This window comes from Pogoniulus pusillus, chromosome 38, assembly GCF_015220805.1.
Source record: "Pogoniulus pusillus isolate bPogPus1 chromosome 38, bPogPus1.pri, whole genome shotgun sequence".
NCBI lineage: Eukaryota > Metazoa > Chordata > Aves > Piciformes > Lybiidae > Pogoniulus > Pogoniulus pusillus.
In genome coordinates this window covers 9,182,658-9,245,841 of record NC_087301.1, presented here as the reverse complement: position 1 = coordinate 9,245,841, position 63,184 = coordinate 9,182,658, and the positions used below count along the sequence as shown (strand labels likewise).

The following is a 63,184-nucleotide window of genomic DNA, read 5'->3' as shown; positions in this document are numbered from 1 at the left end:
GGATGAGAAGGGTAAGGATGAGAGGGGTCAGGATGAGAATGAAGAAGTGGACATGGTAAGGGTGAGGATGACAATGATGAGGATGAAAGTGATGAGAGTGAAGATGAGGAGGGTAAGGAGAGCAAGGATGGGAGTGGTGAAGACGATGGGAATAAGTGGTGAGGATGAGGATAGCAAGGGTGAAGGTGAAGCTGGTGAGGATGAGGACAGTAAGTGTGAGGATGGTGAGGATGAAGATGGTGAGGGTGGTGAAGAGGGTGAGGATGAAGATGGTAAGGATGGTGAAGTGAGGAGACTGGGGATAGCAAAGATGAGGGTAGTGAGAACGAAGATGGTGAGGATGGCAAGGATGAAGATGGTGAGGATGAAGGTGGTGAGGATGAAGATTGTGAGAATAAGGACAAGGATGAGGATGAGGATGGCAAGGAAATGTGGGCACAGCAGGACACCAAGTCCTGCCAAACATCTGCTGAAGGCCAGGAGTGATGTGGGCTCCAGGCAGAGGAGGGGGCTCCACTTCAGGGGTCTGGGGTCCCTGCCCTCCCCAAATGGGGGGGCGGTTCTAGCCAGCCCTGCAGACCCAGCCCTTGGCAGTGCCCACTGACCCTGCTTTCACCTGTCCCCAGCCCACACGGTGGTGAGTTGGGGGGATCCCCAGGAAAGAGGTGGCCCCCCCCGGGCGATGGGGGGATGCAGCCCCCAGCCCCCCACCTCTCCTGCCTCGCTCTCCTCTAATCCTGGTTTGGGGGTTGCTAAGCAACCGCAGAAGTCGCCCGTGGGCTCTGCTCGCCGATGCTGGCTCTGCCTGGCCCCCCAAAACGTGCCGTGCCCCCCCCCAGGATGGGCCACCAGCACCCCCTGGCCCACCAGCACAGGCAGGCCTTGCTGTGTCTCCTCACCCAGGTTTGGGGTCCTGGTGGCACTAACCTCTCCCTTTCCCATCAGTGGCATCATCACTGCCAACCCTGTCCCACTGACATCACCAGCCCCGTTCCTGGCATTGTCCCCACTTCCACCAGCAGCCCTGGCTCACTCCCACCACCTGTGGCATCATCCCTGGTGCCCTCTCCACCATCGTCCCTGGCTTCAGCCCTGTCCTCATCCCTGTCACTTCCACCACCATCACTGTCCCTATCTCCATCACCTCCACCACCAACTCCATCCTGGCCCCATCCCCATCCCTGTCCTCATCCCCACCACCTCCACTGCCACCATAATTGTTCCTGGCCCTATCCCCCATGACTCTCAATCCCCATTCCTGTCCCCATCCTGGTTCCCATCATTGTCCCCATCCCTGTCCCCACCCCAACTTCAACCCCATCATCTCTGTCCTGTGCCCATGCCACCCCCAACCTCGTCACCTCTACCACCGTTCCTGTCCCCATCTCTACCATCGCTCCTGTCCCCATCCTCACCACCATTCCCTTCCCTGGTCCCATCTCCAGCTCTGTTCTCATCCCCATTATGTCCACTGCCACCTCTCTCCCCATCCTCGACGTCATTCTTGTTCCCATGCCCAACATCATCCCCTTCCCCTTCCCCGTCCCTATCCCCATCCTCCTCCTCATGATCCCTATCCCCATTCCTGTCCTCGTCTTTATCCCCATCCCTACCCTCATGCTCACCTTCAGCCTCACCACCTCTGTCCCCATTCCTGTTCCTGCCACCATCCTCATCCTTGTCTCCATCTCTGTCCCCTTCCTTGTCCTCATCTCTACCTATCATAATCCACACATCCATTCCTGTCCCTATCCCAGTCCCTATTCCTAGCTTCAACTCCACCATCTCTGTTGCCATCCCTGTCCCTGCCCCCATCCCTATCATCACCCTCACCCCTGTCCCTATCACCATTCCCAGCTCCATCTCTGCCCCCGAGGCCACTCCAACCCGGGATGCTCCCTGCCACCCATGCCAACCACTTCACACACATGATGGGGGTTAGCCTCCCTGCCAGCAGCACCCAGCCACCCAAACCTCCCCCCCCCCCCCGTAGCTGCGTGCTCCCCGAGCACCCCTCGATTCCCTGTGGGCACCTGGCTCATCCCACCAGAGCTGCCCTGCCACCACCAACTCTTCCCACCAGCGCGGCCCGAGGGGAGGTGGAGGAGAACTGCTCTGGAACACCTGGCTCCAGGTTCCAGCGGAAGCCCCAGCGGCTTGCCTGGGATTTTAGGTGGGCAAACGACCCCTGCCCAGAGTCTGTGAGACCCTCTGGATCCATCTCTGCCTGCTCCAGAGAGAGAAGCTGGGATGCATTGTGGGGAGAGGGGCAGAAAAGCTTTGAGGGCTGACTCCTGCACCAAGCATCTAGGAAAAATACACCCCGGAGGATCATCCTGAGCCATAAATCCCTGGGAAGCAGCCGAGTGGGGAGCTGGGGAGTGCAGGGGTGGACACGACACCCCACTTTTTTGCCAGCGCCACTCAGCCCCCTCTATCCATAAGATCCCGCTCCGGCCGCGTCCCCTCGGTCCTGGCAGAGCCAGCGAGCTCCGGCGGCTCCCTCCGGCTGCGGCTGCGGAGGAGGATGTGAAATGCCAGAACATTTCTGATCATTAACGGCAGGTTTTGAGCCCGTTCCAGGCTCCACGTTATTCCCAGGAAAACAACCCAGCCCTGGCTCAACAAAGTGGGGGGCGGGGAATATCGGGGTGACGCTTTCCCGAGCTACTCCAAACCCTACCTCCCGATGAAATAACATGGATTTGGGGATGAAATAACATGGATTTGGGAAGGTGGCAACAGGTGCCGCGAGCCGTGGCACCTGTTGGCATCATTCTGCCATCGTGGTCTGAGGTGGTGGGGAAAAAAAGATCCTTCAAACCTCAAACCCAGGGAATTTTAGTGCTGGAAAAGTGCCCCGGGGGGTGTTGGCAGCAAAGCGGGAGGCGGCAGCCGGCGAGGCGCTGCCGGAGTTGGGGGGGGTCACTTGGCATTGGCCCCACCGCGGGGTCCTCCGCCAGCTTGGGCTTGTTCCCCCAGCTCCATCCTTCCTGGATTCTCTCTCCCGCCGCCGTGGTCCGTGTGCCGTGGGCGAGCGGAGCATATGGCCAGGAAAAAACAGGAACTAGGGGGGGAGGCGGAGAGGAGGGGAGGTGAAAATCAGGGTGAGGATGGGTGAGGATGGGTGAGGATGGGTGAGGATGGGTGAGGGGGTGCGGCCCCCCTGAAGGAAGAGCAGCCGGGGGCAGCGCAGTCGCGGGAGCCTCGGGGGCTTGGCACCAGATGGGAGTCTGGAGCCGCTCCGATGGGAAAATCCACAGTAGGGTTGGAACGGGATGGGGCCAGGCGAGGCTGAAAATGCACCTGGAGTGGGTGAGGGTAGGTAGGAGAGCAGCAGTGGCACATCGTGGGGACGACCTTAGCGCTCTGCCACCTGCCCCCACCCCCGGGACGCCGCAGCCTGGATAGGCAGCCCCGAAATAGCGGCACCAGCTCGGGCTGGAGCCTCCGGTCGGGACCAGAGGGATAAATCCCAAGGGATCGGCGCTAATAACGGCGAGGCCTCGTTAATAATGACTCTCATTAATGAGTGTGCCCCGGGGGGAGTGGGGGGGGTGGAGAGGGGGGGTGGTAAATGAGGCTGTGGGGGGAGGTTCTTCGAGGCGTGGCAGCTGGATTTGGGTTGAGACGGTGGCGAATGGGGGATGTGGGGCCAGGCCCCCCGGGGGGTGTCCCTCTTAGCTTCCATGGAGGGAGGGAAAACATCGGATAGGGTAAAATAGGGGCTGGGCTAGGGAATAAGCAGTCGTGAAGGTCATTTGTAGGGCAATATATCGATATCTGCAGGGAACAGTCAATTATAAAGGTCACTTATAGGGTAACTGATAGATATTGATAGGGCATGATCAATAATGAAGGGAATTCATAGGGTAATACAGATCTTCCTAGGGAATAATCAATAATAAAGAGATTAATAGGGTATTATTTGTGTATTTACAGGGTATCACCAATAATAAAGATCATTTATAGGGTAATTAATACCCATTTCTAGGGAATAATCAATAATAAAGATCATTTATAGGGTAATTAATACCCATTTTAGGGAACAATCAATAATAAAGATCATTTATAGGGTAATTAATACCTATTTCTAGGGAATAATCAATAATAATGATCTCTTATAGGGTAATTAATACCCATTTCTAGGGAATAATCAATAATAAAGATCATTTATAGGGTAATTAATACCCATTTCTAGGGAATAATCAATAATAAAGATCATTTATAGTGTAATTAATACCTATTTCTAGGGAATAATCATTAATAAAGATAATTTATAGGGTAATTAATACCTATTTCTAGGGAACAATCAATAATAAAGATCATTTATAGGGTAATTAATACCAATTTCTAGGGAATAATCAATAATATATATCATTTATAGGGTAATGTTTATATTTCTAGGGCATAGTCAATAATAAAGATAATCTGTAGGGTAATAAGTAGATATTTATAGCATATAATCAATAATAAAGACCATTTATAGGGTACTGAATAAATAACTATCTATGTAAATAAAGAAGGTATAATCAATAATAAAAGTCATTTATAGGATAATGTACACATACTTACAGGGGATAATCAATAATAAAGAGACTTTACAGGGCAGTATTTGTGTGTTTAGAGACTCTAATCAATAATAAGGATATTTCATAGGGTGTTGCCCACAAATATGGGCTACATTTACCTCCTCTAGAATAAGATATGGATTCAGCTACAGGAGATGTGCATATAGGATGAAATATCATCAGTGATAAAGAGAACCCACAGGGGAAAATGGATCTATGGAAAGGGTGTTTGCCTGAAAATATTGATTATATCTACATTTGATGTATTTTCTATCTATCTGTTCTGGTTATATCTAGATAGGGACATGGATCTCTCTATTCTAGAGAACAGATCTATTTATAAGGTGAAATTCAGGGGGTCTCATCAATAATAAAGAGAATTTATTGGGCAAACTGGATTTGCTTGAAGAGTATTCACCTATTAATACAGAATATCTATTTTTAGATGTCATTCTACATCGTTGTCCTATTTTTCTGTACAAACTTCTATCAATACCAAGAATAAATCTATTTATAGGGTGAAACCAAAGAGGGCACAATCAATAACAGAGGGAACGTGCAGGGGAAAGCAGAGACAATTAAAAGGTGTTGGCCTACAGGTACAGAACAGATCTAGTTTTGATATACTCATGTATTTATTAAGGTAGATTTAGGTCTTATCTTTAGATATTAATGCCATTACTGTGTATTTATAGATGAATATACACCTAGAGAATACATAGGGATAGAGAGAGAGAATATATAGGGAATGCAGAGGATATATAGGGAATAGAGAGGATATATAGAGAACACATAGGGAATATATAGAGAATATATATATATATTTAAAAGGGGAAATAAAGGAGTTTAAATAAAGAATAGAGCTAAATATATAAATATATAATGTTTATATATAAATATTGAAGGGTAATATAAGTATTGAAGGGGATTTGCCTACACAAGTAGCGTCCACATCTATTTTTGGTCTCTTAACAGACATCAGCATATAGAATATATATTTATAAGGCAAAATTAAGAGGTAATAGTAAAGGTAATTGACAAGTGGAGTCCCTCAGAGATCAGTCCTGGGACTAGGCTTGTTCAGCATCTCTGTGGGTGCCATGGACAGAGGCACTGAGTGCCTTAGCACTTAGCAAGTTTGCTGCCCACACCAAGCTGTGTGGTGCAGCAGCCAGGCTGGAGGGCAGGATCCATCCAGAGGGACCTGCACAGGCTGCAGAGGTGGGCACAAGCCAAGCTCAGGAGGTTCAACAAGACCAAGGACAAGGTCATGCAGCTGGGGGGAGGCAATGCCAAGCACCAATCCAGGCTGGGCAGTGCCAGGCTGGAGAGCAGCCCTGAGGAGAGGGGCTTGGGGGTGCTGCTGGAGGAGAAGCTCAGCAGGAGCCAGCAGTGTGCACTGCAGCCCAGAGAGCCAAGCAGAGCCTGGGCTGCAGCAGCAGCAGTGTGGCCAGCAGGGCCAGGGAGGGGTTTCTGCCCCTCTGCTCTGCTCTGCTGAGACCCCAGATGGAGTCCTGCATCCAGCTCTGGAGCCCCTGGGACAAGAGGGCTCTGGAGATGCTGGAGTGTGTCCAGAGCAGGGCCAGGAGGATGCTCAGAGGGCTGCAGCAACTCTGCTGTGAGCACAGCCTGAAAGAGCTGGGGCTGTGCAGGCAGGAGCAGAGGAGGCTCCCAGGTGACCTTCTTGTGGCCTTGCAGCATCTGAAGGGGGCTCCAAAAAAGCTGGGGAGGGACTTTTGAGGCTGTGAGAGAGTGGCAGGAGTGGGGGGGATGGAGCAAAGGTGGAGGTGGGGAGAGTGAGGCTGGAGGTGAGGAGGAAGTTGTTGAGCAGGAGAGTGGTGAGAGGCTGGAATGGGCTGCTCAGGGAGGTGGCTGAGGCCCCATGGCTGGAGGTGTTTGAGGCCAGGCTGGCTGAGGCTGTGTTCCTGGGCATGGCAGGGGGCTTGGAACTGGCTGCTCCTTGTGGTCCCTTCCAACCCTGACTGGTTCTATGATTCTAATCCATGGTGTAAAAAATGCATGCAAAGGCCATTTACCAAGAAGAATATCACATATATAGATCTGATGACTGTGATTAATGGATATAGATCTGATGACTGTGATTAATGGATATAGATCTGATGACTGTGCATTAATGGATATAGATATGATGACTGTGCATTAATGGATATAGATCTGATGACTATGCATTAATGTCCTGCATTAATATACAGAACATGTATTGATAGAAGGCAGGATAAGGAACAAGCAGAGCCCAGAGGGTTAAGGAGCAGGTATTTAGAGGGCATTTGCCTACAAATAAATCACATATTGAATGTTTTTACACTGCTGCACATCTCCCCTTAGAGGGTAAAGTGAGCAGGCTCCATTAAGTAACAAAGACTGTGGGGCAGCAGAGGTATTTATTGGGGCTGTACCTGTTGATCTCTTCAGACTCCTCAGGCTCTAACCCAGGGCATTGAGTGTTGCTATCAGTACCAATATCTACAGGGAGTGATCCTCCACACACACACACCATGGGTTTGCCCCTCCTTGTTGCACCCCAGGAGGGTCTGGGGGTGCTGCTGGGTGCCTGTGTTGGGCTGGGCTGGCCTTGTTTTGGGTGCAGGCACTGTGCCACTTACCCTGTGTGTGGCTGCCCTGCTGCCTGCCTGCTCCTCCTCCTCCCTGTCCTTGGCCTCCTTCTCCTTGGCCTCCTTTGGCTCCTGAGGGAGAATCAGGAAGAGCCTGGATTTAGGTGGCATGGGACAAGAGCAGAGGAGCTGCCTGGGGCGGGGAGGGGAGTGCCAGCCCTTTGCCCCAGATACCCCAAAGTCACCAGGCGTGTGTGCAGGGAGGGTAGGGTGAGTCTTACCTGGCACAGAGGCTGGTCCTCCATCAGGGCTCCCTGTGCCACAGGGTCAACTGAGCCATCTGGTGAAGGAGGAGAAGGCTTGATGCCATGGGTTGGTGGCATGAGGGAAGGGCAAGGGGCAATGTCCCCTCAGATGGGCACATGGGGCTGGTGTGGTGCCCTAGGTGATGGGCATAAGGGCAAGCCTGGCAGCATGGACAATGAGCTCCCGAGGAAGGCCTGATGGACACATGCCCTGAACAATGGGCACATGGGGCAGGTGCAGTGGGCACAAAGCTTGACACCATGGGTGATGGGCACTGGTAAAGGCCCACCTCATGTGATGGGCACGTTAGGCAGAGCTGATGCCCCAAGCAATGGGCACATGGGGCAGGTGCCACATTCTGAGTGATAGGCACACAAGGCAGCTGCTGTGCCCTGCGTGATGGGCATATAGGCCAGGCCTGATGCCCTGGATGATGGGCACACATGGAGCAGACTTAGCTCTCTGGTGAATGAACAGATGGGGAAACCTGATGCCCTGAGCAAAGGGGTACAAGGAGCAGATCTGATGCTATGGGCCCAAGGGCAGGCTGGACACCATGGGAAATAGGCACATGGGTAGGTCTGATGGCCAGACTGGAGGGCACACAAGGCAAGCCTGACACTCTGGGTGACAGGTACAGGAAGAAGGCCTGGTGTCCTGGTGACGGGCAGGCATGATGCCACACAGGCTGGGGAAGTGGTGCAGGGATGGGCACCGCCACTCACCCTCTCTCTGCTGCAGCAGCTGCTGGAAGTGCTGAGCAGCAAAGGTCACCACGTCCAGGGGCTGTGCCCGAATCACCTCCCTCGCCAGCCCCTCCAGCAGATTCAGGAAGCCGGGAGGCAGCCGCAGGGTCCTGCAGGAGGAGGGGATGGCCATAGGAGCCTCTTCCATGTCGCCCCGCAGCAGGCACAAGCGGTGGGGTTCAAAGGTGAGCACACTGCCGGCGCCGGGACGCGAACCCGCGGCCCAGAGGGTGGGCCCGGGGGGTGGTGGGAGGCAGCAGCGCCGCTAGGGGGCGCGGCCCAACCAGCCCCCCCGCGCCTGCGCTCGGCGCCTCCAACTGCGCAGCCGCGGAGCCAGCTGGCCCCGGCCGCAGTGCGTGGTCCCGGAGCCCGTTCCCGCGGGGCCCTCCCTCCGTGCCGCTCTCTCCGCAGTCCCTCCCGGTCCCTTCCGGCCCCTGACGCCTCAGCCCCGAGCCCCGGCTCCTGCCCCGGCCCCGACCCGGCCACGCTTCGCTGCCGCCTCTGGGACACGGTCGGGACGCGGTCGCTTGGCAACGAAGGGTCCGCCCCGGGGGGCGGGGCCTGGGGCGGGGCGGGGCCTGGCAGGCAGCGGAGTCCCCCCCCGGCCCTGCTGTGTGACCCCCCCGGGATGGCGGCGTGGGTGCTGCTGGCGCTGGCTCCGGTGGCCGCAGGTAAAGGGCTGGGGGGGCCTGGGTCCCTGACCCCAGCCCCGAGGGGCGCCCTCAGAGCTCTGCTTCGGGGCCCAGACTTGCTTCAGGGTCCTTGGCACCGCCTCCTGGGACCTGCTTTGAAGGTCTTGGCACCGCCGAGACCTGTGTTAATGCTCCTTGCACCCCTGGAGCCCTGCTTAGAGACCCCTGGCACCCTCCAGCCCTTGGAACAGGGCCCTTGGCACCACCAGAGCCCTGCTTTGAGGCCTTGGCACTCTCCTGACTCCTGCTTTGACACCTTATTACCCACCAAGCCTTGCCCACTCTGAGGCACTTTGCACCCCCCTGAGCCCTGCTTTGGTGCCCTTTGCACTCCTAGCTGCTCTTTGCCACCCTTTGCACATCACAAGCCTCTCCTTGATGTCCTCTGCACCCTTCCAGCCCCTTCTCTAATACCCTCCACGTCCCCCCAGACCCTGCTTCTGATGCCTTTTACACCCTCAGCCCCTCTTCGATGTCCTTTGTGTCCCCCGCAGTCTCTCTTCGATGCCCTTTGCAGCCCCAGGCCTTTCTCAACACTCTTTACACCCTTCCAGCCCCTCTTTGCCACCCTTTGCACAGCTCCAGCCCCTCTCTGCCAGCCTTTACGCCCCCAGAGCCCCTCTTCAGCAACCTTTACACCCCCAGCCCCTTTTTTGACAATCCTCAGCCCCTGACACCGCCTGCGCCCCCGGCGCCCTCTTCAGCACCTTTAGACCCTCTCCGTCACCGTTCGCTCCCCCAGCCCCCCTCCTCAGCAGCCTTTGCACCCTGCCAGCCCCTGCCGGGCGCCCTTGGCGCGGCGCTGCCGCCGTGGGTCGGTGCTTTACGTAAGGTGGGAGCCACATGCGGCTGCTCAGCAGCCTCTCGGTCCCTCCTCCCAGCTGCTTTTTATAGCCTCCAGGCTCTTCCCCGCGTCTCGGGTTTGGTTTGGGTTTTTTTCCCTTTCCTTCTCTCCTCCGACTCAGTTTTTTATGTAACTCGGCCTCCCCGGAGCCTTGCTGCGGGAGGCGGTGGGACAGGAGCTGAGGCTGATCTCCTGCCTTAAATGCAGCCCGGGAGGGGCTGCGGAGGAGCTTCCCCATGCCCTGCAGACCTTGCCCTGACCCTCTTCCAAGCATGCCTTGATGTTCACGCCGCCAAAATGAGGCTTTTTGGAGGTGCCAGGGTTGAGAGTTGAGCTGTGGCATTGCTGTGAGAGTTTCAGGGATACATTTGCAGCCTCGTTTGGGCTAGAAGTCAAACTCCCTGGTGCCAGAGGGTGTCCTGGCTCCCGCTGCTCAGGCCTCGTTCACACCTGAGGACAGGAACTGGCAGAGGTCGTTGCCAGTTAGGTGTGCTGGTAGAAGTCCTTTTGTTTGCAGGACAGTCCAGCCTGGGGACCAGCCAGGGGGACTGTGCTTTCTGCTCCCTGCCTTTGCCTCGGTGCATCAGGCTGTTGGGTTTGCACATCAGGCACCAGGCACAGCTGAGTGCCCTGAGCTGCTGCAGCAACCTTTTGGCCCAGAGCTGGAAGGGGAGGGTGACTTGGTACCTGGCACCCAAAAGGCCTCTCAGCTGTTCCAACATCATGCTCCAAACTGGACCTCCACTGACCTACCAGGACAGTTTGTCCATCCAGGGGATTACTTAAAGCACCTACAAACTAATAACCTGTTCTGCAGTAACTGTGCTGGTAGAGTCTCTTCCCCTGCCCCAGCAGATGAGGCCAGAGAGGCAGAGATGTGGTGCTAAGGGACCCTGGGGCCTTGCACCTTGGGGCTGTAATGATCTTACAGGTCTTCTGCTTCTGTCAGATCTCTGCTTCCTTCCTCATGGCTGGTGGTTGCCATCCTCCTGCTCGCCAAACTTGCTGTGCAGGGGGAAGAACAGGTCACAGCCTATTTCTTGCGGGGCTGGGCTGACAGAGAGGTTCCCCTCCTGCTACTGGAGCATTTTAACCAAAGTCTGTATCCAGTCTCCCTCTGGCACAGGCTGCTGGGCTTTGGGTTGGGCTCTCCTGGGCACCTTGAATCATGCCACATCCTCAGCTCTGCACTGCTTTTAACCACCTGAAGCTTGGCCAGGACTGAAGGAGGCAGTGAATTAGAGCAGGACATGAAATACTCTGCATTTAAGAGGGAGTTGGAGGATTTCTCTCCTCTCCTACGAGCACAGGCTGAGAGAGTTGGGGCTCTGCAGTCTGGAGAAGAGAAGGCTTGGAGGAGACCTTGGAGTGGCCTTGCAGGATCTGAAGGGGGTTACAGGATGGCTGGGGAGGGACTATTGACAAGGTCTGGTAATGAGAGGAGGAGGAGGAATGGGTTTGAAGTGGCAGAGGGGAGATTGAAACTGAATGTGAGGAAGAAGTGAGGCTGGTGAGAGACTGGCACAGGTAGCCCAGGGAGGTGTTCAGGACCAGGTGGGATGAGGTCTTGAGCAAGCTGTTCCAATGGCAGGTGTCCCTGCCTATAGCAGGGGGCTTGGGGCTGGCTGAGCTTTGAGATCCCTTCCAACCTGAACCTTTCTATGCTTCTATGATCTCTGTCCTTGCTCTGTGCCTCTTGGAGGTGACATTTGTGCCGTCTGATCCCAGGGGCACTGCTGGGCTTCGCCTCCTACTACGGTGACCACATGGTGCTGCAGAAGGAGCCAGCAGGGGCTGTGGTGTGGGGCTACGGTGAGCCGGGGGCCACGGTGACCTTGGCTCTCTCCAGGGAGGGTGGCATCGTCGTCATGAAGAAGCTGGTGACAGTGAAAGGTCTGTCCTGGACCCTCAGCAGGCAGCTGACTGCTGGCCTGGGGGCTGGGCAGCACTGTGGCTCCCCAGTGGCTGCCTGCCTGTGTCCAGCTGCTGCCCTGGGCTGGCAGAGGTGACAGTGCCGCTGGCGGCTCCAGCTCCTGCACCCCCAGGGCTGCTTTTCCCCTCTGCAGAAGGTCTGAGAAGGGCTCAGCCGTCCTTGTCCCTGCCTGCAGCAGCCTCTGCTCACTTCGGTTTCCCACCAGCGGGATCCCAGCAGCAGGAGCCTGCAGTGGGAGGCACAGCGTAGGCCTGAGCCCGGCGCTGAGGCTGCAGAGGGAGCTGGGGGTGGATTCAGCTCCGCTCCCTGTCAAATCCATCTCCGGGGAAATCTCCAGAGCTGCTTTTTTGGCTGCATCCCTCCCCAACAGAGGATCCTGCTGGGGATCTCTGAGTCCTGAAGGACGTCACCTTCACAGGTAGAACCTTCCTGGAGGGCTTGGAAGTATCTCAGTGTGAGTTGTGGGGCTGCTTATCACCTTTTGGGAGGTGAAAGCGGTGCCCAAAGGGCTCCCCCACAAGCTGGAGAGCCTGGAGGCGTCTTGTGAGAGAGCAGAGATCTGCTGCTGCCAGGAGATCTGCAGGGTCCGGGCCCAGCCGAGCAGCAAATCCACGCTGAGCTCCAGCAGAATATCTTTGCGCCTCGGCTCCGCGCCTCTAAAATTAGCAGGAGCCATCTCGGTGTCACACATGCACACACCAAGCTGCTCCTGCAGTCGAGTTGCTCCCAGCAGCTTCTGCTCTGACACACATTTGTCTGCGAGATTTTCGGTTTAACCCTTCGGTTGCTGCAGGAGGAGCAAGCTGCGGGAGCAGGAAAGACCTTCTGATGGCAGAGAGCTTCCGAGATCCATGGCCCCAGCCTGGCTCCCTGCTGGGGAAGCTTCCCCTCAGTGCCTGTCTGTCCACTCATCAAACCTCTTCACAAAGGTCTGGAGGTCTTTGTGGGGGCTGTGGAAGGCAAAGTGCATCCTCTTCTTCCAGGGCCTTCTGGGACGTGGACAGCTGTCCTGGAGCCCATGGCTCAGGGTGGTCCCTACGAGCTGACAGCCGCACAGGGCCTGCAGAATGCGACGCTGCAGGACGTCTACTTCGGGGACGTGTGGCTGTGCAGTGGGCAGAGCAACATGGCAATGACAGTGCTGCAGGTGGGCACCCGCGGGCTCGGGAGCTTCCCAGCCGCGGGCCGGGCCGGGCAGCTCCTGGGGTGCTGCCAACTCTCCCCTAGATCGCCAATGCCAGCCGGGAGCTGGCTGCTGCCGCTCGCTACCCCCACGTCCGCCTCTTCGCCGCGGCTCCTGCCCGCTCCGACGTGGAGCTGCAGGACCTGGAGCGCATCGACCTGCCCTGGGCCGTCCCCACGGCTGGTGAGCCCCTCCCCAAGGCCCTGCGGGTGGCCTCTTCTCTTCTGCCTGTTGTAACCCCCTGGCTCTCGGGCAGCAAACCTGGGCCACGGCAACTTCACCTACTTCTCGGCCGTCTGCTGGCTGCTGGGCCGTGCCCTCTACGACGCCCGGCGATACCCCGTGGGGCTGGTGCAGGCGGCCTGGCCGGGGACCCCCATCGAGGCTTGGTCCTCCCGGAGGGCTCTGCGGGCCTGTGGGCTCCTGGAGGACACAGGGAGGTGAGAGTCGAGGCAGTGGGAGCAGCTCCTGCCTCCTGCCATGCTGGTTTTGGGGGCAGTCGCTCATGGGGGGCATCCTGCATCCTTCCCATCCCATTTCCCCTCCCAAAGCCTCCCTGCTGCTGCCTCCTGGCATCGTCTTGCTTGCTCTGGGTAAAATCCTCTCACCTCAGTGCCCAAGTGGGGTGTGGGAGGAGGAAGAGGAGCCCAGCACTCCCCTTTGCATGGTGCCTGCTCTACCTCCACCCCTCGCGTTTTGGCTCCCCCTTAAGCCCAGCGTTGCCTCCTTGTGTCTCCCCCAGCCAGCTGCCGTCGGGGCCGCAGGCGCCCTCGGTGCTGTGGAACGCCATGGTCCACCCCCTGCTCCGCATGGCGCTGCGCGGCCTTGCCTGGTACCAAGGCAAGCCCCCAGGGCGGGAGGGTCTGGGGGTGTTTCCCCTCCCTGAGGCGGGAGAAGCCCCACGGCAGCCCCCCAGGCTCTCACCACGCCGGGTTCGGTGGCAGGCGAGGCCAACGTCCTCCTGCACAGGGAGCAGTACAGCTGCAGCTTCCCCGCGCTCATCGCCGACTGGCGCCGCACTGCCCACGCTGCCTCGGCCGGGCAGAGCCTGCCCCTGCTGCCCTTCGGCTTCGTGCAGGTGAGGAGCAGCGCCCCAGGGCACCCGTGTGAGCCCCCCGGCAGCGAGGAGGATGGGAGGGCTGCTGGCCTGGCCTCACTGGTGCAGAAGGGCATGGAGCAAATCATCTTAAGTGGCATCGCGTGGGACACGCAGGGGCTCAGGCACAGTCCGTGTCGGGGCAGGAGGGGAGAGCCCTGCTTGGGCAGCCACATCTGCTTCCATGACCTGCAGAGTGGGAGAGGGCCAGGCTGTGGCTGTGGCCAGATGGAATTGTGCCCCGCAGCACCCCCCTGGAGAAGATGCCGGCTCGGAGGGGTGGGTGCTGCACTGGGTAACAGCTGGCCCCGAGGGTGCTGGGGAATGGAGCTGAACCAGCTGGGGGCTGCTCACAGATGGTGTCCCCAGGGCTCAGCTTCAGCAATGATCTGGACAGGACTGAAGCTCCCGCAGGCAGTGTGCAGATGGCACCAAGCTGGGTGGCTGTGCTCTGCTGCAGGGTTGGAGGCTCTGCAGAGGGACCAGGCCAGGCTGCATGGATGGGCCAAGGGCAATGGGATGAGGTTCAGCAAGGCCCAGGGCTGGGTCCTGCCCCTGGGGCACAGCAGTCCCAGGAGAGCTCCAGGCTGGGGCAGAGTGGCTGGAAAGTGCCCAGCAGGAAAGGCCCTGGGGGTGCTGGGTGGCAGCAGCTAAAGGGGAGCCAGGGAGTGCCCAGGTGGGCAGGAAGGGCAGCAGCAGCCTGGCCTGGCTCAGCAGTGGTGTGGGCAGCAGGAGCAGGGCAGGGATTGTGCCCCTGGGCTGGGCACTGCTGAGGCCACCCCTTGAGTGCTGGGTTCAGCTGTGGGCCCTGAGTGCCAGGAGGACACTGAGGAGCTGGAGCAGGGCCAGAGAAGGGCAGCAAAGGTGGGGAAGGGTCTGGAGAAGAGGGCTGGGGAGGGGCAGCTGGGGGTGCTGAGCGTGGAGCAGAGGAGGCTGAGAGGAGACCTCATTGCTCTCTGCAGCTCCCTGCCAGGAGCCTGCAGCCAGCTGGGGTTGGGCTCTGCTGCCAGGGAACAAGGGACAGGACAAGAAGAAATGGCCTCAGGTTGCCCCAGAGGAGGTTTGGGTTGGCCATGAGAAACAATTTCTTCCCCTCGAGGGTTCTCCAGGCCTGTTCCAGGCTGCCCAGGGCAGTGGTGGAGTCTCCATCCCTGGAGTGATTTCAGAGACCTGGAGCTGTGGTGCTGAGTGCCCTGGGTTGTTGGTGCCCTGGCACTGCTGGTAGATGTTGGACTCCATGATCTCAAAGGTGTCTTCTGTGACCCTCCTCTGGGGACAGTGCTGTGATGCTCAGGGTACTGTCACTCATCCCTTCACACCCCAAAAGACAGTGGCAGGGAGGGGATGCAGCAAACACCTGGATAAATACTTTTGGGATGCTGAGCCCTTTCCCCAGTCTGATGAGTCCTGATGGGGTGCTGAGCCCCTTCTCGGCTGGATGAATCCTGCCGGGGTGCTGAGCTCCTTCCCGGCTGGATGAATCCTGCCGGGGTGCTGAGCCCCTTCCTGGCTGGATGAATCCTGCCAGGGTGCTGAGCCCCTTCTCGGCTGGATGAATCCTGCCGGGGTGCTGAGCCCCTTCTCGGCTGGATGAATCCTGCCGGGGTGCTGAGCCCCTTCTCGGCTGGATGAATCCTGCCGTGGTGCTGAGCCCCTTCTCGGCTGGATGAATCCTGCCGGGGTGCTGAGCCCCTTCTCGGCTGGATGAATCCTGCCGTGGTGCTGAGCCCCTTCTCGGCTGGATGAATCCTGCCAGGGTGCTGAGCTCCTTCTCGGCTGGATGAATCCTGCCGGGGTGCTGAGCCCCTTCTCGGCTGGATGAATCCTGCCGTGGTGCTAAGCCCCTTCCTGGCTGGATGCATCCTGCCGGGGTGCTGAGCCCCTTCCTGGCTGGATGCATCCTGCTGGGGTGCTGAGCTCCTTCCCGGCTGCTCCTTGCCCCGCAGTTGTCCACCTACCGCCGGCAGAGCCCTGACGATAGCTTCGCGCGGCTGCGCTGGCACCAAACGGCCGACCTGGGGGTGGTGCCCAACGCCAGGATGCCCAACACCTTCATGGCCGTGGCCATGGACCTGGGCGATGAGCATTCCCCCTACGGCAGGCGAGTGCGGGCGGCGGGGCCCGGGCCCGCAGCTGGAGCTCTCAGTGACCGCTGCCTCCCTCCTCTTCCTCGGCAGCATCCACCCCCGGGACAAGCAGACCGTGGCCCTGCGGCTGCAGCTGGGTGCCAGGGCGGTGGCGTACGGGGAGCGGTCCCTCGTGTTCCAGGGGCCGTACCCGGCCCGTGCCACCCTGGAGGTGACCAAGGGGCTGCTGAACGTCACCTACAGCCAGGAGCTGCTCTGGCGGCGGAGGGACGCGGCAGGCTTCGAGGTAAGGAGGGGAAGGCTTCTGCCCTGGCTGGCACAGGGCAGCCCACGCTGATGGAGGCTTCTTCCCCACCCAGGTTCGCTGCTCCAGCCAGCGCGGGTGGGTGCCAGCGCCGGTGGTGGCAGTGGGGTCCCGCACGGTGACACTGGCCCTGGCAGGCTGCGGGCCGCTGGTGCTGGGCTTGCGCTACGCCTGGGCAGAGTGGCCCTGTGACTACCAGGCCTGTGCCCTCTACAACAGCCAGGGGCTGCCTGCACCTCCCTTCCTCCTGGACACCTCCAGGGGAGCCTCGGGGAGAGCCCAAGCGGCCGGGAGCAAGGAGCTGCTGCTGCTCCCCAGCTCCTGACAGCTGGGGGGCAGTAGGCAAGGGCAGGCTGGGGCAGCTCACACCTGCTGGGGGTGGTGGCACCGAGGCTCTGCCAGCTGCGGGTGGCTGCTTTGTGTCCTACTTCCCAGCTTTGTGGCCTGAAGTCAAGGCTGCAAAAGGGGTTGGCAGGGGTGAGGAAACCAATTTAACTGACATCCATCTAACTGAGGTGAAGATGAGCAGCAGGACACAGAGGTGGGGGCAGAACCCCTCACTGCTGCTCCTTACTGCCCTCAGAGATGTGGCAGGGGGTAAGGGGGCAGAGGAGCTCTACCATAACCAGTCCACAGCTGGACGCTGAGGCTGGCAGCTGCTGGTTTGTGGCAGCTCAGTGTCCTCCACCTCCCTCTGTTGACGATTCATTAATAAAAGTGTTTGGTTCATCCTTGGATCCTTTTTTCCCCTCGGAGCATCCTTTAGGCTTCCAGTTAATGGTTGGACTCTTAAAAGGTCTTTCTCAACCCAAACAATTCCATGATTCCCAACTTACTGCCCTAGAAGCCAGGAGATCTGTGCGGAAGAGGCAGAAGGTGGCATCTGCCCTACTCAGAGTGAGACATCCCAGAGGGTCTCTGCTCCCCACTTTAGATGTTGTTTTGCTGGATAAACATAAGGAGAGGCTCCCCCATCCCAGGAAGAGAACAGCTGAGCTCAGCTCGGGATGGATCCAAACTTGTTTAATGCACTGGAGGAAGGAGTGGATCAAACTGGATCCCTAGGATCCTGCCTGCTCCTGGAGGGGTCAAGCAGAGCCGAATGAGTCCCGGGAGGGTTTTCCCAGCGCTTCCACTCCAGGTTTCACTTCTGGGCAGAGAGAGGAAGAGGAGGAGGTCAGCGAAGTGGGCAAACCGCAGCAGCCCAGAGGCGGCTGTGCCGGCCCCGCCGTTGCCAGGCCAACGCGGCTGCTGCAGCCAGCTCGGCTCCGGCGCTTCCTTACAGTCGCAGCCTTCGGACTGCAGTTTGGGACCGGGAAAGGAGCCTGGAATCCTGGATTCAGTCCTGCCCAGGGCGAGCCACTGGCAGAGCCTCAGCATCACTGCTGTGGGAGTCAGGAATTGAAGAGGGGGACAAAAGGGGCACCCCCACAGGTCCTTCAAAGTGGGACAGGGATGAGGCTCAGCCTTGGAGATCCAGCTCCAGCTTCCCACTAGGAGAAGGGGGCAGGAATAGTCCCTTCAGCATCAGCCCCCAAGGAGTCCAAGCTCCTCCTTCCCAAAAATGGAGACCCCCTCCAGCACCCACCCAGTGTTGCCCAGAGCTTAGATGGAAGCCTCAGGCTCCACTTTCTGTTCCTATAGCAACTCCCACCCCCGCGCCGGCATCGCAGCCTGGCTCCTGCAATCCAGCCCCGGCTCTACCCGGAACTGGCGACCACTGGCACCAGAACTCTGCAGGCCCTGGCTCCAGGGGAAGGATCCCAATCCCTGCAGGGTGGGGACTGGGGAGTCAAGGGCTGGGGTTTCGGAGCCCAAAGGCTGGGATTTGGGATGCAAGAGGAGCAGGAGGAAGCTGTCTCTACTGAACAAGCACACCTCGAGCCCCGCCGTTGGAGAGGGAAGCACTGCCTTCGGCCTCAGGGTGTTTGGGTTTGGTGGCCTCCAGCCCAGCCAGCAGTGTCATGAAGTCCACCACGGTGTCGATGTCCTCCCTGTTGGGGGTGGCTTCCTTCAGGGCACTGACAGCGTTGAGGCGGCTGAAGGAGGTGAGGTGTGAGATGTTGGCACGGAGGAAGAGCAGGATGATGTTGAGGTCGTTGACAGGGCAGGTGAGCATCTTGCGGCTGAGGAGGTCGAAAGCAGGCAGCATCTCGTAGACAGAGAGCAGACCCTTGTCCCACTGGCACAGCTGCAGGGCGCCATAGATGACAACAGGGACGAGGAGGACGTAGACGCTGCCCAGGGAGAGGCTGGTGAGCTGGAAGGTGGAGTAGAAGAGCAGCTTGCAGGGGATGAGGGGGGGGATGTGGGGCTCTGCCTGGAGCAGCCCCGTTTTGATGGAGCAGCTGAATTCATCCTGGAAGAAGACGTTGAGGTGGAGGAAGACCAGGTAGAGGCAGGTGGCGGCCAAGAAGAGGAGCAGGAGGAGGTTCCTCAGGATGTAGACGAAGGCCAAGGCGTGGGCGCGCTGCTTGCAGGCCAGGTACCGCTCCAGCAGCGGGAACTCGAAGTAGCGCTGGCGGCGAGCCCTGAGGGCACCCAGAGCAGTCAGAGCCACCCGCCCCACGCCCCGGCACCCCGCCCGGCTCCACCCTCAGCGTGCAGGGACTCCAGAGGGCTGCCTGCTGGCCTAACCTCTCATACTCCTCCCAGAAGCTCTCGGGCTCAGCGCTGGCCTGCTGGACCTTCCTCATGTGCTGCACCAGGCGCACGGAGCGGTTGTAGGACTTGTCCAGCTCATCGATGATGAAGAGGAGGTCGCAGTGCAGGGCGGGGGCGGCTGCGTAGCGCCACAGCAGGTAGGGCAGGTACATCAGCACCGCCACCACCAGCAGTGAGTAGGGGAAGACCTGGGCAAGGGGACAAGGAGATGTCAGATGGTGACCCAAATGGGAGCTGAGGGCACCTTGACCTGAGCTTGGGCCATACCTTGAGCACCCAGAGGGACTTGGTGAGAGGCTGTCCCTCAGCGTCATAGCCGTGGTGGAGCAGGGAGTCCCAGCAGGCTGTGTCAACGTAGGCAGCCTGCTTCCCAGTGAAGTTGGTGGGAGAGAAGCAGCTGATCTGGGAGCCTGGAGGTGAGGAGGAGGAGGGTGACCCTTAGCCACAGGTGCACACTGGGCCAAGGTGCCAGTGGAGAGCCCACAGAAAGCCTTTTCTGTGCTCAGTCTGGGGCTGTGCTTCCCAAGCCAGGACTGCTCCATCGCTTCCTGCACACAAACCTTTGAACATGGTGGAGGAACTGGAGAGCAGCCAGGAACTGGAGCCAGGCCAAATCCCCACAGGGATGTTAGCCGAGGCCAGATTTAGACTGAGGCCACAAGGCACCATCAATGCAACCCTCTGTGCTGCCTGACCAGCCCCTGCCAGCACCTTCCTCCTCGGAAACAGCCCCTAGCACCCAAAGGTGCTGGGGGCAAGCAGCTGGGGGGGCAGCATCGATTCACTTTCCCAACACCAATGACTCAGGAAACCAAATCAATAAACACCCCTGGAGACAAAACAGCTCCCGAACGAGCCTGCTCCACCTCGGGCTGTGACCACCAGGGGTTTGCAGCGACCAAACCACCACCAGCAGCTGCTGGGGACTCAAAGACCCCCAAAGTCCCCCAGCTTACCGGCAGAGAACTCGCGGGCGAAGGCCAAGGAGACGAGGCAAAGAGGCAGCCCCACGGTGACGAACTTCAGCAGGCGGTCGCTGGGCAGCTCCAGCCGTAGCCGCCGAGTGCGCGCCCCGCCGGGCTCCGGCAGCAGCGCGTCCGACAGCATGAACTCGGCGGCCGTGTGTGACAGCGACATGCTGCTGGCCGGGACAGGCGTCTGCCGCTGCTGCTGCTGCTGCTGCTGCTCTCTGAGGGACACTGAACGGCTGAAGCTCCGAACTGGGCTGTAAACGAGAGCTTGAGGCGATGGTAATGACAGGGGGGACCTTGGTGGAAATAGCACCCCCCAAAATAGCTAAAAGGCAACCACGTCCCTCCCTGGCCACAGCCACTCCCTTGCTGCCAGTGGTTTTAGGTCCCTCTCTCATAAGTTGATGTATTTTTGGGCCCACATTCAAGGGGTGTGGAGCTCCCCAGAGATTTTTCAGCCCACCTTTGTGAGCAGAGAGCTGGGACACAGGGAATTACCCTACCAAGAAGCCCCAGCCAGGTCCACAGCGGGGCACAGAGACATTTCCAGCACCCAAATCAGCCAGAGGGGCTGGAGGATGTCCCAGTGCCCACATCTAGGGGCAGGCAAAGAGACACCAAACGCTGGTGGGCACCATTCTGAGGCTGCCCAGCTTTTCAGCCTTCCCATTCTCCTTCCCCCATGCCCTGAGGAGGCATCTGGTTCCACAGCAAGATCCTGAAGGAGAAGGATCCTGGTAACAGGATCTAGAAACAAGCAGTAAGGAAATCAGAAGAGGTGGTGGGACGGGAAAGAGCCTCCTGAAGTGGAGCTGCTCCCAAAATCCCATGCCAACGGCTCTGGCAGCACAGAGCAGAGGGAGTCCCGGAGCTGCCCAGCCAAGCCGAGTGGAGGAAATCCTCTGGGCACAGCCAGACAGCCCCCAGGAGCTGCCAAATTGAGCTTTCGATGGATTTTGGAATGAGTGAGTCTCCAAATCCAAGTGTGGAATGCCAGGACGGGAGGAGAAGCTGCTGACAGCTCTAGGCAGCCCTCAAACCAGGAGGGACAGCGGCCAGGGACTGAGCTCCACCAGGCTGAGCACACAGACACGACCCTCGGCAGACACTGCGACCGTTTATTGCTCACCAAGTTCAAAGCAGGGACTGGACCAAAGCCAGCTTCTGCCCAACCTCATTTGTCCAGACAAGAGGCTCTGCAGCCACCCTCCTGCCCCACATCAAGGCCAGCACAGGCAGGTACCTGCTCCGAAGCCACCAACATGAGTACCGAAACAGGAGGCCTCTGGTGGACTTCATGCCACTGCTGGCTGCAAGGTGGAGCCCGAGTGGCCCACGTGCTGGAGGGGAGAGGGATGGCAGCAGCACTCCAGGCCCTGCCTCCTCAGTCTCTGCTGATGTCCAGCTCCAGCTTCTCCAGCGTCTTCTGGAAGAAGGGGGGAGGCTTGCAGACGAGGTCGAGCTGCTGGCCCAGCGGCAGACAGAGCCGGCGGGCGTGGAGGTGCAGGGGCAGGTGCCGAGCCTTGCTCTGCTGCAGCCTCAGCCTCCTCAAGGTGACCTCGGGGAGCTTCTGTGTGAGGACAGAGCACAGCTCTTCCACACCCTCATCTCTTCAGCTGGCACTTAACCCCAGCCCGGGAGGAGCTGGGGGCACAGAGGGGATGGATCCAGCTCCAGGAGCTGCCTTACCTGTGGTGCCAGCTTGCTCCAGTGGGAATATTTGTGATCCCCCAGGATGGGGCAGCCCAAGCCATAGGCCAGGTGGACCCGGATCTGGTGCTTCACCCCTGAGAGGAGCAGAAACAGTGAAGTAGTGGAGCAGGTTGCTAGAGATGGAGTGGAGGCTCTGTCCCTGGAGTCATTCAGGGTCATCCTTGATGGGGCCCTGAGCAGCCTAATCTAGTTGGGGATGTCCCTACTGACTGCAGTGGGGTTGAAGAAGGATCACAGAATCATTGCATGGTTTGGGCTGGAAGGGTCCTTAAAGATTATCTAGTTCCAAGCCTGCTGCCAGGGGTTAGGGTCAGGGTCACCAGCCCAGGTTGCTCAAGGCTTCATCCAACCTGGCCTCGAACACCTCCAGGAAGGAGGCATCAACAACCTCCCCAGGAACCTGTTCCAGTGCCTCCCCACTCTCACCAGGAAGAATTTCTTTCTGACTTCTTTCTTCTCTGAGGGTCCAACTCAGTGCACTCTGTGATTCTGTGAGAGGTGACCAGCAGCTGCACCAGACCTCAGCTCCCAGCGCCCCCCTCCCATGGCTACTCCCGTGCCGAAATCACCACAGAGCAGCTTGGCTACAAACCACCACCCCGGGGGTGGTTTATTCCCAGAACTCAACCCAAAAATGACTTCATGTCTGCAGAGCTGCAGGGAAAGCCCTGCAGTGCTGGGGACAGCTCACCCGTGATGGGCTGCAGCTCCAGCAGGGAGCAGGCGGCGGCAGTGGCCAGGCAGCGGTAGCGAGTCACAGCGCTCTCGGCGCCGCGCTCCCTGCGCGTCCTCACCTCCCTCCCGTCCTCCGGCCGCAGGCGGTAGCTGGGGGCCAGCGTCATCTGAGGCGGGTAGAGAGGGTGAGCCCGGGGCAGGGAGCAGGGAGCGGCGGCCCGCAGGCTGTGTGGCTCACCTTGTAGTGTGACTGGTGGCTCTGCACCTCCTTCTCCACCATGGGGATCTCCACCACACCCTCGGCAGGGTCAGGCTCCCCCAGGCTAATTGCCCTGGTGAAGGAAAGCAGAGGTCCAGGGTGGAGGGTGGGGGTTACATCAGTGGGAGAGGAACCTTCCCTACAGCCCTCTTCCCATCACACTGGCTCACAAAAAGAGGCTTGAGGAAAGATAAACACTCAGTGTTTCTAGAGCCCCACATCCTGGTGCCCCAGCCCTTCTTCAGGCACCACAGCCCCTTCTGGCTGTCCCTTCAGCTCTTCTCCAGACTCTTCACAACCCCTTCTGGCTGTCCCTTCAGCCCTTCTCCAGACTCTTCACACCCCCTTCTGATCTTTCTTCAAACCCTTCAAAGCTGCTTAATTGTCCCTTCAGCCCTTCTCCAGACCCTTCTTATCCCCCTCTGCCAGTCCCCTCAGCCACTCCTCAAACCCTTCTTTAAACCTTTTGAAGCCACTTCTCCACCCAGCCCTTTCCTACCAGTAGATCTTCTCCACCTGCCGGGTCTTGAAGAGGAGCCGGATCCTGTCTGCCACCTCCTTGCTCCGTGCCAGCACCATCACGCCGGTGGTCTCTTTGTCCAGCCGGTGGCAGAGGTGGAGTGGCTCAGCTTTCATGTTCTCCAACATCTTGGCCAAAATTGGCAGCACATCAGTGATGCAGTTCTTGACCCCAGGGCCTCCTGCAGAACCCACAGGCAAAGGAGTCAGGGCAGAAGCTCAAAACACAAGATGGAGGCAGCGACACAAAGGTGCCGGAGTCCCCAGACGCCTCCCCAGGGAGGAAAGCTCAGCCAGGGGAGGATGGAGAGAGGATGCTCCATCAGCACCGTTCCAGCCTCTGCAGCAGCAGCACTGCTGCTGTGCGCTCACCGTGCACGGGCAGGCCGTAGGGTTTGTTGATCACCACAATCTCCTCGTTCTGGAACAAGGTCCCCTCCTTGAGGATCTTGGCCAGCACGTTGGGGTGCAGCTGCTGCAGCCGCCTGCCCAGCGTGGCCAGCTGCCGCACCCGCCTCTGCGCCGCGTCCTGGGGCGCCTGGGGGAGCAGAAACGGCCCTCAGTGGGGGGTGAGCAGCTCTTGGCTTTCACATGCCTCTGCCTGACCCGCACTTGCTTCCCACCTGCCCAGTGCTGCAGTGTGCACGGCCAGAGTCACAGACCCGTTTTGGACGGAACAGAGCTTTCAGAGCATGAACCCAGCACTGCCAGGTCACCACCACACCAGGGCCCTCAGCACAGCTCCCAGACACCTCCAGGGATGGACTGTCTCCAGGAACATCACATTTTGGAAAGTGAAATTCGGTGCTAGGCTCTTTCCTGCATCTTATAACCTCCAATTCTTGCCTTCTACCTGCAAAAATTTGCTTGGTCTCAAAAATGCTTCTCTCTGCTTCCAGCTCCTGCGAGGAAAGTGCCAGCCCTGAACTCCAGGCATCCTCTGACCGACTCCAGGAACCTCACACGTTGGGAAAGAAAATCTGCCTAGGCCCTGGGCAGCCCCTGAAAGGGCTGAAATTGTTCCTCATGTTCAACCTCAACCTGCCCTGCTGCCGCTGCAGGCCTTTTCCTCTCGTCCTATCACTCGTTTCTTGGGGACAAGAGACCAATCCCCACCTCGTGTCAACCTCCTTTCAGGGCACAACCAGAAGGTTTCCCCTCAGCCTCCTCTTCTCCAGCAAGGTCCCTCAGCCCCTCCCCAAAAGCTCTCCAGACCCTTCCCCACCTTTGCTGCCCTTCTCTGGCCCTGCTCCAGCTCCTCAGTGTTCTCCTGGCACTCAGGGCCCACAGCTGAACCCAGCACTCAAGGGGTGGCCTCAGCAGTGCCCAGCCCAGGGGCAGAATCCCTGCCCTGCTCCTGCTGCCCACACCACTGCTGAGCCAGGCCAGGCTGCTGCTGCCCTTCTTGCCCACCTGGGCACCCCCTGGCTCCCCTTCAGCTGCCGCTGCCAGCACCCAGCTCTTCTCCCGCAGGGCACTGTCCAGCCGAGCTGCCTCCAGCCTAGAGCGTTCATGCGGTTGTGCCCCGAGGGCAGGGCGCTCGGCCCCGTGAAGCCGCATCCGACCCACACCGGGCCCGGGCCGCCCGCGGGGCCGGCGGAGCTGCAGCCGCTCAGCCTCTCCCCTCAGCATCCGCCCGGGCCGCGCTATGGCTCCCCGCTCACCTCTCGCTTCTCCTCCTCCCTTTTTCGCGCCCGCAGCCGCTCCGCCAGCTCCTCGGCCCGGGGGGCCTCCGCCGCCGCCCGCCGGCCGCTGCTGGCTGCCCGCACAGCCCAGCCCCCGCCGGCCCCGAGCCGCCGCCACAGCCCGCAGCCGCCGCCGGCCGCCGCCATCTTCCTGCCGCCCTCCCTCCTCCCCCTTCCGACCAATGGCGGCGGCGCGGGGGCGGCACTGCGGCGCCTACGCCGAATCAGAAGGGGGCATGCGGCTGAGCGACGGCAGCGCTACCCAATGGCACCGCCGCGGCAGGCCCCGTCCCGCTGTTTAAATGCCGGCGACGGTTGGCGGCCTCGGTAGCGACCGCGGCGGGAGCGCAGCAGCGGCCGGGCGCGGGCAGGTACGGGGGGACGGCGGCCGGGGGGCTTCGGGGGGAGGAGGAGGAGGCCTGGTAGGTGGGGGGGGTCTTTGGCTGCCCCAGCCCGGTACAGTCTCAGCGGGTCCCACCACAAGCGCCAAGGCGCCGCAGCCAGGTGAGAGCTCTGAGGAGGCTGAGTCCCCTCCGGACACCCCTTGGCCCTACCCGGAGCCGGACTCCGCCAGATCTCCTTAAATGCATAGAAACTGCACTAAAAATCTGCAATTCTAGGTCAACCAAACCCAAAAGTGGGGTGAGAGACCCTGAGGGACCCCTCCCAGGCACCCCACCTCCCACCCAGCCCCTCTGAGGCACAGCAGCACTGCACAAGATGCTCTGAAGTGCATAACGGAGCACTAAGATCCTGCAGTTTCAGTCAATGAAGGGCAGAGCGAGGGGCTCTGAGAGGGCTGAGGGTCCTCCACCCACCTCACGGGCAAAAAGCCACAAGAGTGTGTGAAAAGAGTGCTAGAAAAATGCTTTTCTTGGTCAATTCACAAAGACCCGAAGCAGAGAGGCTCTGAGGGGGTGAGGGACCCCCACATCCCCCCCAGCATGGCACAGATTTTCCTGAACGCTGTAACAAGCAGCACTACAAAGTGCTTTGTTGTGTCAGCTAAGAAAACCAAGGGGGACAGAGGTGCCCCTCGACCCCCTCCCAGGCCTGAGACACAGCAGCAAGCCACAAATTGTCTGGAAATGTATAGAAATAGCCCTGGAAAACTGCACTTTTTGGTCAACTCCTAAAGAATGAAAGCAGGCTGAGGGGGAGAGGCATCCCCTACCCCCCCCCGGCCACCGCAGCAGTGCACAGACCCTCCTGAACGCTGCACATCAGCACTACCCAAGTGCTTCTCTGGTGGCTGAAGAAAAGCAGAGCAGGGTGAGGCAGCCCTCAGGCCCTCCGCAGAGCCCAGACACGGCAGCACTCCCCAGAGCAGCTTGGCGTTTATAAAAGTAGCCCTGGAAAATGCCCTCTCTCTGCCGCCGAATCCCTCCCCGGGCGGGCACTGCCCGGCCCCGGCGCCGTCACTCTGCGTCCACGCAGACCCTCTTGGGAGGCTGCTCTGTGCCAGCGCCGCTCTCTGGGCCGTGGTGGCTCCTCTTGCTGTCGGGGGGCTGCTGGTCCCCGTCCTCGCCCAGGTGCAGGCCCTGGGGGGTCTCGATGCGGCCCCTGCGCACGAAGTGGCGGATCCTGGCCTCCAGCCCCTGGCACCTGGGCCGTGCCAGCAGCGGCTTGTAGGTGCGGGCTCGGACGCCTTCCATGAGGCTGCTGGCCTGGAGCTGCAGGGGAGGCTTCAGCTCGCCCCAGAGGATGGTTGTGCTGTTCCCTGGGCCTGTAATGAGATTAGGAGAGCAGCAGTTGTTTGGATAATCTGCTTAATTACCTCTTTGTATCCTCATTCTGACAACCTGCTGTAATTCCAAGCTCCTGGGCTGCTGTCCTGATCACAAAGGCAGAAAGAAAATGGGAAAGAGATGTAGTGAACCAAGAGTGAAGGCATAAACCTGCTGTGTGGGCTTCTTTCTCCCTGTTTTTCATCAAGTGATGTCCACACCAAGTGGTTTGTTTACTATTGTCAGCATATTTAGGGCTAGGAAGCTGCTGAGGGACCTGGAACAGCTCTGTGAGAAGCAAAGGCTGTGGGGCTGAGAGCCTGCAGAAGAGCAGCCTGAGGGGATCTCATCAGTGCTAATCAATAGCCCAAGGGTGGGAGTCAGGAGGATGGGACCAGGCTTTGTTCATTGGTCCCCAGTGCCAGGATAAGAGGCAATGGGCACAAGGTGCAACATGAGAAGTTCCATCTAAACATGAGGAGGAACTTTTTTAATTTGAGGGTGCTGGAGGCCTGGAGCAGGCTGCCCAGAGAGGCTGTAGTCTCCTCTGGAAAGCTTCCAACCATCCCCCAGCCATTGTGCTCTTGGGCAAGCTGCTGTGGGTGCCCTTCTTGAGAGGAGGGGTTGGACTGGATGATCTCCAGAAGTCCCTTCCCAACACACACTGTGCTGGGGTTCTGTGGTTTCTGCTTTGGGGTACATGTTAGAGGTAAGCTGGTGTGCACACGAGCTTGTCCATCCCTGGAGCTCCATGAATCCTGGTTCTTTTGCTGTATTGGCCAAGCATTTCAGCTTTGATTTGGACTCAGGTTTTGGTTGAACTCAATGCTCTTGCCACCCAGAGGGACCTGGACAAGCTGGAGAGGTGGGGCTGTGTGAACCTCCTGACATTCATCAAGGGCAAGGCCCAGGTCCTGCAGCTGGCTCAGAACAACTCCAGTGGCAGCCCAGGCTGGGGCTGAAGGGCTGAGAGCAGCCCTGGGGAGAAGGACTTGGGGGTGCTGGGGGTGCAGAGCTGGACAGGAGCCAGCACTGAGCGCTGCCAGCCCAGCCCCAGCCTGCCCTGGGCTGATCCCCAGCAGGGTGGGCAGCAGGGGCAGGGAGGGGATTCTGCCCCTCTGCTGTGTCTGCTGAGACCCCCCTGCAGTGCTGGGGCAGCTCTGGAGCCCTCAGCACAGCACAGACAGTGACCTGCTGCAGCAGGGCCAGAGGAGGCCACAGCAGGGCTGGCAGGGCTCTGCTGGCAGCCCAGGCTGGCAGAGGTAGCCTTGGGCAGCCTGCAGCAGGGAAGGCTCCAGGGAGCCCTTCTGGTGGCCTTGCAGGGCTTGAAGCAAGCTGGGCACAGAGTGTGGAGCAGGAGCTGTTGGGCCAGGCCAAGGGGGGAGGGGTTGGAAGTGCAAGAGGGAGCTTGAGAGTGGAGAGAAGGGAGAAGTGTTTGGCACTGAGGGTGTGGAGAGCCTGTGCCAGGCTGCCCAGAGAGCTGGGAGCTGCCCCTGGCTGGCAGCACTGCAGGGCAGGGTGTGTGGGGCTGTGAGCAGCCTGCTCTGGCTGGGGGTGTCCCTGGGGGCTGCAAGTGAGGTGGACTGGACGAGGTTCCCACCCAAAACCATTCCATGCTTCATCTCAGAAGACTTTTCCACCCTTACACCACCCTGTACCCCCAGCCCATCCCTTACCGTTTGCAGCAGCTACGGGAGCAGCATCCAGGCCCTGTAACATGTCTCTCAGCACCTGAGTCTTGACAGCATGGCTGGCCCAGAGCTGCTGCAGGTGGGTGACGTTGAACTCCTGCACATCTCGGTCGTAGAGCCACTGTAGGTTCTCAAACTCACAGTCGTAGAGGACCAGGGGGAACTCAACAGCCATGCTGGGGAGAAAGAGAGGAGGTCTCAGCTACTGCTGTGCTAGAGGCTCCCATCAGCTGCAGCTGTGCCAAAGGCCCTCATATCAGCCTGTCCTCTGCCACAGTCACCCTTTTATCCTTTAAAAATGTAATGATCTTAACAGGAAACCCAAGGATCAGAGCCCCCAGCAGCTTGTCTGAGCAGCAGCATCTCCACGGGCAGCTCTTGGGGAGCCAGCGCTGCCTGCCCTGCCGCCGGACGCAGGAGCCGGCCCCGGAGGGCTGTCCCAGCCCTTGTACCTGTACTGTGGCTTCCGGGGGTTCCTCTCCACGTCCAGCAGCTCGTCGATGACCTCTGGGCTCTCCATGCCCTGGCCGATGAGGAAGAGGATGGCCATCATGCAGCGCACCTGGTGGTAGAGGAAGGCCTGTCCCGTCACTTCGAACTGGCACAGGCGGAAGGGGTCCTGCGGCTGGCTGCTGCCCGCGCCCTGCTGCGCCCAGGTGACGGCGGCGCTGCGGATGGTCCTCTGGAAGGTGAGCACTCCGTTGGCCACGTCCATCTTGCAGAGGTTGCGGAAGTCGTGGGTGCCCACGAACCTCTGGGCCGCTGCGTTCATGAGGGCCACGTCCAGGCCGGCGCAGGGGAAGAAGTAGCGGTAGGTCCTCTGCAGGCAGCTGAAGCGGGCGCTGAAGTCGGCACCCACCGGCGCCCAGGCCAGCACCCGGATGTCGGCGGGCAGCACCCTGTTGAGGATGTGGGTGTAGCGCAGCTCCTCCTCCTCACCCTCGCCCCGGGAGCCACCCCCGTGGCCATTCAGCTGCTTCCCCTCCGAGAGGTTGGAGCGGAGATCCAGGGAGATCACCTGCGGAGAGGGACACCAGGATCAGCTCCCAGCTGGGAGGCTCGGTGCCTCCAGCCAAGTCTTCCCACTCTGCTGCCGAAGACATCCAGGATCTGGAATGGGGTATCTCACCACCCCTGCCTGTGGGTGCTCTGCCGAGCTGCTGCCAGATGCCACCAGAGCCTTTAATAAACCAAAGAAGGCTGCAGGCTGCCTACGTAGCCTGGGCTGGAAACAGCTCCAGCTTCAGGCGGATTTCAGGATCTCAGCTGCTTTGGGGCCCTTTTTTGCTGGAGAGGATGCTGAGGGCAGGAACAGCCTGGCTGGGAAACCTGCTGCGGGGACAACAGGTGCCAGTGTGCTCCAGAGGTGGCTCGGGAGCTTATTTTGTGTGGCTTACCTTGTGAAGGAGAGCAGACAGCCCACCTGAGCCCACGCCAGGCTGGTGGGGCAAAAAGGAACCAGCTCTGAGTCTGAACCAGGCTGGTGGGGCACAACTGAAGCAGCTCTGAGCCCAACCACCCCAGTAAAGAAAACTGGAGCCAGCTCTGAGTCCAAACTACTCCAAGGCAAACCTGATCCAGCTCTGAGGTGAAGCTGAGGCAGCTCCAAGCACGAAGCTCTAGTGGCTGTGCCCACTGCCCATGGCTCAGTGCCCACCCAGCCACCCGCTCGCTCCCTAACCTCCAGATCCTGCTCCCACGCTCCCTCCCACTGGCTGTGCTCCCCTCAGCCCCTTCCAGGCAGGAATTCAGCTGCAGCAGTCTGCAGGAAGCCAGCCAGGAGTTGGCTGTGGGCTTTGTTGTGGAACTGGTGAGAAGGTTTGGCCAAGGAAGGGGCATCTCCCTCTGCTCCCTGTGGGGAAGCTGCTGCCTAAATCCCATTTTGTCATCCCCAAAAAAGGCCCCTGGAAAAAAAAAACATGGGGGAAAAGTGGGGCTGGGATGAGGGAAAAGTGAGTGGGATGAAAAATTGGGATAAATATAAGGAAGATTGGTGACAGTATGGCAAAAATGGTGGTAATATGGGGAAAACCAGAAGTACCAATGTGGAAAAAGCTGGCCCTGGTATGGGAAATTTGGGTTAATATGGAAAATAAGGAAAAATATGGGGAAAACTGGCACCAACATAAAGTGGGGCTGATATGGGGAAACTTTGCACTAAGATGGAAAAACCTGGCTCTGTGTCCCAGGTGGAAGCCTGGAAGCTCTGCCTCCCCCCTGGCTTTCCACCCCAGATGGCAGCCTGGAAGCTCTGCCTCCTCCCTGGCTCTCCACCCCAGATGGCAGCCTGGACACCCAGGAGCGCCTCAGGGTGATGCTGACCTGCCCGAAGGCGCTGACCCCCTTGTCGGTGCGCCCGCAGCGGTGGTAGTTGGAGGTCTGCCTGTCGTTCACCAGCCGTGTCTTCTTCAAGGCCTCGAAGAGCTTCTCCTCGATGGTGTTGGTGGTGTTCTCCTGGCTGGCAAAGCCCTGGTAGCCCCAGCCCAGGTAGGCGATCTTCAGTGCCACGTGTCTGCGGCCGTGAGCGCCGAAATCGAAGGGTCGCTGCTGCCGCTTCTTGCCTCTGGCGGCGCCCGAAGGAGCTTCCTTTTCCCCGGTGTCCTCCTTGTCCTCCCGGAGCTTCTCCTGCAGCCGCTTCACCTCCTCCTCCAGCTCCTGCACCCTCCTCAGGAGCTGCTCTGGATCGGGAGCTGTGCTCCCCTCTGCCATGAAGCCTGACGGAGTTGCCGGCAGCTCCTCGGGGTCTGCAGAGAAAGAGACTCCAGGACTGTAGCACTTTGGGAGCTTCGTGGCACCCAGAGGCTTGTTTGTGAAGTGATTGTTCCCTGTGGAATCATCCTTGATGTTTGTAACCTTTGGTGTTCCCAGCGGAGCCGAGGGGGCTTAGCTTGGGACTTCTACAGGTTTCCTGATCCCTTGGCTGCCTTGTGAGTGGAAGCTGCACCCTGAGCTCTTTTGACTGCAGGTCCTGAGGTTTGGTGCAACCAGAGCCATAACCCACAACAGCCAACTTCCAAACAAGGCTCTGTGCTGAGCCTTCTTCTGTGGAAGGAAAAATTAACCCAGATTAAATCACAGCTGGGCACTGTGTGAGAAGAGGGGAAAATCCTCATGTCCAACCTAAACCTCCCCTGGGGCAACCTGGAGACATTTCTTCTTACCCTGTTCTCAGCTGCTTTGTCCTTCTCTGGCCCTGCTCCAGCTCCTCAGTGTCCTCCTGGCACTCAGGGCCCACAGCTGAACCCAGCACTCAAGGGGTGGCCTCAGCAGTGCCCAGCCCAGGGGCACAATCCCTGCCCTGCTTCTGCTGCCCACACCACTGCTGAGCCAGGCCAGGCTGCTGCTGCCCTTCTTGCCCACCTGGGCACCCCCTGGCTCCCCTTCAGCTGCTGCCACCCAGCACCCCTAGGACCCAGGTGGCCAAGAGAGCCAGTGGCATCCTGGCCTGCATCAGGAATGGTGTGGTCAGCAGGAGCAGGGAGGTCATTCTGCCCCTGTACTCTGCACTGGTTAGACCACACCTTGAGTGCTGTGTTCAGTTCTGGGCTCCCCAGTTTAGGAGGGACATTGAGATGCTTGAGCGTGTCCAGAGAAGGGCAACGAGGCTGGGGAGAGGCCTTGAGCACAGCCCTATGAGGAGAGGCTGAGGGAGCTGGGATTGGTTAGCCTGGAGAAGAGGAGGCTCAGGGGTGACCTTATTGTTGTCTACAACTACCTGAGGGGTGGTTGTGGCCAGGGGGAGGTTGCTCTCTTCTCTCAGGTGGCCAGCACCAGAACAAGAGGACACAGCCTTAGGCTGTGCCAGGGGAGATTTAGGCTGGAGGTGAGGAGAAAGTTCTTCCCTGAGAGAGTCATTGGACACTGGAATGGGCTGCCCGGGGAGGTGGTGGAGTCACCGTCCCTGGAGCTGTTCAAGGCAAGGTTGGACGTGGCACTTGGTGCCATGGTCTGGCCTTGAGCTCTGTGGTAAAGGGTTGGACTCGATGATCTGTGAGGTCTCTTCCAACCCTGATGATACTGTGATACTATGACCTCTCCTGCTGGGCACTTTCCAGCCACTCTGCCCCAGCCTGGAGCCTTCCTGGGGCTGTTGTGCCTCAAGGGCAGGATCCAGCCCTGGCCTTGTTGAACCTCATCCCATTGCCCTTGGCCCATCCATGCAGCCTGGCCTGGTCCCTCTGCAGAGCCTCCAACCCTCCAGCAGATCAACACTGCCACCCAGCTTGGTGCCATCTGCACACTGAGGGTGAAGGAGCCTTCTGCTGGCAGCAGGATTGGAGTAGCACAGCCCAGATACCCCCAGCCTAAACCAACTCCCCTGAACCCTAGAATTTGAGAGTCAGAGCTTCCCTGACAGCTTTATCCAGCTCCAACCTGGCACAGACTGACTCTGCTTTGTTTTCCTGCAGCTTGGTGGAAACCATGGAGGAGCTGACAGGCCTGGGCCGGGTCTCTGCAGAGGATGAGGAGCAGCTGGCAGCCCTGCTGGCCCTGTATGCCCGGCAGGGACACAGCAGGGAGTCGACACAGTCCTCTGAGGACGCCTGCTGTGAGGCCTCTCTCGATCTGGGGGTGCAGCCAGCCCTTCCCGAGGAGCAAAGGGGCACCAAGAGGTTGGTGATGAAGAGGAAGGTGCTAAGGCACAGACCTGATGGAGGAGTGGAGATCTCTGACGAGTCAGAGAACGACCCTGAGGTGTGGAGCCTGAGGCAGAAAATGCTCCAGCCTGAGACTGACGACAGCATCTCTGAGGGGGAGATGGAGACCAGCAGCAGCATCTTCCCCCGTGAGTCCGAAGGGGACAGTCCCCTCCTGCTCAGGGAGTCCCGGAGCCGGAGCTCTCGCACTTCTCAGTGCAGCACAGCGCCCAAATCCTTCATCCCCCCTCGGCTGGAGCCGCTGGGACATCACCGAGGCAAGACCGACTGCGTGGCCAAGTACTTCGACTACAAACGGGAGTGGGACAAGTTCGGGATCCCGGGGGAGAATCCGCGGCTGGAGCTGCGCAGGAGCATCCGGGAGCAGATGCGGTGCCCGCCCGAGCTGCCCGCCAGGGCCCCGCAGCCCTGCGTGCCCAACACCTACATCGTGCCCACCGAGAAGAAGCGGGCGGCGCTGCGCTGGGCGGTGCGCTGGGAGCTGGCCAAGGGCCTCCTGCCCCGCGGGGCCTCTCGCTGGCTCTCCAAAGCCCACAGCTTCTGACGGCTCCGCGGCCTCTGCCCCACAACCCCCACCCCAGCTGGGGCAGGTTTATGGCACCTGGGCACTGCCTCTGCTTAATAAAAGGTCTGGAAGGTTTGGGGGGTGCTGTGGGTTGTTTAAGGTCTCCTGAGCCCCTTGGATTCCCCATCTATCATAACCCCACCCCACTCTGGGCTCCTCTTGCCTGTTTTTACCTCATTTTGATAATAAATTAATTTGGGGGTGACATGAAGGTAAAAATATTTTCTTCCAGGACACCCTGAAATGACAGCAGGGATGGGGGATGGGGGCCCAGTTACTTATCCATGCAGAAATGCTCCCTGAAAGGGGGGGGCAAGGACTGGAGTTGGTGAGGGGTCCCCCCAGGCCCCTGCAGAGGGGCACAAGGTTGACCCCAGATGGCAGCTGGGGGGGTGAGTGTTTCACCCCAGCCTGGGGACCCTGCTTGCCACCCCAACTGTGGGGGGGTTCTGGTACCCCAGGGCCCTTGTGGGATGGGACTTGTCCTGATTCTCCAGCCCTTCGTGGGTCTCTCATCCACCTCTGAGTGGGTCTTTGTCCCCCAGGACCTCAAGTAAATCCCCCCAAACCTTATAGGGAACAGCTCTGGCAGCCTCTGCCCCTCTGCATGCCAGGGATGGAGGACTGTGAGGAGCAGCTGGGGGGAGAGGGGGGCAGCCTCTGCTCCTTGGGGGCAAGGGACAGGAGCAGATGGAAGGGTTCCAAACTGCCCCAGAGGAGGCTCAGGAAATATTTCTGCCCTGGAAGGGTTCCCAAACCTTGGAATGGGCTGCCGAGGGCACAGTCAGCAGCCCTGGGCGGGGGGGGCAGCAGTGTGTGGCCCTGGTGCTGAGGGCTATGGTTTGGTGCTGAGCCTGCAGAGCCGGGCCAGGGCTGGGCTGGGAGGGCTCTGCCAACGAGATGTTTTCTGTGGTTTCTGTGACCTCCTGCTTCGTCCCACCGCGTCCCTGCCCCCCGCATCCAGGGACCGGCACCCCCCTCCAGCGCGGGGGCTCTGCTCCCCAGGGGCCAGCACCCTGCGGGCTCCCAGAGTCCCTTCCCCAGCCCCTGTGAGGTCGCTGCTCCCACACCACCGCGCTCAGGGTCAGTCCCCAGCGCCCTGCAGACACCTTCCACCCTACGGCAGGGGCCTTGTCGCCCCCAGCGCTTTAAGGACCCCGGAACGCTGCGGGCCCGGTGCTGGCAGCCCGCAGGGGCCAGGCCCTGCCCCAGCGACCCCCCCAGCGCCTCCCGGGGCCGGGACCGGCGCCCTGCACGGTGCCACCTCTTCCGTCCTGCGGCAGTGCCTCCCACCGGGGGCCCTACGGCGCGGAACGGCCCAGCCCGGCCCTACCTGCGGGTCCCGCCGCTGCCGGTGCCGCTGCCGCTGCCAATGCCGCTGCCGGTGCCGGTGCCGGTGCCGCTGCCGCTGCCGCTGCCGGTGCCGGTGCCGCTGCCGGTGCCGGTGCCGCTCCCGGGCCGCTCCCGCCCATCCGGCGCCACTTCCGGCCCGCAGCCCTCCGGCCGCCAGGGGGCGCCGCAGCTCGGGCCGCAGCCAGCCGCCATGGCGGGCAACGGCGCCGGGGCCGAGCCGGTGCGCAGCGAGCAGAGCCCGGCCCGCCCCTCCCGCGGCCTCGGCCCCTTGCCCGGGCGTGTCCCCGGTAGCAGCCCCTCTCCCCCGCAGCTCCGCCGCCCGGGCCTGCCGCCGCCCCGCCGCGACCGCTTCGTGTGCCACAGGGGTAAGGGGAGAGCAGGCCTCGGCCCCTGCCCGTGTGGCGAGGAGGACCTCGGGCCGGGGCCTCAGAGTCTCCCCTGGTTTGTCCTCCCTCTGCAGGCTCTGGCGATGATAAGGAGGAGGACGATGAGAGGGAGGACAGAGGTGGGTCCTCGAGCCTCCTCGGGGCCTTTCCGTGCAGCAAGAGAGGGAAACTGAGGCAGGGAGGGGGCAGTTGAGGGCCCTGAGTGCCAGAAGGACACTGAGGAGCTGGAGCAGGGCCAGAGAAGGGCAGCAAAGGTGGGGAAGGGTCTGGAGAAGAGGGCTGGGGAGGGGCAGCTGAGGGAGCTGGGGGTGCTGAGCGTGGAGCAGAGGAGGCTGAGAGGAGACCTCATTGCTGTCTGCAGCTCCCTTTAAGGTGGGGTTGGGCTCTGCTGCCAGGCCCCCAGGGACAGAACAAGAGGACACAGCCTCAGGCTGTGCCAGGGCAGGCTCAGGCTGGATGTTAGGAAGAAGTTCTTCACAGCAAGAGAGTGGCATTGGGATGGGCTGCCAGGGGTTAGTTCACCAGAAGGTGTTGGGGGATAGGTTGGACTCGATGAGCTCAGAGGTCTTTTCCAACCTCCTTTGTTCTGTCGTTCTCTGAGGTGGGAGTTGGTCTCTTCTCCCAAGGAGCAAGGGATAAGACAAGAAGAAATGTCCCCAGGTTACCCTGTGAGAGGTTTAGGTTGGACATGAGGGACAGTTTCCCTTGACGGTTGTCAAAGCCTGTCCCAGGCTGTCCAGGGCAGTGGTGGAGTCCTTGCCCTCGGAGGGGCTTCAAAGCTGTGTAGGTGTCCTGAGGGGCATGGTTTGGTGCTGCCCCGGCAGTGCTGGGTTAAGGACTGGATCCCATGGTCAGAAAGGTCTCTTCCAAGCAAACCACCTCCACAATGTGTTCCTGAAGAGCCTCCCCTCCTGCAGCGACCCTGGCCGAAGCCTCCCTGCTGAACAAGCTGATCCACACCTCCCTGGTGGAGTCCAGCCACAGCGTGGAGATCCTGCAGCAGGACCCTCGCTCCCCACTCTTCTCCATCAAAACCTTTGAGGAGCTGACCCTGTGAGTCACTGCCCCTCAGCCTGCCAAGAACCCCCGGAGGGCCCAGTGGGCCCTTTCTGATGCTTCTTGTTGCAGGAAGAAGGAGCTTCTGGAAGGGATTTATGCCATGGGCTTCAACAGGCCCTCCAAAATCCAGGGCACGGCGCTGCCCATCATGCTGGCGTACCCGTGAGTGGGACATGCCACGTGGGACAGCCCTCTCTGCACTCCCTGCCACGGCAGGGGGACACCCACCCCCTCCTGGCTTTACTGAGCAGCTTTTGTCTTGCAGGCCCCAAAATCTGATTGCCCAGAGCCAGTCAGGGACAGGGAAAACAGCAGCGTTCGCCCTGGCGATGCTGAGCAGAGTTAATGCCACTGAGAAGCACCCACAGGTAATGCAGGAGAGGCAGGCCTGAGGCACCAGGAGCTCGGTCAAGCCTTCCAGGTGCTTCCTGGGAGCAGAGCTCTGGGGCTTGGCCCCACCTTGGTGTGATTTTAACCATGAAGGGGATGATCAAGCCCCAGCAGCAGGTAGGGTGGAGCGTGTGGTGCCCGCTCCTGGGAGGCACTTGGCAGCACTTCAAGCCAAGCTGCAGCTCTCCTGGAGGGTAACGTTTGGAGCAGCTGCTGAAGCTGCTGGGTTTGGGGTGGCTCCAACGCCCACCACGAGCCACAGGCACCTCTCTGTGTGCAGAAGCAGTTTTGTCAGCTGACCCATCTTGGCCCTGTGGGGTGACTGAAGCCATCACTTTGAAGCCAGGCACAGAAACCACCAGCACCATGCTCCAGGAGGTTAATTTCTGCTCCAGATCAGCTACAGCAGCTGCTCTCTGCCTGCATGCCTCTGGCTCTGCTGTGTCCTCATCTCCAAACGTGACCAACTCTGGGTGCCTCTGTGCTCTGCAGGGAGTCTGGGACTTGCCTTGTGCTCTTTCTGTTCTCTCCCTGCTGGATGCCATCCCTGGCAGCACCCTTGGCTCTTAACTGGGACGTGTCTGGTCTCACAGCATCTCCTCTCCTCCCACCAGTGCCTCTGCTTGGCTCCCACCTACGAGCTGGCCCTGCAGATTGGGCAGGTGATCGAGAAGATTGGGCTGTTCTGCACCGACATCAGAGTGACCTATGCCATCCGGGGCAACCGCGGTGAGCCGCAGCTGCTGCCAGCCTCTCCTCCAGCTCAGCCCCCTGCAGCCACACAGCCTGGCAAGGGGGGACTGGAGGTAGCTCCAGCCAGTGGCCACTCACAAGTGGTGTTCCCCAGGCCAGGTGTCCTCAGCAATGCTCTGGGTGAGGGCATTGAGGCTCCCCCAGGCAGTGTGCAGATGGCACCAAGCTGGGTGGCTGTGCTCTGCTGCAGGGTTGGAGGCTCTGCAGAGGGACCAGGCCAGGCTGCATGGATGGGCCAAGGGCAATGGTGTGGGCAGCAGGAGCAGGGCAGGGATTGTGCCCCTGGGCTGGGCACTGCTGAGGCCACCCCTTGAGTGCTGAGCTCAGTTGTGGGCCCTGAGAGCCAGGAGTACATTGAGGAGCTGGAGCAGGGCCAGAGAAGGGCAGCAAAGGTGGGGAAGGGTCTGGAGAAGAGGGCTGGGGAGGGGCAGCTGAGGGAGCTGGGGGTGCTGAGCGTGGAGCAGAGGAGGCTGAGAGGAGACCTCATTGCTCTCTGCAGCTCCCTGCCAGGAGCCAGCTGGGGTTGGGCTCTGCTGCCAGGGAAGGGACAGGACAAGAGGAAATGTCCTCATATTGCCCCAGGGGAGGTTTGGGTTGGCCACGAGGAACAATTTCTTCCCCTCGAGGGTTGCCCAGGCCTGACCCAGGCTGCCCAGGGCAGTCATGGAGTCTCCATCCCTGGAGGAGCTTGAAAGCCCTTGGAGGTGTGGTGCTGAGTGCCCTGGGTTGTTGGTGCCCTGGCACTGCTGGCAAAGATTGGACTTGAAGACCTGGAAGGTGCCTTCTGTGGTTCTGTGACACACATAGAAGACTTTCAGCACTCCCCTCCCCTAAGGAGGCTCTTTCCTGACTGCTGTCTGCTCCCAGACTCCCCACACAGGGATGGTTTCCCCCTGTGAAGCTGTAGGGAAGCAGTGGGGGTGGAAGAGACACTGGCACAAGAGCACAGAGTCACAGACTGTGACCTTTGATCCTCTCCCTGGAGGTGTTCAGGACCAGGTTGGATGAGGCCTTGAGCAACCTGTTCCAGTGGAAGTGTCCCTGGGCATGGCAGAGGCTTGGAGCTGGCAGAGCTTTGAGGTCCCTTCCAGCCTGAACCATTCTGTGATTCTGTGATCAGCCCCACTTGGAATTCTGCTCCCAGGCTCCACAAGCTCCCCAGGAGTCAGAGATGGGACAATGGGGCGGGGAGGGGGGGACAAGCTCTTGGGCAGCCTTTGGCAGGGCCTGGGTGCCATTGCCTCTCTGGCAGTCCGGCAGGGCAGAGTGTCCAAGGAGCAGATAGTGGTGGGCACGCCGGGCACCGTGCTGGACTGGTGCTTCAAGCTGAAGGTGGTGGACCTGAGCCAGATCAGGCTGTTCGTGCTGGACGAGGCTGACATCATGATCGACACCCAGAACCTCTCCCAACAGAGCATCCGCGTCCAGAGGTGTGCCACCCCGGGCTGCCCCCTCCCTGCCAGCCTTGGGCCCCTTTGCTGCTCAGCTTTGAGGGAGTTTGCCACCAAATGAGCTGAGTCAGCAGCAAAAGGGTCGTGGTGGTGGTGGGCAGCAGGGAAGTGTCAGTGCAGGAGTCAGCCCCACCCTGAGACACACGGGCAGAGGTCTGTGCCCCTCAGCTGCAGAGGGGCTGCAGCCTCTGACCCAAAAGCAGTCTGAAGCCAATTTTTTGCCTCCTGGGAGGCACCAGGTTGCTCCTCTGGGCTAACAGGTCCACACTGTCCCTGCCAGGGCTTTGCCCAAGACCTGCCAGCTGCTGCTCTTCTCGGCCACCTTCAGGGAGCGGGTGAGGGCCTTCGCCAGGCAGATCGTGGCCAACCCCATCGTGATAAAGCTGCGTGAGGAGGAGCTGACCCTCACCAACATCAGGCAGTACTTCATGGTCTGCCACAGCAGGGAGCACAAGTACAGAGCCCTCTGCAACATCTATGGCAGCATCACCATCGGCCAGGCTATGATCTTCTGCCAGGTAGAGCCCCTCAGCCTGCCCAGGGAGATCCTCACACGACTGCTTGGGTAGGTGGTGTCCACCTCTGCTTCAGCGAGGCTTTGGACAACTCTCCCACAGGATCCTAGCAAGGGGAGCAAAGAAAGTGTGGGTGGGATGAGGTGGGTTGAGACCTGGCTGAGGGACACAGCTCAGATGGTTGAGATCAGTGGGGCAGGGTCTAGGTGGAGGCCCAGAGCATGGTGGTGGTCCCTAGGGGTCAGAATTGGGTTCAGTCTTCAGCATCTTTGGCACTGACCTGGATGAAGGCACAGAGAAGAGCCTCAGGCACTTTGCTGCTGGCACAGAAGTGGCAGCAGTGGCTGAGAGCCCTCAGGCTGTGCTAGCACCCAGGGAGCCCTGGGCAGGATGCAGAGCTGGGGCAGAGCAACCTGAGGGAGGCCAAGCAGGGCAAGGGCAGGTCCTGGCCCTGGGCAGGAACAACCTCCTGCAGCAGCACAGCTGAGGGGGAGCTGCTGCGAAGCAGCTGCAAGGAGCAGGAGCTGGCAGTGCTGGGGGGCACAAGTGGGCAGGAGGCAGCAGTGTGGGCTGGGGGCCAAGGAGGCCAAAGGTGTGGTGGGGGGCATGGAGCAGAGTGTGGGCAGCAGGGCAAGGGAGGTTGCGCTGCCCTGTGCTGTGCCCTGCTGAGGCCACGTGTGCAGCGCTGGGCCCAGCTGTGTGGTGCCCAGGGGCAGAGGCAGGGCAGTGGTGCAGAGAGTGCAGTGGGAGCTGGGAAGCTGCTGAGGGGCCTGGAGCAGCTGTGTGAGGAGCAAAGGCTGAGAGCCCTGGGGCTGAGAGGCTGCAGGAGAGCAGCCCCAGAGGGCATCTGCTGAGTGCTCAGCAGCAAGAGCTGAAGGAGCTGTGGGGGGCAGGAGCCTGGGGCCAGGCTCTTGCCAGTGGCAGGCCAAGGGGCAAGGGGCAGAGAGTGGCAGGCAGGAGGCTGCCTGTGGAGAGGAGGAGAAAGTTGTTTGTTGTGAGGGTGCTGGAGCCTGGAGCAGGCTGCCCAGAGAGGCTGTGGAGTGTCCTTGTGTGGAGAGCTTCCAACCCCCCTGGGCACTGTGACCCTGGCCCAGTACCCATGAGGAATCCTGCTGCTGCCTGTGCCCAGACCCGCAAGAGCGCAGAGTGGCTGGCAGCAGAGATGTGCCAGGACGGGCACCAGGTGGGCATCCTGACCGGGGACCTGACGGTGGCGCAGAGAGCCAGCACCATCCAGCGCTTCCGCGACGGGCAGGAGAAGGTCCTCATCGTCACCAACATCTGCGCCAGAGGTAGCCTGCAGCTCCCCACGGCCTGCAGTGCGCTGCGGGGCCTGGAGGGTCCGTCCTGACCGCCAGGGCCAGCTGCTGCCGTCCCACAGCCCCTCTCGTCGGCAGGCATCGACGTGCAGCAGGTGACTGTGGTGGTGAACTTCAGCCTGCCCATGGACGGGAAGAGGGAGCCGGAGCTGGAGACCTACCTGCACCGCATCGGGCGCACCGGGCGCTTCGGCAAGCAGGGCATCGCCTTCAGCATGCTGGAGCAGGAGGAGCTCTGGGTCATCCAGGTGATAGAGAAGCACTTCCGTGAGTATCCCTGCGGACCCCCCGCGGGAGCTGCCCTTGCACTGCTCCTGCCCCCTCAGCCTGCTGCACCTGGGCCTTGCTGGGCTGCTCTTCGTGCTGGGGCACAGCCCACTTGGTACCCACTGAGTGCTGGAATCCCAGACTGGTTTGGGTGGGAAGGGACACCCAAAGCTCATCCACTGAGCCCCCTGCAGCCCCCAGGGACACCCTCAGCCAGGGCAGGCTGCTCACAGCCCCATACACCCTGCCCTGCAGTGCTGCCAGCCAGGGGCAGCTCCCACCTCTCTGGGCAGCCTGGCACAGGCTCTCCACACCCTCAGTGCCAAACACTTCTCCCTTCTCTCCACTCTCAAGCTCCCTCTTGCACTTCCAACCCCTCCCCCCTTGGCCTGGTCCAACAGCTCCTGCTCCACACTCTGTGCCCAGCTTGCTTCAAGCCCTGCAAGGCCACCAGAAGGGCTCCCTGGAGCCTTCCCTGCTGCAGGCTGCCCAAGGCCACCTCTGCCAGCCTGGGCTGCCAGCAGAGCCCTGCCAGCCCTGCTGTGGCCTCCTCTGGCCCTGCTGCAGCAGGTCCCTGTCTGTGCTGTGCTGAGGGCTCCAGAGCTGCCCCAGCACTGCAGGTGCCAATTTACCTCCCACTGGGCTGCAGATCTCAGTCCCAGGGGTGCTGGTGGCCACTGCAAGGCTCAGCCCTGGCCACAGGTCCTTCCTGAGGGCAAATTTATTGCTGGTCCTGAACATCATGAGGGTTGTCATGGAACTTGCTGCACTGGTGGCTTTTCAGGCCATGGTGTCTGTTTTCATGGAACCATTGAGCTGTTTCAGTTGACAGAGGACTGAGATCCTGGAGTCCAGCCATGAGCCCAGCACTGTCAGGGCACCACTAATGCTTGACCCTCAGCACCACACCTTAGTAGCCCTCCAGGGATGGGGACTCTACCACTGCCCTGGACAGCCCAGGCCAGGCCTTGACAACCCCCAGCGGAACAAATTGTTCCTCATGTCCAACATAAACCTCTCCTGGGGCACCTTGAGGCCATTTCCTCCTGTCCTATCACCTGTTGGGAGGAAAACCCAGCCCCAGCTGGCTGCAGGCTCCTGGCAGGGAGCAATGAGGTCTCCTCTCAGCCTCCTCTGCTCCACGCTCAGCACCCCCAGCTCCCTCAGCTGCCCCTCCCCAGCCCTCTTCTCCAGACCCTTCCCCACCTTTGCTGCCCTTCTCTGGCCCTGCTCCAGCTCCTCAGTGTCCTCCTGGCACTCAGGGCCCACAGCTGAACCCAGCACTCAAGGGGTGGCCTCAGCAGTGCCCAGCCCAGGGGCACAATCCCTGCCCTGCTCCTGCTGCCCACACCACTGCTGAGCCAGGCCAGGCTGCTGCTGCCCTTCTTGCCCACCTGGGCACCCCCTGGCTCCCCTTCAGCTGCTGCCACCCAGCACCCCCAGGGCCTTTCCTGCTGGCCACTTTCCAGCCACTCTGCCCCAGCCTGGAGCCCTCCTGGGGCTGCTGTGCCCCAAAGACTAGACCCAGCCCTGGCCTTGCTGAACCTCATCCCATTGCCCTTGGCCCATCCCTGCAGCCTGGCCTGGTCCCTCTGCAGAGTTTCCAATCCTCCACAGCTGGACACAGCCACAGCCTTTCCCTCACCCTCTACAAACCACCTCCCATCACTACATCTGTAAGCAGGATTCCCAGAGGATGCAGATCCAGCAACCCAACTTCTTGTGCCTCCTACAGACACCAAGATCAAGCAGCTGGACCCAGACGACATGGAGGAGCTGGAGGAGCTGGAATACTGAGTGAGGAGCTGGGATGTGTTTCCAGGGTCCCAGTGCTGCTTCAGAATGGAAGAAACAGTTCCCAGAGAAGTCGCCCAGTTCTCTTTTGGTTGGTTACTTTTAGCTGTTTGCTTTTGTTGTGATGTTGCAGAAGGTAGGTGGGGGAGAACCTCAACGCCCCCAGTTGTTATCCTTGATGTTGTTCCTGGATCTCTCTCTGAGGTTTTGAGGTTTGAGCCTTCCCCCCGAGGGGTTTAAGCTGAGGTCAGGCTCCCCGCGAATGGGTGAAGAGATCTGAAAATGTGGGGACCGTTCTCTAGCGGGCCCCAGGCCTGGGCGAGCTGTCTCCAGGCGTGGGAGAAGCTGTGGCAAGGGCAGCGGCGGGGGCGCAGCGGCCGCTAGGTGGCAGTGCGGGGCCGCCGCCGCCCGCCCCACGCCTGCCCAAGCGCCGTGCGCAGGGCACAGGTTGGGGCTGGCCTGGGCCACTTGTCCCCAGCCCCGGGGTGGCTTTGTGCCTTGGGGCTTCTTCCCTCCGCTGGCGCCCAGAAAGTCTCCAATAAAAGGGATTCGTTTCTTTTACTTCACCTGTGGCTGAGTGCTTTCCCCAGGCCCTGCCGGTGCAGCCCTGGCGGCCCTGCCGGTGCCAAGCCTGTTTGTCACCATCTGCTGCTTCTCCCCAGGCAGCCTCTGCCCAGTCCTGCATGGAGGGCACCTCGATGGAGGCACCTGGCAGCAGCTTGAGGTGGGGAGCAAGGCTCCAGCCCAGCTGTGCCCCCCCCCAGTGCCCGAATTTAACCCGTTTGGGGCATTTTGAGCCCAAGAAGATTGCTGTGGGGGACCCTGCATCCTCTGCCTTCTGCTGCTGCTTGTGGGAGGTGAGAGAAGTTCTCAGGTCCCACCGAATTTGGAGCGGTTTTGAGCCCTCTAAACCTCTGCCTGGGCACTGAGACTGCAATTATCCATAACGAGCAATTCATTCTAATTAACGGAGAGGCGGCAGGGAAGTGCCTCCTGCCTCCTCCGAGCTGGATTCGCTCCGGACAATCCCCCTTGGGGTAATCCCAGCTTTAAGGGCTGGATGCAGCAGCCTCCTGTGCCTCCCTCCGCCCCCGAACCATCCACACCCTAAAATGCCCCCTGGGGGTGCTCCAGGCTCCCCCCCGGGTTCCATTACAGCGCCGCTGCTCCCCCTATCAATGTTTGATGGGCTGGAGAGCGGGAGATGAAATATCAAACCCCGCCGGCCGCCGGCTTCCCCCGGCTCCCAAACGCCACATTCGCACCCGAGGGGGGCAGCAGCCTCTTTGCCCCCTCGTTTAGCCTCAGAGTTTATCCGTGTGTGGGTAACAGGCAGGAGAAGTCCCCCTGGCAGAGGTGGGAGCCAGGCGATGCCATTCCTGCGCTGAGCGCGCCCAGCCTCAGCCCTGAGATTGCGGGGCCCGAGACGGGCTCGGTGTCAGGTTCCTGCACCCCCCCAGACTGATAAATAATTAAGAGTTAATCAGGGCTGGGCCTAATTGCCCCGGGAGGGAAACCGGAGAGCAGGTCTGGGTGGAGAGCGCAGCCCTGCTTCGGGCTGGCACCGGACATGGCGGCATGGAGCGGGGCTGGGCAGCGTCGCCGCCCCGGGGGGCAGCCTGGATCCTCTGCCTGCTGCCGGCGCTGGCGCGGGGTGAGCACAGTCCGCTTCGGTCCCCCCCGATTCGCTGGTGCGGGGCAGGGCGGGAGGGCTGGGGCCAGCAGAGCTCTGACCGGGTCGCCACGCAGGCTTCGTGCCAGGCCAGCTGCTGGCCAGCGGCGAGGCTGCCTACGAGGAGCGGACGGTGACAGGCGTGCGGGGCCGGGCGGTGGAGCTGAGCTGCGGGCGGGCGGCGGCGGCGGCCCCGCCGGCCGTGGTCTTCTGGAGCTTCGCGGCGGCAGCGGGCTCGGGTCCGCCGCTGGCCGTGGCGGTGGGCTCGGGCTGGGAGGTGGCAGTGGCGCCCGAAGCGGGCACCCTGGGCCGGGTGACGCTGCGCAACGGGACGCTGGAGCTGCGGGAGCTGCGGGTGGCCGCCCGCGGGCGCTTCCTCTGCCAAGCGCTGTTCCCGGAGCTCGGGCGGCTCCGAGTGGGATACGCTGCGGTCCTCCTGCGCGTCCTGGGTAAGGCACCGGGCACCCCGCGGGCACTGCCAGCTGCACACTGCCCGCTGCTGAGCGACCCTTGCTCTGCGCAGCCCTTCACACCCTGGCCGCTGAAAGCCTCTGCTGGCCAGCATCGCGTGGGACTGGCCAACGATGGGCCCCACTAGCCAACACAGAGCCTCACTAGCCGACAAAGGGCCCCACTAGCCAGCAGAGGGTTCCACTAGCCAGTGAAGGGTTCCACTAGCCAACAAAGCAGGTCACTATCAAACACAGAGCCCCACTAGCCAAGGTAGTGGCACACTAGCCACTGGCACACCTTGCTAGCCAGGAAAGGGCTCCACCTGCCAACACAGCCCCACTAGCCAGTATAGAGCCCCACTAACTGAGACAGCACCACTCTAGCCAAAGGAGCAGGCCACTAGCCAGCACAGAGGCTGACTAGCCAATGTAGAGCTCCCCACTAGCCAAGGTAGCACCTCATTGGGCAGTGATCAGGCCACTAGGCAGTGTAGAGCCATAGTAGCCATGGCAGTGGCCCACTAGCCACCAAGGGGCCCACCAGTCAATCAAGCATGCCACTAGCCAACACAGAGCCACACTAGCCAGCAAACACCCCAGAAGCCAGCATGGCACCCTGCTAGCCAAAGCTACTCCCCACCAGCCAACAGCCAACGCAGAGCCCCAGCAGCCAAGGTGGAGCCCCACGAGCCATCAAAGCAGTCTGCTAGCCAACACCCCCCCACCTCCAGCCAACCGTACTGGCCAGCACAGCACTCCACTAGCCATCCCCATCTCCTTGCCCTGGCCAGCCCAACGTCCCACCAGCCCATAACTGGTCTCACTGGCCCACAGTGGCCGCTCCAGGCAGTCCCTGTGCCCACAGCCCCAACCACCCCTCACTGGCCCACAGATGTTCTCAGCTGCCAGCCCGGAGAGGCTCTCACACTGTGCATGCCCTCGGCTGGGGGGGCAGGAGGGGTCTGGGGGCTTCTGGCAGGGCTGGCACAAGGGGATGGGAACTGCAGGGGCCCTCGTGGCTGCTTGCCCCCAGTGCCTGTCTCCAAGCCCTTCGTGAGGCCAACGGCGGCGGCGGCGGCAGAGGGGGCAGCGGTGGCCCTGACCTGCTCTGTGAGGGAGGGGACAGAGCCTCTGAGCTTCTCCTGGCAGCACCAGGACCCCCGGGGAGGTCCCTCAGTGCCCCCCAAGGGGCTGGGGGACGCCGGGGCTGAGCTGCAGCTGACGCCAGCCAACCGCAGCCACGCAGGATGGTACAGCTGCACCGTGGGCAACGAGGCCAACAGCCGCAGCAGCGAGCCTGTCTACCTGGACATCGTCTGTGAGTGCCCTCCCTGTGCCCACGAGTGCCCCCCCTGTGCCCACTGCGCATCGCCTCTGAGTGCCCACGGGGGGCACCACCCGTGGTGGCATCCTCAACTATGCCACCATGCCCTCCAAGCACCCTGCCACCGTGGTACATCCTCGTGGCACATCCATGGGCACACCAAGTGCCATAATGCCTCCATGGCCACTACCCTGCATCCTTGGCCACCGTGATGCCTCCACGGCTACCATGTTACATCTGTGGTCATCATGTACCCTGCCACCATGTATGGTATGGCTGTGGCCACCGTGGTGTCTCCATGACCACCAGGTAGGGCTGTGGCCGACAGTCATGCTGCTGCCATGATGCATCAGTGACCACCATGGCACCTCCATGGCCACCATGTGAAGTGTCCCATAATGGTTCCATGCCCACCATGGCACACCTATGACCTCTCTGTGTCCTGACACCACCATGCCCTCATGGCCATGTGTTCTGCCACCATGATGCCTCCATGGTATGCCCATGGTGAATGAGGATGTCACCACCATCGTGGCTCCACAGACACCATGGCATGCCCATGGATACCATGGCACCACCTTGGCAACCATGCACCCTGTCACCATCACACTTCCATGGCCACCATGTGCCATGCCACAAAAGTGTGTCCATAGCTATCGTGATGCCACCATGGCCGCTGTGCACCTTGCCAGCATGGTATGTCCACCTCCACAGCCACCATGTCAGCATGGGGTGTCTTTGGCCACCCTGCACCATGGCACCTTCATGGTCACTGTGTTAGCCACTACAGTGCCTGTGTGACCACCGTGCCACTGCAGTGCCCCCATGGCCACCATATTGCCTCCCTGGCCACCCTGCACCATGGTACATCCACGGCTACTGTGCCCCAGGCCACCACGGTGCCACTGCAGTCCCTGTGCTGCCTCCCTGACCACCGCGCACCAATGGCACCTCCACAGCCGCCACGGTTGGCACTTGCTAAGGAGGCTTCCCAGCCTGGTGTCCCGCCAGCGGGCAGGCTGCCCGGGGAGGGCTGTGTCGCTCTGCGGGGCATCCTGGTGGCACAGGGTGCCTGTGTCGCGGCAGACGGCCCGGACCCGCCAGCCATCAGCGTGGAGCCCTTCTCGCCGGCGCAGGGAGCGTTCTCGGCGGGCGAGCGGGAGGATGTGGTGCTGAGCTGCCTGGCGCCCTCCAACCCCCCCAGCCGCTACGTCTGGCTCCACAACGGCTCCCAGGTGCACACCGGGCAGACCTTCGTCATCGCCGCCATCGCCCGCGCCCAGGCGGGCACCTACACCTGCCTGGCGGAGAACAGCCACCTGCAGACCCGCACCCAGGCCACCATCGTCCTCACCGTCTACTGTAAGTAACCCCCGGGCGCAGGGGGCGGCCCGGCAGGTGCCCCCCCGCGCGGTGCGATGGACCAACACAGCTGCCTGGTGAGGACGTGGGTGTGAGGGGCAGGCTGGGTGGGTGGGGGTGGGCACCTTCTGCACCCCACCCCAGCGCCGATGGTCTCCCGCAGATCCGCCAGCCGGGACCCCCAGCTGCTCCGCCCTGGCCACCGCCGACCTGCGGGACGTGGCCCTGCGGTGCCGCTGGCCAGGGGGGTTCCCCCCGGCACGGCTGCGCTGGGTGGGCCCCGGACCCTCCAGGGAGGAGGAGGGGGTGATGGGGATGAGCTTTTCCATGGCCACCAGCATCCAGCCAGGGGCGGCCACCAGGAACGGCAGCTCCTTCTCCTGCCTGGCCTCCCACCCGGCGCTGCCGCAGGGCGCTGCGTGCGGGACCACCCTGTGTGAGTAGGGAGGGGTTTGTGTCCCCCCGCCCCAACCCCTGCCTGCCCCCTCCTTGGCATAGCACAGCCATGGTGACCCCCACACCACAGCCTGAGGTGGGCACCCCAAGGTAAGGCCACCTTGGCTGGGATCTGCAGCAATGCCAGCTTGCCCCCAAATGGCTGTCCCCGTGGCACAGTTGGGGTGCAGAGCCTTGAGGGGGGCGTCTCCTTGTTTCCGTGGTGGGGGGCACTTTGGCACCGGACCCCACCCCAACACCTCTCCACCCCACAGGGGTCCCGGCTGGCAGCCCCTCCTGCACGGCAGCGGCCACCAAGGGCGATGAGTTCGTGATGCTGCGGTGCCAGTGGGAGGGGGGCACGCCGCCAGTCACCCTGCGCTGGCAGGACGGTGGGGGACAAGCACTGGGGGACCCCTCGCCCTCCGCCACCGTCCTGGTGCTGGGTGCCGGCGACAGTTTGCGGGGTCAGGACTTCGTCTGCGCGGCCGCACACCCCCTGCGGGCCACCGGCACCGAGTGCCGCCTGCGGCTGGGTAAGCCCTGCCCATCCGCCGGCTGCCATCGCGCTGCCACCGTGCTGCCAGGGGGTTCCACGTCCCCACCGGGGTCCCTTCTCGCTGGGCAGACGTCCCCAGGCTGGAGGCGGAGAGGAGCGAGGTGGCGGTGCTGGAGGGCAGCGAGGCGCGGCTGGCATGCCGGCGACACGACGGTGGCGCCAGTCTCGGTGCCACCATGGTTTGGTACGACCCCAAGGAGCAGGAGGTGACGCTGGGGCTGGCCAAGTACCAGTTGGAGCAGGGAGAAGAGTGGCTGAACCTCACAGTCCGGGATGCTGAGTGGCCAGGGGATGGTGGCACCTACCACTGCGCTGCGACCAACGCTGTGGGCACTGCCAGCCTCCCTGTCCACCTCCGTGTGGAGCGTGAGTCCTGGCAGGGCTTTGGGGTCTCCGGGGTGGGGGTCATAGAATCACAGAGTCATTTTGGGTGGACAAGCCCTGGCAGATCTTCCAGCCCAATTCTTCTCTGACTCCACCACGGCTGGGGCTCAGCCATGGCCCTCAGCACCACAGCTCTGTGTCTCTGACACACCTCCAGGGGTGGGCATTCAACCACCTCCCTGGGCAGCCTGGGACAGGCTTTCAGAACCCTTCCAGTGAAGAAATTGTTCCTGATCTCCAGCTTGAACGTCCCCTGGGGCAAGCTGAGGCCATTTCCTCTCATCCTATCTCTTCTTCCCTGGCAGCAGAGCCCAACCCCAGCTGGCTCCTGGCAGGGAGCTGCAGAGAGCAATGAGGTCTCCTCTCAGCCTCCTCTGCTCCACGCTCAGCACCCCCAGCTCCCTCAGCTGCCCCTCCCCAGCCCTCTTCTCCAGACCCTTCCCCACCTTTGCTGCCCTTCTCTGGCCCTGCTCCAGCTCCTCAGTGTCCTCCTGGCACTCAGGGCCCACAGCTGAACCCAGCACTCAAGGGGTGGCCTCAGCAGTGCCCAGCCCAGGGGCACAATCCCTGCCCTGCTCCTGCTGCCCACACCACTGCTGAGCCAGGCCAGGCTGCTGCTGCCCTTCCTGCCCACCTGGGCACCCCCTGGCTCCCCTTCAGCTGCTGCCACCCAGCACCCCCAGGGCCTTTCCTGCTGGGCACTTTCCAGCCACTCTGCCCCAGCCTGGAGCCCTCCTGGGGCTGCTGTGCCCCAAGGGCAGGACCCGGCCCTGGGCCTTGCTGAACCTCATCCCATTGCCCTTGGCCCATCCCTGCAGCCTGGCCTGGTCCCTCTGCAGAGCCTCCAACCCTGCAGCAGAATGTAATGTGGAGTGGGTTTTGTGACATCATGGGTGGGGCTGTGTGACACCGTGGAGAGGGCTGTTTGACATCGAAGAGCAGGCAGTGTGACATCAGAGAGACAGCTCTGATGTCACAGAGAGGGCTGTGTGACCTCACAGAGCAGGCTGAGTGACATCGTTTAGTGGCAGGTGTGACATCACAGAGCCAGAGCTGTAATAGTACAGAGCTGGCTGTGTGACATCACAGAGTGCTGTGTGACATCACAGAGTGCTGTGTGACATCAGGGAGCTGACTGTGACATCCTAGAGCAGGCTGTGGCAGGTCGGACTCGATGGTGTCCAGAGGTTCCAACCTCTAAGACCCTGTGGTGCTGTGAGCTCAGACTGCGGTGCCAGCTGTGCCAACCCCCCCGCCTGCCGTGTCCCCCCGCAGGGTACCCGCCGCCCCCCAACGTCACCATCAGCAGGCTGCGGTACTCGCGGGCGCGCACCGAGGTGCGGCTGGAGTGGCGCACGCAGGGCGCTGGCAACCTGACCGGCTTCGTGGTGCAGCGGCGCCAGGCCAGGAGACCCCCGCGGCGGGCACCGGGGCCCTGGGAAACGGCCGCGGGGGACATCGAGCCCCACACCCGCGACCGGCGCCTGGGGGGCCTGGACCCGGCCGTGGTCTATGCCTTCCGCATCTTGGCCGTCAACCACCGCCGGGCAGGGCACCCCTCCGAGGTGCAGACCCCAGGTGACGTGGGGCAGGGGCGGGGGACGCTGCTCTGGGCGGCCAGGGCTGGAGCGCAGGAGGTGTTTGTGTCCCACCACAGCTGCCGCCAGTAGGTTCCAGAGTGACCGGGCAGAGGCTCCCACCCCCTCCCTGCCTTTCGCGGGGGGGCTGCTGCCTGCCACACTGCCTCTGCCCTCCTTGCCCCCGGGGGTCGCGCAGGGGCTGACTGTGGCTGCTCTCTTCCAGCCGAGCCTCCCTTCGAGGCTTACCCGGCGGTGACAGCGGCGGCAGTGGTGGGGATGCTGCTGGCCACTGTCGCGTCCCTGCTGGCCGTGCGCTGGGTCGCCCAGCACCGGGACACCCTCCCACGTGAGTTCTGGGGCCCGGGGGGGGCGCAGGCCCCGCACCCCCACCCCTCACGTCCCTCTGTCCGTCCCCAGGGCTGCACGACCTCCTCTTCCGCACGTGAGTCACCAGACCACCCCCGCCCGGCGCTGCTGCCCCCCGGCGCCGGTCACACCCGCGGGTGTCGCTGTGCCCCCCAGGGCTGGTGCTGGTGCCCAGGAGCCCATCGGCACGCCGGAGGATGCCGAGACAGCCGCAGGCGCAGATGATGGAGCAGCATCGGCTCCGGCGGCCGCGGTTGTCCCCGGTGCAGCAGCAGGTAACAGCACCCCCGGGGTGAGCCCAGGGCTGAGCCATCCACCCCAGGGACCCAGCACCCACCCAGTGCCACCTGTGGCCCTCCCGCCCCTTGCAGAGCAGCTCCCAGCACCGCCGGACGCCGCCGAGGACGAACCTGTGAACGTCACCGTCACCGAGACGGCGACGCCGTGACCCCGGCGGCTCCTTGTGCCCTTTTCCTCCCCCGGCTTCCCTCTCTGTTGGCAGCTCTCAGCTCTGCCCAGCCCCCCCCGGGCCCCCAGCCCCTCCCAGCAATAAAGCCGGGAAAGGTGGAGGCAGCTCCCGGATCCTGGCCCCTGCGGCGCTGCAACAGGGAAACATCCCTGATCCGGCACAGAAACCGGGGGGGAGGTGAAGGGTGTGGGGGAGTGGTGGTGTCTGTGTGGGGGTGTCTGGGTGTGTGTCTGTGTGGGTGTCTGTGTGTCTGTCTCTGTGTGTGCCTATGCATGGTGGTGCTTAAAGAGATGCTGAGTTTGGCCCTTTGCTGAGACCTCATCTGGAGCACTGTGCCCAGCTCTGGAGCCCTCAACACAAGGGCCTGGACCTGCTGCAGAGGCTCCAGAGGAGGCCACAGAGGTGATGAGAGGCTGGAGCAGCTCTGCTGTGGGCACAGGCTGAGGGAGCTGAGGCTGTGCAGCCTGGAGAGGAGAAGGCTGCAGGCAGAGCTCAGAGCTGCTGCCAGCCCTGCAGGGGCTCCAAGCAGGCTGCAGAGGGACTGTGGCCAAAGGGCTGCAGGGACAGCACCAGGGGCAATGGTTTGGGAGCAGAGCAGAGCAGATTGAGGTTGGATGTGAGGAACAAGCTCTGCAGCAGGAGGCTGCTGGAAGCCTGCAACAGGTTGCCCAGGGAGGTGGTTGAGGCCCCAGGCCTGGAGATGTCCCAGGTGAGACTGGGCAGGGCTGTGGGCAGCCTGCTCTGGTGGAGCTGTCCCTGCTGGCTGCAGGGGGGGGCTGGGGGAGCTGTGGAGGTCCCTTCCAGCCCAAGCCAATCTCTGATTCTGTAACTCTGTGAGCTGGGTGAGCCCTGGTGACAGCTACCCTGACAGCTTGGCCATGAGACTTTGGTTGCTATCTGGAGCCAAAGTGAGCTTTGAGGTTAAAAATCAGCATTTTGTCACCACTGGGAGAAACCCCCAAGGGCTGAAGCTCTGCTCTCAGGGCTGGCTGAGGCTGTGGGTGCTCAGAAACCAACCTCACCTGACAGCCTGTGCAGCACTGGTCCACCTGTCCTGGCCATGGAGCACCATCACTGCTCAGCAAACCACCCCCACAAATACCCCAAAACTGCAACCCCACTGCAGTTCCAAAGGAGTGTTGCAGCTTCTTTGGGAACAGAGGGTCCTGATGGGCCTCAGCTCTGAGAAAGAGCTCTGCAGGGACTGGGTGAAGTGGGTCATGGCAAAACGTGGGCACAGCTCAGGGTGTACAGCTCAGCTGGAGCAGCTGTGTGAGGAGCAAAGGCTGAGAGCCCTGGGGCTGAGAGGCTGCAGGAGAGCAGCCCCAGAGGGCATCTGCTGAGTGCTCAGCAGCAAGAGCTGAAGGAGCTGTGGGAGGCAGGAGCCTGGGGCCAGGCTCTTGGCAGTGGTGGGCAGTGGCAGGCCAAGGGGCAAGGGGCAGAGAGTGGCAGGCAGGAGGCTGCCTGTGGAGAGGAGGAGAAAGTTGTTTGTGGTGAGGGTGCTGGAGCCTGGAGCAGGCTGCCCAGAGAGGCTGTGGAGTGTCCTTGTGTGGAGAGCTTCCAACCCCCCTGGCACTGTGCTGCTGGGCAAGCTGCTGGGGGTGCCCTGAAGTGGGTGATCCCCAGATCCCTTCCCACCCCCACCGTGCCAGCGCTCTGGGGTCCATGGCTTGCTGAGGAGAAGCCTGGAAGCAAGCTGCAGCTGCGGCAGGGCTGGCTTGGGAGAGCAGAGGAAGATCCCAGGGAGCTCCAGGGTCCAGCAGCAGCTCTGGGGCAGGCAGCAGCCGAAGTGCTCAGGGTGCTGGGGGAAGCTTCAGTACCCAGCAGCTCTGGCTGGGAACCCGAACATGGAGAGGAGAGGAGAGGAGAGGAGAGGAGAGGAGAGGAGAGGAGAGGAGAGGAGAGGAGAGGAGAGGAGAGGAGAGGAGAGGAGAGGAGAGGAGAGGAGAGGAGAGGAGAGGAGAGGAGAGGAGAGGAGAGGAGAGGAGAGGAGAGGAGAGGAGAGGAGAGGAGAGGAGAGGAGAGGAGAGGAGAGGAGAGGAGAGGAGAGGAGAGGAGAGGAGAGGAGAGGAGAGGAGAGGAGAGGAGAGGAGAGGAGAGGAGAGGAGAGGAGAGGAGAGGAGAGGAGAGGAGAGGAGAGGAGAGGAGAGGAGAGGAGAGGAGAGGAGAGGAGAGGAGAGGAGAGGAGAGGAGAGGAGAGGAGAGGAGAGGAGAGGAGAGGAGAGGAGAGGAGAGGAGAGGAGAGGAGAGGAGAGGAGAGGAGAGGAGAGGAGAGGAGAGGAGAGGAGAGGAGAGGAGAGGAGAGGAGAGGAGAGGAGAGGAGAGGAGAGGAGAGGAGAGGAGAGGAGAGGAGAGGAGAGGAGAGGAGAGGAGAGGAGAGGAGAGGAGAGGAGAGGAGAGGAGAGGAGAGGAGAGGAGAGGAGAGGAGAGGAGAGGAGAGGAGAGGAGAGGAGAGGAGAGGAGAGGAGAGGAGAGGAGAGGAGAGGAGAGGAGAGGAGAGGAGAGGAGAGGAGAGGAGAGGAGAGGAGAGGAGAGGAGAGGAGAGGAGAGGAGAGGAGAGGAGAGGAGAGGAGAGGAGAGGAGAGGAGAGGAGAGGAGAGGAGAGGAGAGGAGAGGAGAGGAGAGGAGAGGAGAGGAGAGGAGAGGAGAGGAGAGGAGAGGAGAGGAGAGGAGAGGAGAGGAGAGGAGAGGAGAGGAGAGGAGAGGAGAGGAGAGGAGAGGAGAGGAGAGGAGAGGAGAGGAGAGGAGAGGAGAGGAGAGGAGAGGAGAGCCCCGGGAGCTGCCGCGGCCAGAGTAGCTCAGCCAAAGGTGCTTCCTGGGCAGGGGTCTCTGCTCCCTGCCGAGACCCTTCCTCTGATAGGGATCTCTCTGCTTTGGGGGAAACTGCTCCCTGCGAGGGCAACCTCTGCTCTCTGGGGGCAGTTCTGCCTTGTCGGGGGGCAAATCTCTCCTCTTTGGGGGCAATAATTCCCCTTTGGGGGCAATTGCTCTTTTTTGGGCTGAAATCACTCTCTTTTGGGGGCAGTCACTGCTCTTGTATGGAAGTAATTAGGGTAAATCCCTCTCCTTTGGGGGTAACTGCCCCCTTCAGGGTAAATCTCTCTCCCTGGAACAAAAATCTCCCTCCTTTTGGGGCAAATTATTCCCTTTTTGGCCAAGCAGCTGCCTGCACCTGCAGCACCTTGGCTGTCCCAGGGCTCTGCAGCAGCTCCAGCCTGGCCAGCACCAATTCCTCCCTCCCTGCCCCACCGACAGCCTTGGCTGGGAAAAAATCATCCCCATGAAGAGAAGGCTGCAGATTTGTCCCCCTGAGGAGGCCCAAACTGTGATTTACCTCATTCCTGGGGGGAGCTTTGCTGTGCTTTACAAGCAGAAGGTTTATTTAACCTGATTCAATTGGGAAAGGCAAAAAACCCCAACCCAAAACCCCAAACCCGTCACAAACTCCCCGGGGAAGGCTGCAGCACCTGCATGGGGCTGTCCCCCAGGGGCAGGAGCAGCTCTGGCAGTGTGGGGCTGCTGGGAGCTGCCCTGCTGGGAGCTGCTCTGGGTCAGACTCAGATTACAACTGCCTCAGGCTGGGGAGGTAAAAGTGCAGCTGAAGTGGATTTTGCCTTCTGTGAGTGGGAAGGGTGAGCCAGGCTGGATGGGCCCCCATGGGCTGCAGACAGGAGGCTGAGACAGGACCCAGCTGGTGGGGGATGGGAAGGGAGCTCTGGGGATGCCCCAGCCCAAGCCCCTCCAGCAGGGCACCCCCAGCAGCTTGCCCAGCAGCACAGTGCCAGGGGGGTTGGAAGCTCTCCACACAAGGACACTCCACAGCCTCTCTGGGCAGCCTGCTCCAGGCTCCAGCACCCTCACAACAAACAACTTTCTCCTCCTCTCCACAGGCAGCCTCCTGCCTGCCACTCTCTGCCCCTTGCCCCTTGGCCTGCCACTGCCCACCACTGCCAAGAGCCTGGCCCCAGGCTCCTGCCCCCCACAGCTCCTTCAGCTCTTGCTGCTGAGCACTCAGCAGATGCCCTCTGGGGCTGCTCTCCTGCAGCCTCTCAGCCCCAGGGCTCTCAGCCTTTGCTCCTCACACAGCTGCTCCAGGCCCCTCAGCAGCTTCCCAGCCCCCACTGCACTCTCTGCACCACTGCCCTGCCTCTGCCCCTGGGCACCACACAGCTGGGCCCAGCACTGCACAGGTGGCCTCAGCAGGGCACAGCACAGGGCAGCACAACCTCAGGAGCCACTGAACCAAGCTCTGCTCCTCCAGCTGTGCTGCAGGACACAGCCAAAGAGCTTCCTTCTGGTCTGTTTTCTTCTTTAATTTGCTCTTAACTTTGTTGTTTGTTTTCTTACTTCTCACTTCATTCCTTACCTCCCCCTGGAGACTCCCAAGGAGCTGTGGATAGGTTTCAGCACCACCAGCCCCAGCTGCTGGGCAGGAGGCAGCCATTGGCTCTCCACACCAGCCCCAGTGGCCAAAGTCCCCTGGCTCAGGCTCCTGGGAAGCACCTCTGGTGCTGGTGGCCACCAGGCTGGGGCTGTCCCCTCCTTTCCTCTGCTGAGACTCCTTTTGGCTCTGGTGGGAGCTAACAGCCCAGGGCCAGGTCCATGCTGGGGGTGGGGACAGAGAGCAGGGGAAAAAAGGAGTTTGAAGGCATCAAGAGTATAAAAAGGCAACATTTAACCCCGAGATGCACTCCTCTGGCACTGCTCCACGGCAATAAATAGTGGCTCTGACAGTTCCCATCCCTCCTGCACTCCCTGGCAGCAGCTCTGCACTCCTGGCGCTCCCTGGGGGCTCTGGCTCAGGTCTCCTGCGGCTGCTGAAGGTCCTCTGGACCTCTGAAGGTGACTCCAGATGAGCTCCAGCCTGGATTTTGCCTACAGTCCTTGGAGAGAGGCTGCAGAATGAGAGGGCTCCAGCTCAGAATGTGGTTGGAGGTCTCTGAGTGCACACAGGAGTCACCTGGAAAAGAAGAGAAATGTTGGGGGGGGTTGTGAGCAGAGCAGCAGAGCCCAGGGTGAGGAGTGGGAAGGGTCCTCTGGGGATCCTCCAGCCCAAGCCCTGCTCCAGCAGCTCCCCCTCAGCTGTGCTGCTGCAGGAGGTTGTTCCTGCCCAGGGCCAGGACCTGCCCTTGCCCTGCCTGACCTCCCTCAGGTTGCTCTGCCCCAGCTCTGCATCCTGCCCAGGGCTCCCTGGGTGCCAGCACAGCCTGAGGGGTTGTCACCATCCCTCCCACTCTGGTCCCACCAGCAGACCCTTACCATCTGTGTCACCCTCAGGGAGCTGGCTCCTGCCCTGGCAGCAGGGGTGCTGTGCTGGGGGCTGCTCTGCCCTCTCCTTGCTGTCCTCCTCCAGCCTGGCGCTGCACTCTGGCACGGTGGAGGCCAAGCACATGGCCACCATCAGGTGGTGGTTGAGAGGCTTCATCTCCAACCCATCCTGCTGGTAAGGTGCTGCGAGGGGCAGGAGGGGCAGGGCAGCGCTGCCCAAAGTGCCGTTGGCTTTGGTGAAGCACCTGCAGGGGGCAGAAACCGAAGGCGACTCAGACCTGCAGCTCCCCTGGGCAGCAGCCGCAGCCAGGCACTGTGGCAGCTGCCAGGCAGCCCCAGGGGCAGGGCACAGCTACTGCAGCTCAGCCCGGACAGGAGGAGGGTGGAGTGAACGACAGCACCCCAAGGAGCAACTGGGGAGGCTCAGGAGCTGGGCGTTGGGTGAGTGTGCAGTGAGGTGTGCTGAGAGCTGCTGAAGGACACAGCTCAGAGGGTTGTGAGCAGTGAGACAGGATCCAGGTGGAGGCCTGGAGCTTGTGGTGTGCCCCAGGGGTCAGGGCTGGGTCCAGTCTGGTCCAAAACCACAGCAGCATTCTGGTGGGAAAAGCCCTCAGGGTGACCAACCCAACCCAGATCCCTGCTCTGCAAGGTGCACCCTGGCCACAGCCCCAAGCACCACAGCCCAGCACAGGCAGGGGTGGTGGCTGCAGCACCTCCCTGGGCAGCTCAGTCCTGTGCCAGATCTCTCTGCTGGGTGGCATCCACTCTAAACCTGCCCAGTGCCAGCTTGAGCCCATCCCTCTCTTCTGTCACTATTTTCCTGTGGGAAGAGACCAGTCCTGAGCTGGATGAAGGCAGCAGTGGCTGAGAGCCCTCAGGCTGTGCTGGCACCCAGGGAGCCCTGGGCAGGCTGCAGAGCTGGGGCAGAGCAACCTGAGGGAGGCCAAGCAGGACAAGTGCAGGTCCTGGCCCTGGGCAGGAACAACCTCCTGCAGCAGCACAGCTGAGGGGGAGCTGCTGGGAAGCAGCTGCAAGGAGCAGGAGCTGGCAGTGCTGGGGGGCACAAGTGGGCAGGAGGCAGCAGTGTGGGCTGGGGGCCAAGGAGGCCAAAGGTGTGGTGGGGGGCATGGAGCAGAGTGTGGGCAGCAGGGCAAGGGAGGTTGTGCTGCCCTGTGCTGTGCCCTGCTGAGGCCACGTGTGCAGTGCTGAGCCCAGCTGTGTGGTGCCCAGGGGCAGAGGCAGGGCAGTGGTGCAGAGAGTGCAGTGGGGGCTGGGAAGCTGCTGAGGGGCCTGGAGCAGCTGTGTGAGGAGCAGAGGCTGAGAGCCCTGGGGCTGAGAGGCTGCAGGAGAGCAGCCCCAGAGGGCATCTGCTGAGTGCTCAGCAGCAAGAGCTGAAGGAGCTGTGGGGGGCAGGAGCCTGGGGCCAGGCTCTTGGCAGTGGTGGGCAGTGGCAGGCCAAGGGGCAAGGGGCAGAGAGTGGCAGGCAGGAGGCTGCCTGTGGAGAGGAGGAGAAAGTTGTTTGTGGTGAGGGTGCTGGAGCCTGGAGCAGGCTGCCCAGAGAGGCTGTGGAGTGTCCTTGTGTGGAGAGCTTCCAACCCCCCTGGCACTGTGCTGCTGGGCAAGCTGCTGGGGGTGCCCTGCTGGAGGGGCTTGGGCTGGGGCATCCCCAGAGGTCCCTTCCAGCCCCACCAGGCTGGCACTGGCACAAGCAAGCTGCTCACTGCCATCTAATGTGACCTGGTGAACCTGAGTCAGGAGTCCGTTTCTCCACCAAGGCAGCTCCACAAACAAGGGTTCCCTGCCAAGAAATGAGCTCAGGTTTGAGAGCTCAGCAGCCTGCTGAGGAGCCTTGGCAAGCAAACAGGAGGCATCCAGGAGGAGCTATCAGCAGGGAGGAGGTGCAGAGGAACGTTCACAATCTGCTAAATATAACCCCCGGGGCCCAGCTCCTGTGGCCCTATTAAGGCTGTGGAACTGCCATGAAGCTAAAGCCTTGCTCCAGCCAAGGGAATCAGCCCCAAACAGAGCAGGAGCAGGCCCTGAGCAGACACAGAGCCCTGTGGCATCTGCAGCTGCCTCAGCAGCCTTCAGCTCACTCACACCCGAGGGGCTGTGAGCAGCAGCTCAGCTGCAGAGCAGTGCCCATGGAGCTCCTCAGGACTCTGTGCTGGGCCCAGAGCTCCTCAGCAAGCTGCTGCTGACACCAGGCTGGGTGCTGCTGGACTCACTTGAGGGCAAGGAGAGCACCCAGAAGGCTCTTGACAAGCTGGAAACATGACCCAGTGCCAGCAGCAAGTGGTCACAGTGCAAGGTCCTGCAGCTGGGACAGGCCAATCCCAGGCCTGATCCAGGCTGGAGGCAGAGGGCTGAGAGCAGCCCTGAAGAAAGAGCCTTGGGGGTGTTGGTGCTGAGCAGCTGCCCAGGAGCCAGCAGTGCCCTCCTGCAGCCCAGCAGGCAGCTGGGTGCTGGCTGCAGCCAGAGCAGGGTGGGCAGAGGGCAGGAGAGGGCATCCTGCCCCTGGGCTCTGCTCTGCTCAGAGCTCACCTCCAGCCCTGCCTCCAGCTCTGCTGGCCCCAGCAGGAGAAGGACTCAGAGCTGCTGGAGAGAGGCCAGAGGAGGCCACCAGGATGCTGCCAGGGCTGGAGCAGCTCTGCTGTGAGCACAGGCTGAGGGAGCTGGGGGGGTGCAGCCTGCAGAGAGGCTCCAGGGGCACCTCAGAGCTGCTGCCAGAGCCTGAAGGGAGCCTGCAGGAAGGCTGCAGAGAGACTTCTGCTGAGGGTGCCAGAGCCAGGCCAAGGGGAATGGTTTGGAGCTGAGGCAGAGCAGGCTGAGAGTGGAGCTGAGGCAGAAGCTCTGCAGTAGGAGGGTGCTGAGAGCCTGCCCAGGGAGGCTGTGGCTGCCTCCTGCCTGGGGGTGCTGAAGGCCTTGAGCAGCTGAGTCCAGCTGAGAGCTGTCTGGGCCCATGGCAGGGGCTTGGAGGAGATGAGCTTTGAGCTCCCTTCCAGCCTGAGCCCTGCTGATTCCTCTCCAGCAGCTGAATCCTCAGCACCAAACACTTGGATTTAAAACTGGGCAAGGTGGAGCTCAGCAAGGTCCTGCCCAGGTGCCCTGGGCCACTTCTACTGCATGAAAGAGGCTGTGGTGGTTGCAGCCAGACCCTTGAGAGCCTTCTCCTGCAGCTCCTCTGGAGCTCCTCCTGGAGGCCTCAGCTCAGGAGGAACTCAGAAGGCATCAAACCATCCACAAACCAGAGCAGCTGCTGGGGGAAGCTCTCCCTCTGCCAAGTCACAAAGCCAAGACACAGGACCAGGGGGACCCCCCCCAAGCAGCGGCAGGGTGACCCCAGGAGCAGTCCTGAGCTTCATTTCCCACCTGGGCTCCCCACTTGTGCCTGGGCTGCCACAGCTGCCCTGGGGCTGGCACCTCCAGCACCCAAACACCACAAAGTCACTGCAGAGTCACAGGGATCACAGAATGGGCTGGGAGGGACCTCACAGCACCCCCAGCCCCCCCCCTGCAGCCAGCAGGGACAGCTCCACCAGAGCAGGCTGCCCACAGCCCTGCCCAGCCTCACCTGGGACATCTCCAGGCCTGGGGCCTCAACCACCTCCCTGGGCAACCTGTTGCAGGCTTCCAGCAGCCTCCTGCTGCAGAGCTTGTTCCTCACATCCAACCTCAATCTGCTCTGCTCTGCTCCCAAACCATTGCCCCTGGTGCTGTCCCTGCAGCCCTTTGGCCACAGTCCCTCTGCAGCCTGCTTGGAGCCCCTGCAGGGCTGGCAGCAGCTCTGAGCTCTGCCTGCAGCCTTCTCCTCTCCAGGCTGCACAGCCTCAGCTCCCCCAGCCTGTGCCCACAGCAGAGCTGCTCCAGCCTCTCATCACCTCTGTGGCCTCCTCTGGAGCCTCTGCAGCAGGTCCATGTCCTTCTGGTGCTGAGGTGCCCATGGCTGGCCCCAGCCCTGCAGCTGAGCTCTGCCCAGAGCAGAGCAGAGCAGAGGGGCAGGAGCTCCTCTCTGCAGCTCTGCCCACGCTGCTGTGGGTGCAGCCCAGGCTGCCCTTGGCCTTCTCTGCTGCCACTGCCCACTGCTGGCTCCTGCCCAGCCCCTCCCCACCAGCATTCCCAAGCCCTTTCCCTCAGGGCTGCTTCTTTCACCTCCTCCCTCAGCCTGTACTGGCAGTGAGGACTGCTCCAGCCCAGCTGCAGGACTCTGCCCTTGCTCTTGTTGCACCTCCTGAGGTTCACCTGTGCCCAGCACAGAGCTGCTCTCCAAACAGCCCTGGCAGGAGCTTGCTCTGCTCCTGTGTTCAGCATTGGTTTGGTGTCAGCTCCTCAGAGGAGTTCAGCTTTGCATGGGTTTTTGGGGGGAGGTCTTTCAAAGCCTTCCCCCAGGAGGGAGCAGCTCTTTGTGTGGTTGGCTGTGCTCAGCCAGAGCCCAGCTTTTGAAGCTGGAATGACCATGCTGGCATGGGAAGCAGCCACCCTGCAGAGCACTTTGGGCAGGAGCAGCCACCTGAAACCAGCCTGGCACCCCCACCAAGCCAGAGCTGACCTGGCGAGTTCCCCCCTGCAGGATTTGGGTGGAAAAGGCTGGGAAAAGGATCAGCACTGCTTGGTTTGCAGCCTGTGTCCAAGCTGATCTGCCAGGAGAAGCCACAGAGCTCCTCTGCAGCCAGCAGGGCTCCAGAGGGATTAGTGCCAAAGGCTCCAGAAGGACAAACTCAGCAGCTCTAAGTCCTAACCCACCTTGTCCCATGGGCTCTGGCCAGGGGACCACATCCCCCTGCCAGCAGCTCCTGCCCCTGGCAAACCTCCAAGAGCAGCCATCAGAGCATCAAGGGCTGCTTTAGAGCCAGGACTGAGGCATCTCACTGCTGTGACAACACAACCTGCACTGGGGTGGCTGCTATGGAGAGCAGCCAGGGACTGGCACCTGCAGCAGGTGGGCACCACTCAGCCCAGCACAGAACTCGGCCCAGGGCAGCATCAGCTGCAGGCCTTGGGTGGGCATGTGGGAATCTGGGGCTTAAACCTAAGCAAGGCCACGGGCAAGGGCTGGCAGCTGGCTCAGGACAACCTCCAGTGGCAGCCCAGGCTGGGGCTGAAGGGCTGAGAGCAGCCCTGGGGAGAAGGACTTGGGGGTGCTGGGGGTGCAGAGCTGGACAGGAGCCAGCACCGAGCGCTGCCAGCCCAGCCCCAGCCTGCCCTGGGCTGGTCCCCAGCAGGGTGGGCACAGGGGCAGGGAGGGGATTCTGCCCCTCTGCTGTGCCTGCTGAGACCCCCCCTGCAGTGCTGGGGCAGCTCTGGAGCCCTCAGCACAGCACAGACAGGGACCTGCTGCAGCAGGGCCAGAGGAGGCCACAGCAGGGCTGGCAGGGCTCTGCTGGCAGCCCAGGCTGGCAGAGGTGGCCTCGGGCAGCCTGCAGCAGGGAAGGCTCCAGGGAGCCCTTCTGGTGGCCTTGCAGGGCTTGAAGCAAGCTGGGCACAGAGTGTGGAGCAGGAGCTGTTGGGCCAGGCCAAGGGGGGAGGGGTTGGAAGTGCAAGAGGGAGCTTGAGAGTGGAGAGAAGGGAGAAGTGTTTGGCACTGAGGGTGTGGAGAGCCTGTGCCAGGCTGCCCAGAGAGCTGGGAGCTGCCCCTGGCTGGCAGCACTGCAGGGCAGGGTGTGTGGGGCTGTGAGCAGCCTGCTCTGGCTGGGGGTGTCCCTGGGGGCTGCAGGGGGCTGTGCTGGGTGAGCTTTGGGGGTCTTTTCCCACCCAAACCATTCCATGGCTGATAACTGAGGATGGCACAAGGCTCAGTCCCTCTCCACGTCACCTCCAGCCCAAGAGGGTGAAACAAAGTCAGGGAAAGACTCCAGCTCCCAATTGCCACTGCCTCCTGCACTGACCCACCAGAGACCCACCAGTGACCCACCAGAGACCCACCAGTGACCCACCAGTGACCCACCAGTGACCCACCAGGGCTCCTCCCCCAGCCCGGGGTAACTCCCAGCAGGTCCCTCTGCTCCCCGCTCCTCTCCCACGCAGCCCTGCCAGAGGGAGCTCAGAGGTCCCCTCTGGGGCCAGGCAGCTGCTGAGGACAATTTGTTTCTCCATCAAGCAGTCAAATATAGAACAGGGATGTGAAAACCCAGAGCTGGGACCCTGCTGAAGGCCCAGCTGGGAGGCAGAAGACCTTCTCCCTGCTTTCTGAGGGCAAGGAGAGCAATCAAAGAGGAAAACATCTGGGAGATGGGAAGCAAGCTCTGGGTCACAGGATGAAACACACAGCACGTTCCAAGTGGTGCCCAGGCTTGGGCATCTTGATGGCTGCTCCCACAGAGCCCACCCCAAACCCAGAGCATGAGGCCCTGAGGAAGCTGCAGCTCTGCCCTGGGAGCAGTGTGGCACAAGAGCTGCCCAGGAGCAGGCTGCAGCACACGGCAGGGGGGGCAGGAGGCACTTGGAGCCTATTCTGTGTTAGACTGAGAGAAGTCAACCATGATGATGTTCCCTGCCCTCCACCACAGCTGGACTGAAACTCAGCTCCTCCAGATGTAGCCCCGAAGGCAGCTGAGGACTTCCAGG

At 61.3% G+C, this 63,184-nt stretch overlaps 9 protein-coding genes across 22 annotated transcripts in view; 4 read left to right on the top strand and 5 right to left on the bottom strand.

The window, feature by feature from the left end:
- Positions 1-6,948: 6,948 nt before the first annotated feature.
- Positions 6,949-9,636, bottom strand: SPA17 (sperm autoantigenic protein 17). Of its 2 annotated transcripts, XR_010308737.1 has the most exons (4): positions 9,596-9,636; positions 8,176-8,306; positions 7,426-7,484; positions 7,177-7,276 (listed from the first exon to the last, which is right to left on the bottom strand). XR_010308737.1 is itself a non-coding variant. In XM_064173191.1 (3 exons), the coding sequence occupies exons 1-3, from the start codon at positions 8,342-8,344 to the stop codon at positions 7,043-7,045; spliced, it is 462 nt and encodes a 153-aa protein (XP_064029261.1). In that variant the 5' UTR covers positions 8,345-8,717; the 3' UTR covers positions 6,949-7,042. The 2 variants fall into 2 exon arrangements, 1 of the variants encoding a protein (XP_064029261.1); XM_064173191.1 differs by lacking the exon at positions 9,596-9,636 and having other exon boundaries at positions 6,949-7,276; positions 8,176-8,717.
- On the top strand, positions 8,772-17,064 carry SIAE (sialic acid acetylesterase). Of its 7 annotated transcripts, XM_064173178.1 has the most exons (10): positions 8,772-8,867; positions 11,461-11,625; positions 12,649-12,812; positions 12,893-13,031; positions 13,105-13,288; positions 13,591-13,688; positions 13,793-13,926; positions 15,891-16,045; positions 16,122-16,317; positions 16,391-17,064. In XM_064173178.1, the coding sequence occupies exons 1-10, from the start codon at positions 8,825-8,827 to the stop codon at positions 16,658-16,660; spliced, it is 1,548 nt and encodes a 515-aa protein (XP_064029248.1). In that variant the 5' UTR covers positions 8,772-8,824; the 3' UTR covers positions 16,661-17,064. The 7 variants fall into 7 exon arrangements, with proteins under 7 accessions (XP_064029248.1, XP_064029251.1, XP_064029246.1 ...); XM_064173181.1 differs by lacking the exon at positions 15,891-16,045 and having other exon boundaries at positions 16,391-16,627; XM_064173176.1 differs by having other exon boundaries at positions 11,461-11,544; positions 12,649-13,031; positions 15,891-16,317.
- Positions 17,065-17,337: 273 nt separating this feature from the next.
- Positions 17,338-20,987, bottom strand: PANX3 (pannexin 3). Of its 4 annotated transcripts, XM_064173187.1 has the most exons (6): positions 19,956-20,987; positions 19,267-19,409; positions 18,973-19,187; positions 18,214-18,866; positions 17,619-17,828; positions 17,338-17,485 (listed from the first exon to the last, which is right to left on the bottom strand). In XM_064173187.1, coding segments are annotated over exons 1-6 (1,404 nt in total). In that variant the 5' UTR covers positions 20,137-20,987; the 3' UTR covers positions 17,338-17,483. The 4 variants fall into 4 exon arrangements, with proteins under 4 accessions (XP_064029257.1, XP_064029255.1, XP_064029256.1 ...); XM_064173185.1 differs by having other exon boundaries at positions 17,338-17,828; XM_064173186.1 differs by having other exon boundaries at positions 17,338-17,717.
- Positions 20,988-21,074: 87 nt separating this feature from the next.
- Positions 21,075-24,983, bottom strand: RPUSD4 (RNA pseudouridine synthase D4). The gene is made up of 7 exons (XM_064173190.1): positions 24,801-24,983; positions 23,509-23,674; positions 23,117-23,318; positions 22,597-22,690; positions 22,375-22,525; positions 21,660-21,757; positions 21,075-21,540 (listed from the first exon to the last, which is right to left on the bottom strand). Exons 1-7 carry the CDS (start codon positions 24,966-24,968, stop codon positions 21,355-21,357), a joined length of 1,065 nt encoding a protein of 354 aa, XP_064029260.1. The 5' UTR covers positions 24,969-24,983; the 3' UTR covers positions 21,075-21,354.
- Positions 24,984-25,088: 105 nt separating this feature from the next.
- Positions 25,089-33,667, top strand: HYLS1 (HYLS1 centriolar and ciliogenesis associated). The gene is made up of 2 exons (XM_064173192.1): positions 25,089-25,192; positions 32,649-33,667. Exon 2 carries the CDS (start codon positions 32,662-32,664, stop codon positions 33,439-33,441), a length of 780 nt encoding a protein of 259 aa, XP_064029262.1. The 5' UTR covers positions 25,089-25,192; positions 32,649-32,661; the 3' UTR covers positions 33,442-33,667.
- On the bottom strand, positions 25,677-34,852 carry PUS3 (pseudouridine synthase 3). The gene is made up of 5 exons (XM_064173189.1): positions 34,796-34,852; positions 30,562-30,983; positions 28,692-29,257; positions 28,225-28,415; positions 25,677-26,547 (listed from the first exon to the last, which is right to left on the bottom strand). The coding sequence occupies exons 2-5, from the start codon at positions 30,946-30,948 to the stop codon at positions 26,240-26,242; spliced, it is 1,452 nt and encodes a 483-aa protein (XP_064029259.1). The 5' UTR covers positions 30,949-30,983; positions 34,796-34,852; the 3' UTR covers positions 25,677-26,239.
- Positions 34,853-35,001: 149 nt separating this feature from the next.
- DDX25 (DEAD-box helicase 25) lies at positions 35,002-43,315 on the top strand. 3 transcript variants are annotated; one of them, XM_064173197.1, is made up of 11 exons: positions 35,002-35,180; positions 35,276-35,320; positions 36,119-36,254; positions 36,330-36,422; positions 36,526-36,628; positions 37,265-37,379; positions 38,656-38,833; positions 39,135-39,419; positions 40,464-40,661; positions 40,767-40,955; positions 42,691-43,315. In XM_064173197.1, the coding sequence occupies exons 1-11, from the start codon at positions 35,006-35,008 to the stop codon at positions 42,872-42,874; spliced, it is 1,701 nt and encodes a 566-aa protein (XP_064029267.1). In that variant the 5' UTR covers positions 35,002-35,005; the 3' UTR covers positions 42,875-43,315. The 3 variants fall into 3 exon arrangements, with proteins under 3 accessions (XP_064029267.1, XP_064029269.1, XP_064029268.1); XM_064173199.1 differs by having other exon boundaries at positions 39,135-39,372; positions 40,499-40,661; positions 42,691-42,841; XM_064173198.1 differs by lacking the exon at positions 35,276-35,320.
- A 1,012-nt stretch (positions 43,316-44,327) lies between these two features.
- On the top strand, positions 44,328-51,441 carry VSIG10L2 (V-set and immunoglobulin domain containing 10 like 2). Its single transcript, XM_064173049.1, has 12 exons — positions 44,328-44,403; positions 44,499-44,870; positions 45,907-46,191; positions 47,284-47,559; positions 47,723-47,995; positions 48,270-48,530; positions 48,623-48,919; positions 50,213-50,515; positions 50,741-50,863; positions 50,935-50,959; positions 51,040-51,158; positions 51,255-51,441. The coding sequence occupies exons 1-12, from the start codon at positions 44,328-44,330 to the stop codon at positions 51,329-51,331; spliced, it is 2,487 nt and encodes an 828-aa protein (XP_064029119.1). The 3' UTR covers positions 51,332-51,441.
- A 4,564-nt stretch (positions 51,442-56,005) lies between these two features.
- The window catches only part of CDON (cell adhesion associated, oncogene regulated), a 73,405-nt gene continuing 66,226 nt past the window's right edge, over positions 56,006-63,184 (bottom strand). For both annotated transcript variants that reach the window (XM_064173306.1, XM_064173307.1), the window contains 2 exons: positions 56,612-56,865; positions 56,006-56,312 (listed from right to left, as the gene is read on the bottom strand). In XM_064173306.1, the coding sequence (XP_064029376.1) occupies positions 56,152-56,312; positions 56,612-56,865 (415 nt within the window). In that variant the 3' untranslated portion in view covers positions 56,006-56,151. The remainder of the gene's footprint in view (positions 56,313-56,611; positions 56,866-63,184) is intronic.

What these genes read in the sequence shown, in the direction of transcription:
- SPA17 (XM_064173191.1), bottom strand. Translation starts at nt 8,344, where the DNA reads ATGGAAGAGGCTCCTATGGCCATCCCCTCCTCCTGCAGGACCCTGCGG. An exon ending in GCTGCTGCAGCAGAGAGAGG is followed by an intron (nt 7,485 to 8,175) that starts GTGAGTGGCGGT and finishes CTCCTTCACCAG; the next exon opens with ATGGCTCAGTTGACCCTGTG. An exon ending in AGGACCAGCCTCTGTGCCAG is followed by an intron (nt 7,277 to 7,425) that starts GTAAGACTCACC and finishes ATTCTCCCTCAG; the next exon opens with GAGCCAAAGGAGGCCAAGGA.
- SIAE (XM_064173175.1), top strand. Translation starts at nt 8,825, where the DNA reads ATGGCGGCGTGGGTGCTGCTGGCGCTGGCTCCGGTGGCCGCAG. An exon ending in GCTGGCTCCGGTGGCCGCAG is followed by an intron (nt 8,868 to 11,460) that starts GTAAAGGGCTGG and finishes GTCTGATCCCAG; the next exon opens with GGGCACTGCTGGGCTTCGCC. An exon ending in CTGGGCCGTCCCCACGGCTG is followed by an intron (nt 13,032 to 13,104) that starts GTGAGCCCCTCC and finishes GCTCTCGGGCAG; the next exon opens with CAAACCTGGGCCACGGCAAC.
- PANX3 (XM_064173185.1), bottom strand. Translation starts at nt 20,136, where the DNA reads ATGTCGCTGTCACACACGGCCGCCGAGTTCATGCTGTCGGACGCGCTG. An exon ending in TTCTGGGAGGAGTATGAGAG is followed by an intron (nt 18,867 to 18,972) that starts GTTAGGCCAGCA and finishes GGGTGCCCTCAG; the next exon opens with GGCTCGCCGCCAGCGCTACT. An exon ending in CTCCAACGGCGGGGCTCGAG is followed by an intron (nt 17,829 to 18,213) that starts GTGTGCTTGTTC and finishes CCCTTCTCCTAG; the next exon opens with TGGGAAGCTGGAGCTGGATC.
- RPUSD4 (XM_064173190.1), bottom strand. Translation starts at nt 24,968, where the DNA reads ATGGCGGCGGCCGGCGGCGGCTGCGGGCTGTGGCGGCGGCTCGGGGCC. An exon ending in GCCACCAGTCACACTACAAG is followed by an intron (nt 22,526 to 22,596) that starts GTGAGCCACACA and finishes TACCCGCCTCAG; the next exon opens with ATGACGCTGGCCCCCAGCTA. An exon ending in GGAGCTGCAGCCCATCACGG is followed by an intron (nt 21,758 to 22,374) that starts GTGAGCTGTCCC and finishes TGCTCCTCTCAG; the next exon opens with GGGTGAAGCACCAGATCCGG.
- PUS3 (XM_064173189.1), bottom strand. Translation starts at nt 30,948, where the DNA reads ATGGCAGAGGGGAGCACAGCTCCCGATCCAGAGCAGCTCCTGAGGAGG. An exon ending in CCCCGGAAGCCACAGTACAG is followed by an intron (nt 28,416 to 28,691) that starts GTACAAGGGCTG and finishes CTTTCTCCCCAG; the next exon opens with CATGGCTGTTGAGTTCCCCC. An exon ending in TCCCGTAGCTGCTGCAAACG is followed by an intron (nt 26,548 to 28,224) that starts GTAAGGGATGGG and finishes ATCTCATTACAG; the next exon opens with GCCCAGGGAACAGCACAACC.
- HYLS1 (XM_064173192.1), top strand. Translation starts at nt 32,662, where the DNA reads ATGGAGGAGCTGACAGGCCTGGGCCGGGTCTCTGCAGAGGATGAGGAG.
- DDX25 (XM_064173197.1), top strand. Translation starts at nt 35,006, where the DNA reads ATGGCGGGCAACGGCGCCGGGGCCGAGCCGGTGCGCAGCGAGCAGAGC. An exon ending in CAGAGCATCCGCGTCCAGAG is followed by an intron (nt 38,834 to 39,134) that starts GTGTGCCACCCC and finishes TGTCCCTGCCAG; the next exon opens with GGCTTTGCCCAAGACCTGCC. An exon ending in GGTGATAGAGAAGCACTTCC is followed by an intron (nt 40,956 to 42,690) that starts GTGAGTATCCCT and finishes TGCCTCCTACAG; the next exon opens with ACACCAAGATCAAGCAGCTG.
- VSIG10L2 (XM_064173049.1), top strand. Translation starts at nt 44,328, where the DNA reads ATGGAGCGGGGCTGGGCAGCGTCGCCGCCCCGGGGGGCAGCCTGGATC. An exon ending in GGTCCTCCTGCGCGTCCTGG is followed by an intron (nt 44,871 to 45,906) that starts GTAAGGCACCGG and finishes GCTTGCCCCCAG; the next exon opens with TGCCTGTCTCCAAGCCCTTC. An exon ending in TGTCTACCTGGACATCGTCT is followed by an intron (nt 46,192 to 47,283) that starts GTGAGTGCCCTC and finishes GTGTCGCGGCAG; the next exon opens with ACGGCCCGGACCCGCCAGCC.